The sequence below is a fragment of the Callospermophilus lateralis genome, chromosome 13, assembly GCF_048772815.1.
Source record: "Callospermophilus lateralis isolate mCalLat2 chromosome 13, mCalLat2.hap1, whole genome shotgun sequence".
NCBI lineage: Eukaryota > Metazoa > Chordata > Mammalia > Rodentia > Sciuridae > Callospermophilus > Callospermophilus lateralis.
Genome location: NC_135317.1, coordinates 96,206,096 through 96,278,184, shown reverse-complemented (window position 1 = coordinate 96,278,184; position 72,089 = coordinate 96,206,096). Strand labels below are relative to the sequence as shown.

The 72,089-nt window shown below is 41.4% G+C and overlaps 1 long non-coding RNA gene across 1 annotated transcript; it reads right to left on the bottom strand.

Moving 5' to 3' along the window:
• Positions 1-44,911: 44,911 nt before the first annotated feature.
• Positions 44,912-47,786, bottom strand: LOC143379332 (uncharacterized). The gene is made up of 2 exons (XR_013088465.2): positions 47,709-47,786; positions 44,912-45,083 (listed from the first exon to the last, which is right to left on the bottom strand). It is a non-coding gene; the product is annotated as an uncharacterized LOC143379332 (long non-coding RNA).
• Between the last annotated feature and the right edge of the window lie 24,303 nt (positions 47,787-72,089).

The following is a 72,089-nucleotide window of genomic DNA, read 5'->3' as shown; positions in this document are numbered from 1 at the left end:
TGGCTAAATAAATCAAAGCCATTCTAAGATGTGATACATACTTATTGAATGACTAAATTTTAAAAATCAACATGTTAGTTTCCTTTTGTTGCTATAACAAATCACTACAAACTTGGTGGCTTAAAATGACATAAACCTGTCATATGACATTCTTGAGGGCTTACAGAGCTAAAATCCAGGTGTCTACAGAGCTGCATTCTTCCTGGAGGCTTTTAGGGAGGCTATTTCTTGACGTTTTAGAGGCTTTGTTCTCTCATTCCTTCCCTGGAAACCTCAACACGCTGACCTCTGTTTCCATCCTCACTTCTTCTCTGACTCTTCTATCTTCATCTGGCATCTTTTAAGGACACTTATAATTTCATTGGCCCACCTAGATAATCCAGGATAATCTTCCCCTCTCAAGATCCCTACCTCTACCTACAAAGTCTCTTTGGCCATGTGATAACACGTTCACATTTCACAGATTAGGACATAGACATCTTTGGGAGCTATCACCCACAAATACCCACTGTTGGTGAGAATGTTGAAAGGTTTAATTTTATGTGGCAACTTGACTGGACTACGGGATACCCAGATACCTAGAGAAATAGTATTTCTGTGTATGCCAGTGAGGGTGCTTCCAGAAGACACTAACATTTAAATAGACTGAATAACAATCATTTTTACCTGTGTGGGCAGGCATCACCAATCTGTTGAGGGCCCAAATATTTCTGTTTGAGCTGAGATGGGCCTCATCTCCTACCCCTGGACATCAGGGCTTCTGGTTCTTAAGCCTCTGACTCCATTGTCTGACAGAGACATACTATCTCCTCGCCCTTGGCCAGTTCTCAGACCTTTGGGCTTGAACTGAATTATGCCATTGGGCTTTTTGATTCTCTAGCTTGCAGATGACTTCTCAGCTTCCATAATCACAAGAGCTTGATTCCCATAACGAGCCCCACATGCATGTGCACGCACACACACACCTCATAACCCTGTTTCTATCAGTGAATGTGGTAAATAGTGATGATGAGGGTGGCATGAGATTATAACAGATGAAAAAAATTCTTATCAGTCAATGAGGTTGTAGCTATTGTAAGTCACAGTGAAATGTGTTACATGTTTATGGTGATACGCGTGTAAAAAAGCCTACTGTGCTGTTAGCTGTATAAAAGTACAGCCCATGCCACTATGTACATAACACCTGACAGTAAAGGACTGGTACTTTACTGGTATTGGTTTATGTTATTTACTATACTGTACTTTTTGTCATTATTTTAGTGGGTACTCCTTCTACTTATTTTTTTTAAAGTTTACAATTTTTTTTAAGTTTACAGTATGCTGTATTATACCAGCAGCACCCTCATACATCTCCTGTTTACCATGTCTCATGATTGCATCAACAAACCCATTGAGTAATTGACCTATACCATTTAGGTTTGTGTAAATGCACCCTAGGATATTGACACAACAACAAAATTGCTTACAGAAGCATTTCTTAGAATTTATTCTCGTTATTATTTGTGTGTGTTCATGTACAATCTTCCATTGGAGCTGGAGGTGTAACTCAGTGGGAGAACACTCATCTGGCATGCAGGAAGCTGTGGGTTTTCTCCCCAGCAGAGCATGTACATGCACGCGTGCGCATACACACACACACACACAAAAAAAAAAAATCTTGTGTTGTTTCTTGTGTTTCAGACTAATACAGATGTGAACACCTGCAGCTCAAACTGTTGAGGGAATGTAAAATAGTACAGGCCTTTTAAAAAAATGATTTGGCAATTTCTGCAAAGTTTCTTACCTAATCATCTAACAATTCCCCTCCTAGGTATTTACCCAAGAGAAATCAAAACATGTCCCCCCCAAAGATTTGTACACAAGTTCAATTTTATCATGACCACAATCTAGAAATACCCAAAATGTCCATATGAACAGAAAAAAAGAAACTGTAATATGTAGTAAAATGTGATTTTGCAATTTAAAAAAATGGGCACATGCAACCACTTGGGTGGTCAAAGATGCCACGTGGAAGAGTATGTGCTGGTTGATTTCATTCATATAAAATTTGACACTAATTAAATTACCCTATAATGACACAAAGCAGATGAGCGATTACTTGGGACCAAGGATGGGGAGAGGTTGACTGTAATAAATAGGCATCAGGAAACTTGTGGGGTGATGAAAATGTGTAATATCTTGATGTGATAGTAGTTAATATGAGCATATTCATTTGTCAAAATCACTAGACTGCACTTAATTAGTGAGCACCTTTGTTATATATTAGTTATGCTTCAATAAAGTCCACTAAGTATTTTGGGGGTGGGAGTATATTACCTACCCTCTTTGAGAAGGCTGATTTGTTTCAGAATCTCTTCCATCTAGCAAGAAGTGCTCCAGTATCCATGAGACACCATTTCCTCTTACCTTTCTCTCAAATGGGCTAAAGAATAGCTCTATAAAATCTGAACTTGAAAAGATAGCTACATGTTCATGGCAGCCTTATGCATAATACTAAGGTATAGAAGCCATGAAAGTGTACACCAACAGATGAATTAATAAAGAAAATGGAAAATGTGATAGGTAAACACACACACACACACACGCACAAGCACACACGTACAATGGAATCCTACTCAGCCTTAAAAAATGAAATTCTATCATTTGAGACAACATGGATGGAACTGATGAGCCTATGTTAGCTGAAATCTGTCAGGCACAGAAAGACAAGTACTGCATAATCTCACTCCCGTGCAGATTCCAAAAAAGTTGTATTCATAGAAGTGGAGAGCAGAGTGGTGGTTACCAGCAGCTGGGGGAGAAAAGAATAGGGAGAAGTTGGACAAGGAATACAAGTTCCAGTTAGACAGAATGGAGACCTATTGAAAAACATGTTGACTATCACCAATAATAACGCATTGAATACTTGAAAATTGCTGAGAGAGTTGATCTCAAGTGTTCTCACCACACACACACACAAAGATGACAGGAGGTGAGGTGATGAGTATGTTATTTAGCTCAATTTAATCATCTCGTTACGTACACATATGTCAAAACATCGCATTGTATATTGTAAGTATACAAAATTTTTGAAAATTATTCTTTAATAAAGCTGGGAGGTGGGAAGAATAGCTCTTCAACAGGCCCCAAGTTCTCCAAGGCTCTTAGCCAGGACAAGTCCTGGAAACTACCCCTGCAGGAGGGTCCCCCAAACCGTGAGCTGTCCCTGCAAGTAGAACCATTCTCCTTCCTGCAAAGAGGCCTAAGGTGCCCTCATTTGGGAAATAATGGAGCCAAGGCAAAGGACAGCCCTGCAGCACCAGCCCTGGAAGGAGTCTGATGGACTAGCCTCCTTCTCACTGATTCTGCTTTCTCCATTCTAGGCCTCATTTCAGACCAATAGTCAAAAACTGTCCATGAAGTGCCATGTGCCTTGCACTAAGTGAACTCTCATCTGTTCAGAGCTCAGTACATCCCAGGGACTGGGCTTTATGTGATTCATATATAATCACCACAACAACCTTTCAAGAAAGGGATTATTACCATCTCCATTTTATGAATGATAAGTTGAAGGTCAGGATAGGTAAGTGCCCTCCCCATTGTTGAGGAACCTAGGATTATATGGCTGCAGAGTCCCCTTAAAGCACTGTTGCACGTAGCTGTTCCACGTACTGCAGATCCCCAAGGGTGACATAGAAGCCTGAAGGTAATCGTACAAGGAAGGGGGACTGTAGCCTTTTAGAAAAGGCTTGGAAAGACCCTGTCATTCTCCCTCTAACCTGTGCATTTGCCACCTAAGAACCCTGAACCTTTGTGATCAGCAGAACACTTGCAGAACGATGGACCACAGCTTCACCAAATTCCTGATTCCTGATTTGTAGAGGAGACATGAATGAGATGCTTTTATGAAGAGTTCTTGGAAAAGGAAGCAAGAATTTGACATTCACTCATTCATTCACTTACATACTAATTCCTTTAACATTCATTTAAACATGACAGAGTTGTTACTAAGCCAAGCCATTGTGCTGGTGCTGGGGTTACATTGGATTCTATTCTCAAAGTGTCATGTTCTAATAATTATCACCTCCTACCCTGCTTTCCTTCTAGTGACCAGATTCCATCTCCCACCCTGGACCATTCTTCGTGGCCTGACACAGCCAGCTCTGACCCTGGGATGCCTCTGAGTGCTGCTTCCCTGATGGGAGGAGGATGGTTCTCTTGAGGTGGGAGGTCCTGTGGATTGGCCAAATAATCATTCAGGAAAGAACCCGTCTCCCCCTTGCTGTTCCCCCACCCTTCTCAGTGAGCTGTAAGGAAATGCTAAAATAATGTGCTGGGATTCACCCCAGGGACCCTTAACAAATTGTTCCTACATACCCCTCTTGTTTTTTAATGGAAAGAAAATGGGTGTTGTAGATCTCTGACACAATATTAAAATTGAATTGAGTTCTGTTCTATAAAATAGATTCTAAATGACATCATGAATAGTGATATGGGAACATAGAGATCTGAGCCAAGGAAACATGAACAGCCTGTTCCTAAAAATCCTGGTGTGGGAGCAAATCTGAACAAATGAGTGATTAGGCTCCCAGATGTTGAGAGGTTACACGTCCCTGAAAAGGAGCAGGCCCTGGAAAGTGGAGCATCGGCTCAGCTCAGCCAACGGTGAGTTCTATGCCCTGAGCCTGGCACATAGTAGGTACACCTCATAAGTAGTTTGCAGCTGTTCCAATTGGTGAGGTGTGGTGTCTACACAGGGAACACCGTGCAGCTCACTGAGTAGCGTCTGGTTTAAAAGAGGATGAAAGAAGGCAGGTTGTAGAGACCCTTGCTCCATCTACATAAGAGTTTATAGGATATCGTGTGGTCCTAACTACAAAACCAACCAAACCCCACAGGTGTACTAAAATATGAAAATGTGTGAACTTCAACTGCCTTCAGAGCACGTGTTGTGTTGAGGGCCATGGTGAGTAAGAAATAACACCTGTTTTCTAGAAGCTACAATGTAGGGGGTCTCAGGGAGGGAGTGGGATTGATCAGGGATCAGTCACAAATGCAATAAGTATACAAATGATTAATGGAGTTGTAAAGAAAGAAAAGAAATTATTCGGGGCTGGGGATGTGGCTCAAGCAGTATGTGGCATGTGTGAGGCCCAGGTTCGATCCTCAGCACCACATACAAACAAAGATGTTGTGTCCGCTGAAAACTAAAAAAATAAAATAAATATTTTTTTAAAAAAGAAATTATTCCTTGGAGCTAGTAAAAAGGCTTTTTTGAAAGAAATGGAATTGAGCTGAACTTGAAGGAGAAAGTAGAGCAAACAGTGGAAAAAAAGGGGAATCGCTAAACAAGAATAAAAAACCGGGAAGGGAGGGCATATTTAGAAAAGGGCTAAGACACATGAAAGCACCACTGAGCTGATTTTACCCTAAAGAGGTGACGGACATGTGGCCAGGAGTAAGCCTGAAGCATAGACATTATTACAGTTACTCCTCACGTACTATTTGAAACTTTGAAGTTCTAAATTACAAAATAAGGCTAAGAAAGTCCAAGAGAGTTCTTCCTTTGCACCTTAAGAATAATTTGAACCTTTTTAGAGACTCAAACATCAATATTTTCTGATATGAGTTTTATTTTTTTAATAAGTTATACATGACAGTAGAATGCAGTATGATACATCATACATAAATAGAGTATAATTTCTCATTTTTCTGGTTGTACATGGTGTAGAATCCCACTGGTCATGTAATCATATAAGTACATAGGGTAATAATGTCTGATTCATTCTACTATCCTTCCTACCCTCATACCTCCTCCCCTACCTTCACTTCTCTTTACCTTATCTAAAGTAACTCTATTCTTCCCTAGTGCCCCCCCCACCTTATTGTGAATGAGCATCCACATATCAGAGAAAACATTTGGTCTTTGTTTTGGGGGAATTGGCTTATTTCACTTAGCATGATATTCTCCGGCTCCATCCATTTACCAGCAAATGCCATAATTTCATTCTTTGTTAAGACTGAGTATTGTTTCACTGTGCATATATACCACATTTTCTTTATCCATTCATCCACTGGAGGGGACCTAGGCTGGTTCCATGGTTTAGCTGTTGTGAGTTGAGCTGCTATAAACATTGATGTGGCTGAGTGCAATATGCTGATTTTAACTCCTGTGGGTATAAGCCAAGGAGTGGGATGGCTGGGTCAAATGGTAGTTTCATTCCAAGTTTTCTGAGGAATCTCCATACCATTTCCCATAATGGTTGTGCCAGTTTGCCTTACTACCAGCAATGTATGAGTGAACCTTTTTCCCCACTCCTCACCAACATTTGTGGTTGCTTGTATTCTTGACAATTGCCATTCTGACTGGAGTGAGATGAAATCTTAAGAGTAGTTAAACATCAATATTTTTGCAAAAAAAATAAAATAAAATTTATCCCAGAGTCTCTGATTTGGGTAGTAGTTAGGATAGGAGAAGTTTTGCTGCAGTAAAAATGAACTCGGAACACTCAGTTCTGAGTGTTTCACACCCATTCATTTGGGTTAGGCAGCCAAGTTCAGCAACTCTCCTCCAAGTGGAGACTCAGGAATCCAAGCTTCTTACATCCAGTGGTTCTGCCATCCACTAAAACCTTCATGGGACTCTTTACTGAACATCTGTATTTGGCTGTCCAATCAGCAAAGAGAGGCCACTGATTGCACAGCAGTTTCAGAAGTTAGGACCAGATGGAGATATATTATATCCACCTACACTGCATGAATTCTCAGCCCTATCTACATAGTGAAGAGAGGCTGAAAAATGTAGGAGTACATGTGTATTAGTTTCCTATTGCTGCTGTAACAAATTACTACAAACCTGGTGACTTAGAACAACATACATTCATTCTCTTATTATTATGTAGGTGAGAAGTCTAACTTGGAACTTGCTATTCAAATAACAGGGTCACCAGGACAACATTCCTTCTGGAGGCTGTAAGTCAAATCTGGTTCTGTGCCTTTTCCATCTTCTAGAAACTCCTTGGCTCGTTACCTTCCTCCCCTGTCTTGAAGGCCATAAGCATCCTGTACATGTTGATACCTTACTACAAGATATCACTTCGAGACTGAATCTTGAGTATTTTGTTTCTGTGGCTGTTTCATTATGTTTTCATATTTTAACATTGTTTTCACAGTTCAAAACCAGGCTGTGTATCTACAATTGACAGCAGAAGGGTCATGCTGAAAGGTGGTCTTCACTGCCCACACCCATGCAGACTGAGGGGGGTCGTGGAAGGTTGTTGATGAAGGTTGTTTTGCTGATGCCTTATTGAATTATTTTGATTCACAGCACAAAGTGTGGATGAACTTTACTTAGTGTGGTTCCCTAAATATTATGCAATATCACCAAAACATTACTCATGTTTCCACAATGAAGAAAAAAAAAATCCCTGTACACACAGTTCAGGTCAGCATAGGAGAGCTGAATCTCAGTTGTCAAGAGATCTAGAAAGGAATCAAGATCCCTTCCACATTGCTTGTTTGCTTTTGTTTTTCACTTTTTGGAAAAGCAACAACCCAGAGTCTTTCAAAACCTAGCAAGGGTTTTATTTTGTTGTTGAAAGCTACACAATGAACTTAGAGGCGGCCAACATCTAGGTAGGGGAATCTGGTGTAACTGACACATCACAAAGGACTGTGCCTCAGTCTCCAAAGGGGGGTCCAAAAGGAGCTGCTTAGCAATCCTCAATGTACAATTTAATTAATGAGAAAAAATCTGTTTAATCAAATAGGAATTGCAGACAAAGCCTAGGTATTCTTTAAATATGCTTCAAGTTCAAAGTCAATCTCAAACATGCAAAAACAGGGAAATTCCCCCAAAGAGCAGCTCCTCACCATGAGGCTCTGCCCAGCTGCCTGTGGCCAAAAGCAAATAATAGGAATCTTTAAGTATTGGACATTTTCTCTAGTAGTAAATAAAATAATTTTTGTGCATGCCTGCTGTTCCCCCACCAAAGAATCCATTTTTTGTTGAATCAGCTAGGTAATTCAAGAAAATGTTTTATTTATGACAGTTTACTTGTGACATCTCTCACAGAAATCATCTCAACACATCACAGAAAGAACATGTAACCAGGGACTACCAAGGTTCCTTTCATCTACAATGGTCCATTATTCCCTGGGCCCACTACCAATAGTGAGCTATAACCAGCTCCTATGGGCTCTTCAGAACCATTGTGCACCTCTTTCCCACTTTGTGCTCAGTAACATCTCAGCAGTAGCCTGAAATGGACATGGTGAGAGAATTTACACCACGGAAATTGGCAAATGCTCTAAATCCGAAATTTACCTTTTATTTTTCACTTTTTTTTTTAGAGCTTTTGTTAAGCATTTACCAGCACAACACTGACCTGCATTGACTTTAAAACTGTCTTCAGTAGAGACAGATATACTATGCTATATTTCTGTGGTTTGCTTTATTGTGCTTCACATATATTGTGCTGTTTACAATTGAAGGTTTGTGGCAACCCTGCTTGGAGCAAGTCTGTCGGTATCATTTTTCCAGTAGTTCAAATGATCATCAGCATTTTTTGGCAATAAAGTATATTTCAGTAAGATATCATTGTTTCTTTATATATAATACCATTGCATACTTAATGACACAGCATACTATAAATATAACTTTATATGCACTGTAAAATCAAAAAAGCATGTGCCTCACTTTATTGTGGTATTTGTTTCAGTCTGGTAGCCTGGAACTGAACCCACAATATCTCCAAAGTATGCCTGCATATTGGAATGGACCATTATCTCACATTCTGTTGTTCAGTGGGACCTTGGGATTGAGACCTCAGATTGATCCCCTGAAGCTTTTAACATCTCCATAATTTAAAAAAAAAAAAAGATTCCTATCTGTTACTAAATAAGAAGTGCTTTTGAGAATATAAGAACAGGATTTCTTTTCTTTATTTCATTGATATATCCCAAGGACTTAGCAACACATGATAGATGCTAATGAATATTTACTGGTGAATGATTAAGAATTGTCTAAAGTTAAAACCACTATCCTCCTGTAGGCAATCCCACCAGGCTTTCTCTGTCATCAATATTACAAATTCTTCACAGTAGAAAGAAAGCTCCTCTCAATAATTCTTTCTGGATTCTCATAGTAGTTCTAAAACCCCTATATTATAATCAGCTACTTTATTATATACAGATGTGACTCTTCCACTGTAATAGAAGTTCCCAGAAATTAGGGTCAGAATTTTTGCCTTGTTTAAATGTTTATTTACTTTTTAAAGGCAATATTTCCACTCTTTTTATGATTTAGCTCATGAATGCATTGCATGGGAGCCGGAGGACTTGACTTCGCTCCTCAGCAGCAGTGCAAGTCCTTTGCAGCAGTAATGGGATAATTGACACTCCCTCCAAGTCTTACCTCTGCCTCGTGTCATCAGCCCTGGAGAGAATTCAGGTTCAGTACATGTTTGTTTAAGGAAAAACCTGGAGGAACTTCAGCAAAGCCCCACAGAGGAAAATCTGGACTTCTTCCTAAAACATTGCCTGGCCTCTGCCCTCCACACATATGTAGCAGCTTTTAATCTTTGACTTGGCACTAGTCACCTGTCGAAGCAAATCTTTCTTAAACAGGCTTAAGCAGGAAGACAGGTCAAGTCTTTATTTTGACAGGATCTGTACAACTAAATGAGGCTCACCATGTCCTAGCCCTTGGCCGTCCCCTCTCGTGACTCCAAAATAACCTGAGCTCCTTTGATGTAACAAGATTTAGGAAGCTCTGCCAAAGCAATTGACTGATCTTTCCCAGGAAAGCCAATACATGTATTAATGATGATGATCAAATTAAATAGATTTTCTTGGACAGTCCTGTCACTACTGGCAGAAATAATATGGAACACCCTGACCTCAAGAAAAACAGGCCTTGAAGATTCTTTGGCTGATTGCAGGGGCTTTACTAAGAGGGGCCTGTGCTAAGAGGTTTTAAACTGCTAACAGCAGCACAAGGGCCACCATATTTCAGTCATCATGAAATAAACAGCAAGCGTCCACACAGGAGCCAGCACACCCAGCATAGACTCTCAGTGGAAACTCCCTAGGGACCCAGGGTTGCACAAAATTCAACAGGAAAAAAAACAGCACAACATCCTCTAAACACTCTTTCCCCACTACGTGGTTCTGTAATCTTTGAACTTGCTAACTTCTGCTTGCAAAACCAATCTACTGTAAAGATGTTTCACAGAAAGTAGTTTTAATTGTTATACCGGGCAGCTTCTTCAGGGATACTTGGAAGTCAGAGAACTGAACATTCCAGAACTCTCTGTCTCAAGTGTGGGGCTGATCAGCCAAGACTCTGGACAACAATTTCCTAATCAATCAAGGTCAAAGCTTAAGGCACTTGTTCAGATTGTGGAGGTGTGTATTTCTGTGTGTCTTATGTATTTGTTTACTTACAGGATCCTGTCCCCGAGGACAAGGGAAGGAATGCTGCCTCCTAGTGGGAGAGAAAGGAAAAGGAGAGAGAGCCAGCAGCAACAAGCTGGAGGAGAATCTCAGATCCTAAACTAAAATATGGACTCTGCTCTTCCCTGCTTTTTAGGGATCTGACTCTATACAAGATATACCCAAGATCTCTTTCTAAAGGCGTTTACAGCCTTTCTTTGTAGCCCATTTGAATCTACCGTCCAACCTTTTTTTTTTTTAATCATTTCCTATGTACTCAAATATGTGTCTGGAATCACAGAGGATGCCAAGGAAATACTAGGCAGGATTTTCGCCCCCAGAGTGTGTAGTATGTTTCGGGTGGAGTGACTAATCCGCACCTGAAAGCCGTCAGTAATAAGCAAGTCTTCGTCTGGGTGGCTCCACCCAGCTGACAAGGGTGTTGTTTTCTTCCTAACTCCTCTGCCCACAGAAGCAAGCTGGAACTCCTTGACTTACCTTTGCAATCTGGTCTCCCACGCCCCGCCAGCCCACCCTCGGCTTAGCCCCATTTCTTGCTACTTCTCTCCTACATCCCATGTTTCAACCACCCTTGGGCCTGGCTTAGGAGTGGGTCCTCTAGGGAGCCAACCTCTAAGACTTTCTTGTATGTCACTAGCAATCTAGCAAGACCTAGTGGCAGAATTGTCAGAAGTCTCAGGGAGAAAAACTTAGGTGTGATCCTGGGTAAACTGCTGAGAAGGGTCAGGAGCGATATTGGGCAAGCTCAAAGAAGATTTCAGAATTCTAATTCTGAGGAGGGTGGGCCCACTAACTACAGAACTTTGCTCAGTGAACCAAGAGTGGACTTGCTTGGGAAAATTGTTAACCACTGCATGCCACCATCAGAGAGCCCTCCGTGTCCAGCATTGTCACACCTACCCTCTCCTCTGAACAAAAACTGGAGAAAATCTGTTAAAGGGGCAGCTAATCATGAGTCAGCTCAGAGTGAGCTCATGACTTAACCACCTGTGGTTCTCTGAACCTCCTAGGTTCTCTTGTGCCTCTGTGCTTTTCACAAGTTTTCCTGGGACCTCCCCATTGATATTCTATGCCAAGTTCATCTCAATACTCAACAAAACTATTCCTTCCTCTGTAGAATCTTCCCTGAATGACACTATGTGCTAGCCTAGCCAAGTCTGTATCAGGTGCCCAGCTTTGGAGTTCCCATGGTACTTGATGCACACCTCCTACCACTGACTACACGATCATAAATGTTTGGTGCATCTGACCCCTTCACTGGGATGAAGGCTCCCTAACGGGATGATTTGTGTCCTGTTTTTCTATGTCCTCTTGCTTCTGCTCTTAGAGCATATTCATGTTCTTTTTTAAGACAAAGAAAGAGGAGATCATTGAGAATGCCTGAGTAGTTGAATTCATAGGAAAAGCCCTAGGTTGGTAAGTGGGACTTGAAGGGCAGGGGAAGGTCCTGCCTCCAAGAGAACGACTGTGAGCAAGAGTATGTGGAAGAAACAGCAAAGGCAGGAGCCCAGCTGTGAGAGGCAAATGTTTTCCATACATCTGATGAAGAGCAAACAAAATCTAGTTACTGTTTCTTTGTCCTTCAGCAGAATGTCAAAGGGATAGAAATATGGTATAAATTTGTTACTGGAATTGTAAGCAGACGGAAACTTTAGCTGCAGTTCCATTTCTGAAATCAACAGGGCTTATGGACTCAGAGAGAACTAGTTATTCCCCCCGTACATCCTCCTCTCCCAACTCCCTGAAAAAGAATCTTGCTCAGTGGATGTGTGCAGCAGGAGATGGATAGCTAGACATTAGCCAGCATGGTGGGTCCTTGGCCTCTGTGATCACAGCTTCCACCCACAGGCCTCATCTTCCTGCTGGTGGCCTGTCCCTTAAGCACCAGATGGAAGATTATTTTGCAGATAATGTAAAGATTACTTTGGAGAATGGCGCTGGGGGCCGTTATCTGGTTAAGTGATTGGAGAATGGAAAGAATTGAGCAATTCCTCCTCTTTGGAACAAGGTTATTCTGAGATGGAAAAATGTCAGATAATACAACTACCCAGACCAGAATCTTCTGTTTCTTGAGATTTTGGAAAGGAGGTCAGTGGGCAAAGAAAAAGAGGGACATATTTTCTCTTAGAGTCAAATGATAAGAAAAACAATTATGAGAGATGGTTCTATGGGAAAAAAACCCAACTTATAGACCATGTTTCAAGATAGAAAACATCTCGTTTATACACTTACACTAATTCACATGGATCTGCAAAGCAGATAAAGCTATATTTAAAAAACTAAACTTGAGATCTACAAGAATCTTAATTTTTTTTAAAAAAAAAGCAATGATTGTTCTGTGATTAAATGAATCACACCAAATGAAAAAGCTAATACTATAAAACTTCTAGGAGAAAATCTTTGTGAACTTGGGTTAGACCAAGATTTCTAAGACTCAGCAACCAAAAGGATAAATGATAAAACAAAACAAAAAAAAAATCAACTGGACTCGTCAACCCTGAAAAAAAAACAAAAAAAGAATAATAATAATAATAAAAAACCCACTTCTTAAAAATGTCAATTCCATTGATTTATTTATTTCAGCTATTTACTGTCCATTATGTACCAGCACCCTTTTAAGTGCTGGATTATGGTAATAAATTAGATTCCCTCTAATTATATTGGTTGAAAGAAACTGGACTGGAACAGGAAAATGAACTCTTTAGAGCAATTTACAATTAGGAATAACACAAAGCATAGAAGTTTTTATTAATCAGATGATTTCTAATGTATTTTAATTTTTTTCCATTTAAACCCATAGACAAGATCTAATACCAAGAAATGATATTGATATTTATGCCAAGTTCATCTCAATAGTCAACAAAAACTATTTCTTCCTCTGTAGAATCTTCCCTGTATGACACTATGTGCTAGCCTAGCCAGGTCTGTATGTGTTGCTCCCCTTGTTCCCCCAAGGAATGGTGGGAAATGCTGAGGAACAAGAACACACCCAATAGACTGGTCAGTTGGTCTTTGTCGAAGTTCATGCCTTTGGAGCAAGAATTGAAGAAGGTGGATGCAGGATAAAGAATAGTAGTGCTGGGGTTGAGTTGTAGCTTAGCGGTAGTGCACTCGCCTAGCGTATGTGAGGCCCTGGGTTCGATCCTCAGCAACACATAAAAATAAATTTAAAAATAAAGGTTTTGACAACTACAACTGAAAAGTAAATATTAAAAAAAAAAAGAATAGTCGTGTTTGGGGGATAGTCTGAGACCACATTTCAGTCCATATTATTGTACTATGGGACTCTAGAGTCAGTCAGATCCAGATTTGAAGACTGGTTTCTTCTAACAGTTGTGGGATCCCAGACTCTAATGAAAATGTCTATTTTATAAAGTTATTGTAAGAAGTAAAACGGGAGTAAATATAAAGTGCAGGGCACATAACTGGACCTCAATAAATGGAAGCTACTGTTGCATAATGATGATGATGGTGACCATGGTGATGATGACAAAATCCAGTCAGGTTCCAAAAGTTCACCGGGACTAGGTAGCCCCTTGTTATTTTTGGGAAATGTGGCTCCTCCCCGATGATAACCTGAAGATCTATGGGAGGAATGTGTGTACCTCCCTTTGTTCCCCCATGGGATTCTTATGACAAGTATCACTCTTCTGAACTGGACTTTGAATCCCTCTCTAGGTTGTACATCCGAGCTGTTTGTTTCCAGTAGAGGTAAAATTGCCATTCCTAATTTAAGGCTTCAGAAGACATCCCTTTCAGACCTTCAGGAAGCGTTTGTTTTTCCTATAAGGCTAATGGCCTGAGTCCAGCCTGAGGAGGAGAGGACTGGGGGTTTTAGAGGGGGCTTAGCCTCACCACAGTACAAGCGTATTTCCTAAAGAATCTGTCACTAGTGGATTTTGTTTTGATTCAGTTTAACTCTGTTCTTCTGTTTATTCTATACTTGAAAATAAACTATCAACCCTTTACTCAACTTATAGGATTTCTTAAAAATAGGTTTTTGACTTTTCAGATCCTGAAGTCACATACTCCTGCCCCAATTTAGAATTAGAGATGTTGCTCCTTGGGTTAAGAGGACTTTGGACTCTTTCGGACCAGGAAACAGCTCCATGAGACAGAAAGAAAGAAAACTGGCCAGGTTAATGTTCTGGCTTCTGATTCCGCACAGTTGCTAATAGACTCAACTGAACAGCTGTTGAAAACCCAGATGACAGGCAGTGGCCCTGACCAAGGACCTCAGAGTCTTTGCAGCATTTGAGTTAAACTTCCATCGGGCATTTTAATGTGCAGCCAAGATTGAGAACCTTTGTCCCAAAGTGCTTGGGAACTTTGTCAAATATCTCTGGCATCCTGATCATTGAAGCAATAATATTATGGGTATTTTCTTGACAGAGCTTTGGGTTAAATGTTGTTATAATGCTGTTCCATTCCTGGGACAGTTCTCTCACAAGGAAAAAAATCCCACCTTTTGAATGTCGTACTGGAGTTTTAGATACTTGAGAAAATTATAAGGTCTAGAACTTTACCTTACCTATAACACAAATACTTCAGCATGATCTTAATTAATATATATTGAACACCTAAAAATTGTATTTTGTTCTGTCTAAAACTTTTCCTAGGAGTAGCCAAATCACTAATATTAACACCGCTTGTGGTATTTGAGTAGTTAGCTTCTGTAAATGTGGCTTTCATGGTGCTCATGCGTGCAGGTGCAAAGAATCTGATAAATTCCAATGTGCTTGAATGTTTACTTTTTGAAATACATATTCCTCACAAGATATATCCATTTCATGTTTCTTTATCATAAAATGTTGATTGTCAATCACTGTGGTTAAGTGGGTTATGCAATCTGTGGATTTTATTTCAGGATAATAATGTAATACTATGAAATATTCCTTATAAAAATGGATCTTAAAGTTGACATAGGGTCAAGATCTTCTGACCTTGGAATTCCCTTCATGATAAGTAATCAGGAAGCTTCAGTGAGTATCTCTGTTTATTGAGCATGAAAGTTCCAGCAAGCCTGTCAACAGGGGCGTTAACTTTGAGCAAATTACTTCACATTTCTGTGCTTCAGTTTCCTCATCTGTAAAAATGGCCTAATAATGGTACTTACCTCACAGCTGTCAAGAGAATTAAGTGAGATCAACCATGAAAAGTGTGCTGCAAAGCTTCTGGAATGTAGGAAGTACTAAATAAAAGGCACCTGTTTTGATGATGATGTAGATGATGATGATGATGTTTTCGATGACGACAATGATGACGATGACGACTCTGGTAACTATGATTAATTAATTAAGTATGATTCAGAGACAATCCAAAGAATCTTCAGTCCCTTCCTCAGCCAAGTACATCATCCTTATACTTTGCTGCTGCTTTTCTGGAGGTTGAATACTGCCCAGTGCTATGCTTGGGACACCTAATCTCGGTTGAGAATCCTTTGATGATCTCTACTTCTTCATTCCTGTAGTTGTTTTGAGCAGTATCCATGGAGGATGGATGAGGACTTTCTTTTTTTTTTTTTTTTTTTCTAGTGACTGATAAACTCTTCGAGGTTTATCATGATGGTGTCAGCATTTCTAAGAGCTCAGAGACTTTGCTATGAGAATGTGACCCTCCTGCATCTTTCAAAACATAGCCAGGAGCCCTTTTTCTGTTGGTGTGCTTTTTTCCCCCATTCTTCACTTCACTTACCTGATTTTCTTCAATCCTGTCTCCATGAAAATTTAGTGAGAAAACTGCCTTCTCTTTGGAGGAGTCTAATCTGGATGTTCTGTGCTACCATGGAGACAGAAGGCCTAAAGCTCACTTGGGGGCCATGCAGTAGGCTCAATGCCAGCATTATAGCATTGTTCCGATGTTCCACCCAACTCTGGCTTTGCTGACCTGTAATATTTGCAAGTGAAGAAACTCTGTTTTTCTCATTCAAAAAGTGCATCTCGGGCTGGGGATGTGGCTCAAGCGGTAGCGCACTCGCCTGGCATGTATGCGGCCTGGGTTCGATCCTCAGCACCACATACAAACAAAGATGTTGTGTCCACCAAGAACTAAAAAAATAAATATTAAAATTCTCTCTCTCTCTCTCTCTCTCTCTCTCTCTCTCTCTAAAAAAAAAAAAAATACATATCCTTTGTCACTGTCAGGTACATCCACTCTCTATGTCATAGAATCTGTCAAGTTTTGCAGACATAACAAACCAGATGGGTCTCTCTCTGGGGACAGTCCACTTTGGAATACAATTCTTCACCATGAGGAGCTTCAACACCATCGTAGGAGTGTTGGGTAGGGGCCCATTTATAGTCGCAGACTTCAAGCTATAGAGGCACTGAAAAGCATCCAATATTTTGGAGCAAGACGACATACAAACCATTCTCAGAAATGAAGACACCACAATCAGTAACATAATGTGCTCTAATAATAGAATTTCTTCTTATTTTACTAAAGGAGAGTCAGTATTAACTATTTATTAATAGCCAGGAATAATATTAAGTTTTTTATATTCTTTGTCTTAACTAATGATCATGAAAGCCTTCTGAGTTAGGAACAAAGATAACCCCTTACAGATGGAAAAATTGAAGTTCAGAGAGGTTAAGGCGCCTGACCCCGTGAGTGGCATGGTCTCCACTCAGGCCTAGTGTGTCTAGCTCCAAAGGCCAGGAGTCTAGCTACTATGCTTCAAGCTGCATTGCTTCACCTGAGCTCTTATGCCATCATTTGTACCTACTTCTGGAATGACCATAGTCTCTCCCAAAATTGTGTTTGACCTCCACCAGCAGCACTTTCTATGGGAAATTCAAGGTGAGCCACAAAAATGAGTCACATTTGTCATTTTTTTAATTTTTTTTTTTTTTAGTTGCCAATGGACCTCTATTTTATTTGATACGTGGTGCTGAGGATTGAACCCAATGCCTCCCACATGCTAGACAAGTGCTCTGCCACTGAGCCACCCCAGTTCACATTTGTCATTTTAAGTTTTCCAGTAGCCACACTTTTAAAGATAAAAATAAATGGGTGGAATTAATCTTAATAATGTATTTTTAACCTAACATATCTAAAGCATTACTATTTTAACATGAAATCAATATAAAAATTAGTGAAATAATTTACACTTTCTTTTTGGACTAAGCCTTAATCATCTGGCATGTACTTCACACTTAGAGCATTTCTCAGCTCTGACTGGCTGCATTTCATTGCTCAATAGTCACCTGTGGCTAGTGTTACCAAACTGAACGTCACAAATCTAAATCTACATATCCCAACCTTCTTAATAAACTTGGGGGAATCTTTTTGAGAATTTTTCAAAGGATAAAAAGGAAAAAAAATATTAAGATGAAAAGTTTGCTTTTAGTTATTTTTTAAATTTATTATTAGTTATTTTTAAAATTTTATTCCAAGAAAAGAAAAATTAAAAGGAATAAATTGCACCATTTTCTTCTATAACTAATAGTCCACTTAATTGCCTAAAGCAGACAAGAAGCAGAGTGATGGCACCTACATGATGATATGACATGGATCAGATGTCCCCATACTCTTAGAGAAGTGCTGGGCACCATGTGACTATCAGGAAACTCCATCAGACAGGGCCACCATCACCTCCCAGTCATTACACTCACATTCACACACCCCCATGCTCCAGCTTGAAAGGCAAGGTGCATGAGCCAGACCACACCAGCAAGGCACAGACACTGCCTCGTGTCTGGAGGACACACAGAGACCTCAACACCTCCCTTCACTGTCAGTCCCTGTCGTCAGACTTGCACATGCATCAGAATCAACTGGAGGGTTTGCTGTGCCCTACCCAAGGCTTGCCGAGGATGGATAAGAGAGAACGTGCATTTCTAATGAGTTCCAATGGTGTTGGTGCTCTAGGTCAGAGGACCACCCTTGGAAAAACCAAAGTTCATCCCTCAATTATCAATGTATCGTTCATTCAATAGCAGGAACAAATCTAAGAAAAGGCACGGGCACGTTTTTCACTCTTTATGAGACAAATGTGTTACAAAAAGCTCTGCCCTTGTCCCTGATGCCAATCCAGTAACAAGGGAACACAGTTTTGAGAAAAGGAAAAAGAAGTATTGCTTTGCTAGCCAAGAAAAGGACTCCTGTCCCAGAGGCTGGTTTGCCCATCAGGGAGAACAGAGGGTTTTTCAAAGAAGTGATTCAAAGGCTACATTCCAGGTGTTCCTGCAGGGAGATCATAATTCACTTGTTAATTTGGAAGAAGAAGAAGAGGAAAAAACATGTCCATTTTAAAATAAGTTTTGTGGCGGAGCAGCAAGGGCTATGCTATATTCAAAGCATGAGGTGGACACTGTCACTAATATACTTTAAATAGTAGACCTGTTTGGTTCTTTCTCTCCTGCCCCTCCTCATTTCCTCTAGTCCGTGAAATAATGTAGTCATTGTGCTGGGAGAAAAAAAAAAGATAGAGGGTAAAAAAACAAGGGGGTAAGAAAACTGATGGAAAAGAGGAAGTAGGGCTGAGAGAGATTCCCAGAGTTCCGGGTGGCACAGCAGCAGGCAAGATCTGGGCTCAGGGAGGAAAAGGGCAGCCTAGCCACTTCCAGGTCCCCTTAGGTGAGACTGACACACAGACTAGAGCCAAGGTTGCTCCTCATTCTTTTCAACCCAGGCACAGAGGTAGCTTAAGCAGAGATTATTTGCTCTTTGCTCTTCAAGAGGGGAAGCAGTGTTTGAATGGCATGTGACCGTGGGAAGTCACCAACCACAAGAACCTTGGATGCCCCTTTCCTGGGATCAGACAGTGCTTCCCTCCCTCTCGGCCAAGCTGGGTGTTTTCATCTCTGAACTTTCAGGGCACCTGGATTTTAAAAGGAGGAGCATGAAACTTGCTGAGTTGCAAGCAGCTGGGAATTTGGAATGTGTCTCTGGAGATACACACTGAGCCTGGCTCAGAACTTCCAAGAAAACTCAGTGGGAGGGAAGGAAAAACAGTGCAATGACATGACGCCTTGCGGGGCCCGCCTTGGCCTTGCTGAATTGTCCAGAGCTTGCATTCCAGCTGCACTGCAGTGACCCAATGTTCCAGTAAACAAGGAGGGGATGGGATGGACGGACCTCAGATCAGGCTACCCCAGAGCTTTTAAATAGACACAGGGGGCCTGCCGGGGAGGTCAGGGGAGGAGGCTGCCTTGTGCACATCCTGGATCAGCGAGGCACACCCACACCACCCCCATACACACTCCTATGCACATACTCATGTCCAGTGGGTTCCAGACAGACACACACAAAAAAAAACCAGATGTCCCCGCCTTACAAGGGTCTGAAACTGGTGATGTCCTTGGGGACGTTCCCAGGAACCCCAGAACATGAGGGCTGCAAAGGGTAAAGTAAGTAGACGCTGACTCAGGCCAAGCCAGGCTGCTGACTAATGGCATCCACTCTCTAAGCAATACCCCTGTCTTCCAGAAAGACAGAGCCGCAGCAGACGAACACAGTCATTCTGTCCACTTCCCCCATTCGATCTCATGGCTTTTGATCACTGCCTGACAATCCTGTGATTCTTCCATTTGATTCTGCCCTCCCTATATTCTCCTTTTTTTTCTCCTCTGACTCTTCTTCCATTCCATCAGCCAGCAGATCAGCCTAAGTAATAACCAGAGGGGCTTAGAAAAACACAAGAAAGAGTTAGTTACACTGGCTCAGAGGGCAAAGTTCTGAAAGTTCCTGCCCATGGGTGTCCCTCTGCTTGGAGTGATTTAGGAATTTGTAGCCCAAATGGCATCTGTAGATTCCCCCTTTCGTATACATGCGACTGATGTTCTGTATTGTACATGACAAGGTGGCTCAGGACTATGCAAACCCAGCTCTGAACAACCCATGGTGGACTCTTATTCCTCACAACTTCCTTTCCCAGAGATTGTGCTTTTCCATCAAGGCAGGTGACAGATTTACACTCCAGCCTCCTGTGCTGCGGCATCTCTGATCTCTGTCTCAACATCTCTGATCATCACAGGGTTGCTGTGGAGAGCAGTTCCAGAGCACCGGGCCCCTGCATGAGCACTGGGTCTACTTATCAGTCTGTGTGTCCCTCCCATCTTTCACAGCCTGTCCTGGTTCACGAGTGACTTATTTTTGCTGACTGATTTGTCTTCCCTTTACTGGTGTCGGGCTGCTATTTCTTCCTTTTCTTGTAGAGTGTCAAATTCATGTCATAACTGTGTCTATTTGGGGAGTAGGAAAATGGCGGGTTTAAGAAATTCCCTCCGTAAAAAGCTGTCTGACTCCTGCATAAGGGCTGTGAGTGGTGTGTTCGGGAAGCCTCAGCAGCTTGTCTTCAACTCCAGAACCTTGCTTCATTCTGGATATGAGTGTCCAGTGAGCATTGTCAGAGTTGACTCACCAAATGGTCACACCCCAGGTTTTGCAAAACAGCATGAAAAACGGTGATGTTTGCCTGAGTTCTCATGGCAGGAAAAGGCCTCACGCTGTTTCCTTAATAATAAGGACAACAGGAGCCGCCTCCTGTGTGTCTCTCCAGTGTGCTTATGGCACCGTGCGTAGTTTGTCTGATGTGTATAGCCACCTACTAAGGTACAGTCATCCTCACTTCATTGACTGGGGCTGTAAATTGAGGCCAGAAAGGGGAAGAAGCCAAGTATTATCCAAATCCAGCTACACTGGGTCCCAGAGCCCACACTGCACTCCTCCAACCACACCCCGCTTTGCAAACCCAGCTTGGACTCTGAACAATCCCTTGTGGACTCTAATTCCTCACAATTTCCTTTCCCAGAGACTCTGCTTTTCCATCAAGGCACGTGGCGGATTTACACTCCAGCCTCCTCTGCTACACACAGGGACCTAGGCAGCTGCAGAAAAGCACTGAGCGCGGTGGAGTTAGGCAGTTCGACATTTTCTGCAAATCATCTCAAGTTCAGAGAAGTCAGAAAATTGTGGCCCCAACAATGAGGTTGGGGTGGGGACAAAAGGTTTAGTGACTTGGAGGTCAAGCAGCTTTCATGAACAAGACTGAGTGCTGAGCCAAGCTTTTCCAGCCAAAGCTCCTTCCAACATAGGGCTCCCTGAGAGCAAGGCAGCAGCACTTTTGCGGGGGGTAAGAAGTGAAGTTGAGAGACCAGGACAGGACTTTAATTGCCTGCTTTTAAGCACCCTTTCACCCCTCTCACCCCAGTTGGCTTAGCTCGGACCACTCTGCCAGGTGCACAGATTTATCTAACCCTAAAGAACCTTTCTTTTTTTTCTGGCCCTGATTTATTTTTTATTTCAATTTTTTTATTACTAATGAAATTTATTTTTAATCAGTAAATAAAAACATGAAAATTGTGCATAACATTGGGGTACCATGTGACATTTTGGAATGATCCTACATGATCATCTCTTATGATACTCTGCCTTCTCCTCCCCTTTTCCCATAAACAGAACACAGTGCACACAATGGAAATCAAATACTCTTGCTTTTTATTAGCTGTATGACTTAGGGTACATTTCCGAATTTCTCTGAACCTTAGTCTCTCATCTAGAAAAAAATAGGATAATAATCAGACCTTTACAGATTTGTTAGAAGGACTAAAAAATAATAATAAGCTATAGTCCACCTTGTATAGACAGACTATGCAGTCACTAAATGGACATTGTTGGCCAGAGTCCTGTTGCAGTGTGCATTCCTTCTCTAGAATCAGCTAACCCTAGAACAGGAACTGGACATGTAAGAGATTGAGGACTTTGGCTTTCATCTATCCCTACTCATTAATTTAGGAAGGAATCCTAGATTGAGAGGAGATTCATTAGCTTGTCCAAGGTTATAAGCCTTACCAGTTCCAACCTTCAAATAAGGCACTTAATTCACCAGAGCAATAGGAAGCCTTGACTTTGAACTCGGATGAATGTAAATCTGAATTCCACCTGGCAGTTTGGTGGCCTTAGAAAAGTGCCTGATCTGATTCTGCTTCATTTCCCCGTGGACAGCATTGGTATAAGAGCAGGTCGGAGAGGAGGACAGAAAGGGATAATGGGCATCAGGTGCCCAGGAAGCCCCACTCACTTGTTTGGGGCGCCTGCTGTGTTCTTCACATCATTAAAACATTCCAAGGCCATTAGAACAGGGAAAGCCCAGTAGGAGGAAATGAGTAGAGCTTAAAACCTAATGAGCTTGGAAATCTAGAGATTGAAATGGGGACATTTAAGAACTTCTGCTAACTAGGCCCCAAATGTTAACTTTAGAGCAGAGTTGGATACACAGATCAGGGAAGAATTCTGGGTGGCAAACATCAAGAGCAAAAACTGAGATTACCTGCAGGCGGACCTAGAACTCTACAGTGAGAGTCCACATGTGTGCAGGCCGGGGGAAGGAGACAGGCAAGATGATCCTGAGGTTTCTAGAATATCCTCCAAAACAATTTTGAAATCACGCCAGTTTCTAGGCAGAATTATATTTTGATTTGGCAGCAAAAAGTGGGAGGTGGTTTTTGAGAAGGGTGACCATTTTTCAGATGCAGATTCTTGTTTTGAAATAAGGAACGTGTGTGAGTTTTGCAATGAAAAGTGAATTCTGGTTAAAAAAAAAAAACATAATAATAAGAAGAATTCTGTTTATTCCAAGATGAATATGGAAAATGGTACAGAGACACTCCACAGTAGCTCAACCCCTGAATGATCCAATTACAGGTTTTGAAATGGACCCAGCGGCAAAATTTAGAAACATAAAATGGAAAGGCGGAGGAGAAACAATTTTGCAACTGGACAAATTACTGAGTCCAAAATATCCTCTGGGGAAAAGAGGGTTTGGAAACATAATATAGGCAGCTTCCAAATGCCCTGAGAGAGTGAGAACTGACATCTCTAGGGATAATTAGGCTGAGGTTGATTAGGATTTGTCTTAGCCTAATAGTGCTGGATGGGTAATTGATGAAGAATAGAAAATTATTTTTCCCAGTTTAGTATTCTGGGAAGTGCAAGATGAGGGTGCTGGCAGGTTTGATGTTGGAGCAGTCTGGTCTCTGCCTCTAAGACTGCGCCTTGAACACTGCAGTTCTCCCTAGGGTTGGATTGTGGCTGCTCTATAGCAGAAGAGAACCCACTCCTTGGTGTAGTGGCCTTAGTTCATTCATGAGGCTGGACCCCTCATGACCTAACCATTAAACCCCACCACCCCAATCTGTTGCCTTGGGGATTAAGTTTCCACCACACAAAATTTGGTGGTGACAAAAAAATTGTTCAAATCGCGGCAGCATCTACAATTCACCCAGATGCTTTTGGAAACTGTTCAATGCAGAACAATGGAAAGTATCAGCGGAAGCAAAGTATGTAGTCCAATTTAACAAATGAACAAAAACGGCAGAGAAAAGTATTCAAAAGTGAAATTTTTAAGAACTGGGGCTAGAATTTTTGTCACCTTGTATTCCAGGGGCTGGCAGAGGGATTGCATTCACAATTTATTTAATTAATGAATTAATGGTCTAGGCTCCCTGACATCTTAAAGTAATGATTGAGAACCTATTCTATAAAACAAAAAATAAACAAATAATCAGCACACAACAGCAACCACAATCATGGATGCTAATTCCACGAAGCTATCAACTCCATTATTTCACTAAACACTGAATTCCTGTCTCCTGGGCATTCAGCTCTGAGCAAAACAAACAGGCTTCTGACCTCCTGGAACTGGTCATCCATAGGCAACCTATCATTACTCAAATAAATGGCATAATTAAAAACTATTGAAAAGGCCACAAAGAAGAAGTTCAAGATAGTAAGTGAGAGTATGCCTGGAGAACCTAATTTGGGATGGGAGAATAATCTGAGACCTCAAAGACAAGAGAGAACTAACCAGATGTCCAGCATTCTGGGTAGCAGGAGTGGCTGGGGTGAGAGGCCTCTGTGGGAAAGACAGTGAGAGTCCAGCATGGCTAAGTGAGTGGCTGAAGATGAAGGCAGAGACGGGTGACACAAGCCTAAGAGGCAGACTAAGGACTTCAGGTTTCACCTATGAGTGATGGGAAAAATTGAAACAAACTTTTATTGAATCTTGACCTGATGTGATTTGTATTGCAGAAGATCCCCCAGGGCTGAGTGTTTCTGGAGAGGAGCCCTCTAATTAACACAATCAGGCAATCAATCAATCAAAAATATCCTTTAAAAATATTTTATGAGTCTAGCTAATATAAAAAATAAATCTCTCCCAGTCACTGGTCATGAACTAAGCTGTAGAAGAATTCCTTGTAGAGCCCTGAATAGAGCTGCAAAACCTGCATTCTAACTCCATTGCTTGGGCTGGGGTTGTGGCTCGGTGGTAAAGAGCTTGCCTAGCACGTGTGAGGCACTGGGTTCGATTCTCAGCACCACGTATAAATCAATAAAATAAAAAAGTCTATTGACAACTAACTTCATAGCTAAAATCATCAAGACAGGGGCAGTTTTTAGAAACATCAGGTCGCAATTTTAAGTGGACAGTCCAAGTGCACATGCAGACAACCTGGTTTTATTACACTGACCAGGAAAAGGAGATAAACAGTAACTACAACTAAGATAATTGTCCTTGGATGGGACAGACTCCAAGCATTGATTGGTTGATACCCCATAACTCCCTTTGATGGTGAATCATACAGTTTCCTGAGAATTTATTTGTGGCTAATTTATTCCAGTGGCCCATGATGAAGCCACTGCTTGACATCAGACATTCCACCCAGATCTTACAGATTTCTTTTTTCTAGTTGTGATAGCCCAGATTAAAATGTTCATGTCTGCCACAGCCCGGCCGGCTGGGCAAAATAACCGGGGGTTGACGAATGACTTGTGTACGTTGATACAGCAGGAATGGGAGCCGTTTATTGTAGGATCTGAGCGATATTTATACATTTTACACAGCTTATCTAATTAGCATAAAATAGATACAGCAGTCAAGCAATAAGGAATCTCCACACTTAATGGCTCACTTTTGTTACTTCACAAACCACTCCCTCTGGCATTTTGCCAGGCACCATGCAGACTTGTTTACAGACTTTAACATTTCTCTGGCAAAATAACAGGTGCCAATCTGACTTGTTTACAGACCTTAACACATGTCATTCTAGCCCAAGGAATTTTGGAGTCTCCATTAAGTACAAATTTGAATGGGTTGCCTGTATTTGGAAGAGGCATGAGATCATTGGTAGGCTCCTCTGTTGCTTTAATAGACCTTGACCTTCCACTTAATTATGTGGCTTCCAAAGCACATGCATCTGTCCTTAATAGCAGGATGGGGAACCTTCCTGAAAGTCTAACCTCAACCATCAGCTGAGAGTCATTGCACTTATAAAGAATTTAGGTAAGAGGGTCTAAAAGACGCATCTCTAAATATGGTAATTTTATTGTTAAATTAGCCTGGACTACCAAAAAAATCTTTGAATTTGAGCCTCATCACTTTATTATCCCAAGGAACTCATCATGTTTCTCCATCTTCCTTTTTTTTCTTTTTGCTTTTATCAATTATTGTCATGAAATCAATTCATCAATCACCATGAGATTGATATTAACAACCTTACATAATTTAAGACAATAATCCTCCCTTATCTGCACAGGGAATATGTTTTAAGACCCCCAGTAGATGTCCTAAATTACAGATAACATCAAACCATGTGTACACTGTTTTTCCTATGTATACATATATCTTAATTGTGGCACAATTTTTGCAATTTGTGGCACAAGAGCAAAACTGGCACAAATGTCCATTTCTTTAACATTTTACAGATAAAATATTTTACAGTGGATTGTAGCAACTTGAGCACACAACTTTTGTATTCCCTTATTAATCAAGAATTTTCACTTTTTCACATAAAATATGCTATTTACAGCCTCTCTTTGGCATATGTGAATTGCCAGCATCACTACTCCGGTGCTTTGGGGCCATTATCAAGTAAAATAAGGGTTACTTGAAGTATAAACACTATGACACGGAATGAGATCTACCAAGTAACTAATGGGCACACAGCATATACAGGGTGGATACATCAGACAAAGGAATGATTCATTCTTGGATGGGATCACACGCCTCACAGAACCCACAGTTTAGACCTTATGAATAGTTTATTTCTGGAATTTTCCGTTTAATATTTTTGGTTGACCATGGGTAATTGAAAGTACAGAAAGCAAAATTGCAAATAAGGAAGGGACCTCCTCTTGGATAATAAAAATTATCCATGTTGATCCTTCTCTTTCTCCCTATTTTCCTATCTTTTTGTTTCTTTTCCCCTCCTTAACCCTTACCCATGGCTGCCATAAAGTCTTTTTTTTTAATTTTTATTGTTGGTTGTTCAAAACATTACATAGTTCTTGACATATCATATTTCACACGTTTGATTCAAGTGGGTTATGAACTTCCATTTTTACCCCGTATACAGATTGCAGAATCACATCGGTTACACATCCATGTTTTTACATACTGCCATACTAGTGTATGTTGTATTCTGCTGCCTTTTCTATCCTCCACTATCCCCCCTCCCCTCCCATCTTCTCTCTACCCCATCTACTGTAATTCATTTCTCCCCCTTGTTTTTTTCCCCTTTCCCCTCACTTCCTCTTATATGTAATTTTGTATAATAATGAGGGTCTCCTTCCATTTCCATGCAATTTCCCTTCTCTCTCCCTTTCCCTCCCACCTCTCGTCCTTGTTTAATGTTAATCTTCTTCTCATGCTCTTCCTACCTACTCTGTTCTTAGTTGCTCTCCTTATATCAAAGAAGACATTTGGCATTTGTTTTTTAGGGATTGGCTAGCTTCACTTAGCATAATCTGCTCTAATGCCATCCATTTCCCTGCAAATTCCATGATTTTGTCATTTTTTAATGCAGAGTAATACTCCATTGTGTATAAATGCCACATTTTTTTTTTTTATCCATTCATCTATTGAAGGGCATCTAGGTTGGTTCCACAGTCTTGCTATTGTGAATTGTGCTGCTATGAACATCGATGTAGCAGTGTCCCTGTAGTATGCTCTTTTTAGGTCTTTAGGAAATAGACCGAGAAGGGGAATAGCTGGGTCAAATGGTGGTTCCATTCCCAGCTTTCCAAGAAATCTCCATACTGCTTTCCAATGCCATAAAGTCTTGACCAAACTTTTTATCTGATCCTAGCCACTTGCCTCTTATGAAGGTCAGAAATTGAGCTTCTCTTTCTTAATTCTATGTCCTTTAAAATAAATCCTTATTTTATTAATCTGAATGTTTCTGTTTTTGTGGAAAAAAAAGTCCCTAAAAGTAAGTAAAATGCAAATAAACTAAATATATTTTTCTTACATCCTAAAATATTTATCTGCTTTGGATGGTGAATTGGGAGGACAATTCAGACCAGATCATGGAATATTAGGCCAGCTCATCACATATGTGTGATGGCACTAAATAAGACAGACAGGCAGTGGTTTCTCAGGAGATTCCCCTCTGACAGCAGGCACTAAAGCCTAGTGGCCTCCAGTTAGCCATTAACCTTGGGCTAATCCCTCCACCTTTCTGGAATCTGTTTTCCTCATCTGTAGGAAAAAAGTTGGACCAGAGAAAAGAGCCTGCTGGAATGTTGATCTGGTTTGTACTGAATCAATAGATCAGTTTAAAGAGAATTTCTAATTTTAGACTTCAAATTTATCCTCCCAGCATGGTTCACCAGTTAATTTGGTCTTCTTTAGTTTCTCTCAGTAAAGTTTTATAATTTTAATATATAGATATTTCACTTAAACTGAATTCTAAGTAATCATATTTTAATACTATTATGAACAGTATATTATTCAATTTTCAGTTTTTCACTGAGAATATGTAGAAATATAATTGGCTTTTTAAAAGTTCTGATTAAGATCCCAAATGACTTTGTTGTGTCCCTCAGTTTTGCAAAATTTGTTTATTGGTTCTTGCAGCTTTTTAACAAATAGATTTCCTATTATTTTCTATTTAGATGAGCATATCATTAGTGAATAAAAAATGGTAATTCTTCCTTTCTACTGGCTGGGAATTCTAGTACAATGCATAACATTTATTTGTTCATAATTTTAAGGAGATAATACTCTGCTTTTAACATGATATATTAATCATATGTGTTTCTTATTTCCATGTTATAGGTTAAGGAAGCTTGCTTCTATTCCAAATTTGTTGAAAGTTTTTATATGAATTGTCGCTGATTTTTGACAAATGCTTTTTCAAGCATTTGCTCTATCTTTTTTAGTCTCCAAATGTAGTGAATTTTGTGGATTGACTTCCAAATCTTAAACCAACTTTGCATTTCCCTGATAAAGTCCATTTGGTCATGAGGGAGCATATATTTCTTGTGTATTTTGGGTTTGATTTATGAAAATTTCATTAGAAATTTTTGTGTCTATGTTTATGAAAGATATTGGATTGGTCTACAATTTTCTTTTTATTGTTTTTGTCAGATTTTGCTATCAGGGTAATTCAGACTTCAGAAAATGAGTTTCTAAAAATATTTGTGTAGAAGTATTATTTCTTCCTTAAGTGCTTGGTAGAATCATCCAAATCAGGAAAACATTAACAATACTGTCAGCATGTAGGCCTTTCTTATCACATTTCTTTGCCTCCCTCCCAAAGAAATAACCATTATCCTAATTTCTACATTTTTTTTGTTCTGTTTTACACACACACACACACACACACACACACACACACCTATTCTTTAATTTTGCTTGGTTTTAAAACTAATAAAAAGGGCACAGTGTGTGTCATTTGCTTTTTCTTAAATACCAACTTTCTGAAATTAATTCATATTGTGAAGAATTGAAGTTCTTATGTCCATGTTACAGTACACTGTGGGAATACGCTACAATTTTTTTTTTTTTTTTACTTACTAATTTTGACTCAAAATTAAAAGACATTTTGACTACTACAAACAGTAACAGTATAAACATTCTTTTACATGGCCCCTTTGTATATAAGTGTGTGTTTGTAGGGCATATAGTTAGGAGTGGAATTGAGTGGAAGGGTGTGGGAAACTGCTCCCAAAGTAGTTGTACCAATTTACACCCCCACAAAGAGTGTCTAAACCTTCCCATTGTTCCACATTCCTGTCAAAACTTGGCATTGACTCTTATCTCAATTTTTGCCAATCTCGTAGGTGTAAAATGGGATTTCATTGCATTCTTAATTTTCATTTCCTTATTTGCTAATGATCTTGAACAGGTCATAAGATGTTTATTAGACAAAGATGTTTTCTTTTTATGAAAAGTCTGTTCATGTCTGATGCTCATTTTTCAATTGAATCACATTTTTATATTAATTTCTTTAATACATTTTAGATTTTCATACTTTGTCAGTTCGATGGCCCTTAGTTTGTAGCTTTCATTTTCTTTTCCTTATGCTGTCTTTTGAGAAAGGTTTTAAAAATTTAAGGGGTTAAATTTAGAAACCCTTTCTATTCTGCTTAGCAAGTTTGTGTTTTCTTAAAGATATCTGTTCTTCTCTGAGTTGTTTTATCTTCTAAAATTTTTATGATTCTTCTTTTCTTGCCTGTTTATGTTTTGTTTTGTTTTGTTTCGTTGGTATCAGTGATTGAACCCAGGGGCACTTAACCACTGATCCACATCATCAGCCCTTTTTTTTTAACTTAGAGACAGAGTCTTGCTAAGTTGCTTAGGGCCTTCCTAAATTGCTGAGGGTAGCTTTGAACTTGCAATCTTCCTGCCTCAGTCTCCCAAACTGCCGGGATCATATCTTTTTAAAAGTGTATTCATAATAAGTATTGAACCTAAGAGCTGACTTTGTTTAGAGAGATTATTTTTTATTTGTTCTAATTAGTTATACATGATAGCAGAATGCATTTTGATGCATTATACACAAATGGAATACAACTTTTCATTTCTCTGGTTGTACTCTAATTCCACCATCTTTCCTGCCCCCATACCCCAGCCCATTCCCAAAAGTTCTTCCATTCTCCCCATGCCCCTCCCCCCATTATGGATTCTATCCACTTATCAGAAAGAACATTCTGCCTTTGTTTTTGGGGGGATTGGCTTACTTCACTTAGTATGATATTATTCAAATCCATCCATTTACCTGCAAATGTCATAATTTTATTCTCTTTTAATGCTGAGAAATATTCCATTGTTTATATCAGTACCACAGTTTCTTTATCCATTCATTTGTTGAAGGGCATCTAGGTTGGTTCCATAGTTTAGGTATTGTGAATTGAGCTGCTATGAACACTGATGTAGCTGCGTTACTATAGTATGTTGATTTAAGTCCTTTGGTTATAGACAGAGGAATGGGATAGCTGGGTCAAAAGGTGGTTCAATTCCAAGTTTTCTAAGGAATCTCCATACTGCTTTCCATAGTGGTTGTGCCAATTTGCAGTGCCACCAGCAATGTATGAGTGTGCCTTTTTTCTCACATCTTCACCAACATTTATTATTGTTTGTATTCTTGATAATTGCCATTCTTACTGGAGTAAGATGAAATTGGAGTAATTTTGATTTGCATTTCTCTAATTACTAGAGAGGTTGAACATTTTTTCATATATTTGTTGATCAATTTTATATCTTCTGAGAAGTGTCTGTTCAGTTCCTTAGCCCATTTATTGATTGGGTTATTTATTTTTCTTAGTGTTAAGTTTTTTGAGTTCCTTATATATCCTGGAGATTAGTGCTCTATCTGATGTGCATGTCTTAGTGTTAAGTTTTTTGAGTTCCTTATATATCCTGGAGATTAGTGCTCTATCTGATGTGCATGTAGCAAAGATGTTCTCCCACTCTGTGGTTTCTCTCTTCACTCTCTTATTGTTTCCTTTGCTGAGAAGAAGCTTTTTAGTTTGAATCTGTCCCATTTATTAATTCTTTATTTTTTTTTCTTGTGTCTTGTTTAGCAAGTCAGGACCTAATCCGGCATGATGAAGATTTGGGCCTATTTTTTTCTTTTATTAGGTGCAGGGTCTGTGGTCTAATTCCTAGGTCCTTGATTCACTTTGAGTTATGCTTTGTGCATGGTGAGAGATAGTGGTTTCATTTCATTTTGTTGCATATGGATTTTCAGTTTTCCCAGTGCCATTTGTTGAAGAGGCTATCTTTTCTCCAATGTATGTTTTTGGCACTTTTGTCTAGTATGAGACAATTGTATTTAGGTGGATTTGTCTCTGGGCTAGAAACTGACTTTTTACAGATAGTGTAAGCTAGTGTTCCAGTGTTATTATTTCTCCATATGAATAGCCAAGGATCCCAATTAATTTGCTGAATCTTTCATCGTGTGCCCTATGCTGAGCATTGCCTATTCTCTCATAAATCAGGATTCCATACATTTGTGGCTCTATTTCTTAGATTTCTCTTTGTTCTCTTCAATTGTCTATTCCTCTTATAATGAATTTTGATATTTTGTAGAGAAAGTTTTTTATCTTATAATACTTTTCTTGGTTGTTCTTGTCTTGTATTTTCTGATTTTAGAAACAGCCTATCTATTAACTTTCAAATAAGCAAATCCTCTTGGCATTTTGATTTGAACTGCATGGAAGCCCACAATAACAGTTTCCTAAACAAGATAGTTATTTCTTTCTTGGGCAGCAGAAGAGGAATCTAAAGTAGGTAACCCAGGACTGACTTTCTGCTCCAGCATGAAAACAAATGGCTTTCAACTGGGAGGTCAACTTAAAGTCCAAGATGGCACTGGAGCACTAACATCATTAACTTATGGTGGCCTCCCATAAGCCCCACTTCTGCTGACAGGCCATTGGCAGGGCTTAATAACGTGACCATGTCTAGCTGCAAGACAGGTATAGGAATATAGTTCTTTAACTTAGTAAATTTTGCCTAGAATAAAATTATATTCTGTTATCAAAATCAATGGGAGAGAATAGCAAATGGCAATCTAAATGATTAAATATAATAGTGGCATTAAAAAAATTTGAAGCGAAGAAGTTTCTTAGTAGATGAAACCAAATAAAGATTTAATGCCATCTCACATCCTAATGCCATCTCACATCCTCCAGATACCCAATGGGAAGAAGTCCTAGTTTAAGAGAGCTGTTAAGGATTATGGTTTAGTTTTGGGTTAGGTTAGGTTATTCCTTACTAAGAGCAGAGGAGTAGGGTGAACTTATTCTCAGAGCATGCAGACCAAAGGAATGAAGGAAGGCACTTTTCCTGTACTATTACTGTAATGTACAATATTATTTGGACTGTTTCATTATATATAAACATACATCCAAATACATCTAGTTTTTAAAGACTGTAAGAAAATAATGTTTTAAATGGTTATCAACTTAGTTTGTTGATTTTCAGCTGATGCCTGAAATGTGAGTGTCTGCCAAGTCCCCAGGTCTGCTGACCACTACCCACTGCCATTGATCCTCAATACAATGCAAAGAAATCTGGGGGATGCACCTGAAATGGGTGTGAAATGTGAAATAATGAGCAAAATGTCAAAAGGCCACACACTGAGGATCCATTGAGGGTCATTTTATCTCATATTGCAGTTGAAAGTAATGACCTTAAAGGAGAAAAGTAGGTACTGGTAGGGAAGTGCCAGCTTCATAAACTAGTTGAAAAACAGGTTTGATTTTCCTGGACTATGGCTTACAATAATAAAGAGCAATGGGCTTTTGGCAAGAGACAGAACAGGAAAAGAGCAGTTTGGCAGGAGGTTTATTAATTGATCAATAAAGCTTTATGTTAATATTTGTGGTTGAGAGAAAAAGATTCAGATAGAGCTGATAGCTAGTTATGAGGGAGAACCTCAGGTGTTAAAAAAGGACAATGACGGTGAATATCCCCAGTTATCATAGAAGAAAACAAAACAGTTTTGGTAACGAAACATGATTTCAGATGTGGGTTAATTATGTGCTGTGATTTGGATCTTAATTGTCCTCTAAAGCTCATGTGTCGAAGGCTTGGTTCCCACCTGATGGTGCCACTGGGGGGTGGGGGGGTGGAAACTTTAGGGAGTGAGGCCTAGTTGGAGGAAGTGGGTCACTGGGGGCTTCCCTGGAAGGGAATCTTGTGACCCCAGCCCCTCCCCGGACTCTTTGTTTCCTGGCTGCCGTGAACTGAGCAGCTTTGCTCCCTCATGTGGTCCCCACCATGATACTCTGCCTCACCACAGGCCCAACATGAGCTCTCTGAAACTGAACCAAAAGAAATCTCTCCTCCTTTTAAGTTGACTATCTCAATTATTTTGTCACAGCAACAGAAATGTGACTGACACCGTATCAGTGATAGATGTGAACATGGTAGCACATATAGGAAGAAAAGCATGCTCTCAAAGGGAGCTATTTGGCTTTTAGATAGTGATTTAAGCTGGGCGTGGTGGCATATGCCTCTAATTCCAGCAGCTCAAGAGATTGAGGCAGGGGGATCGCAAGCTCTTTCCTTTCTAAGAAAACCAGAAGTAACTTGAGGAAATGATGCCCACATTAGATAGAACATCACTCAATCCTAATGCATAGGGTAATAAATAAATTAAATGATGATTCAATTCAAGTGTACAAGGATAATAAAATAATAAAACATATTCATTGAACATGTGTTTGATCACAATAATAAATATGCCTAAATAAATATAAAATTTGAGCACTCACTACAGTTTCTTTAATTCTCTTACCATCCTGTGAGGTTACCCCACTTTGCTGATGAGGAGACTGAGGATTAAACAGGTTAACTAGTCTAAGATACAAAGCTAGGAATCAAGAACCTGAAAGCCAAATCTAGATCTCTCTGACTCCAAGTCCACTTATTAACCTGCCCTCTTAGATTGATGAAGAATGACCATATAGTTAAGAAAGAAAATCAGTCAAACTTTAGGAAAGTGGATTTCATAAAATAAACAGAAAATAAAGAATGATTCTGTGTCAATAACTCCAAAAAGCAGGGCACTTCAAAGATTGTAACAATTAATGTTTATATTAAATTGTCATAAGTAAACCAGGCATGTGTGTGTGTGTGTGTATGTGTGTGTGTGTGTGTGTATGTGTGTGTGAGAGAGAGAGAGAGAGAGAGAGAGAGAGAGAGAACATGCACATACACACAAATGCAAACATAAATGTAGAAAAGAATGCAGAGAAATTGATAACGTGGCTGTTTGAGGCACTCAGATTGTAAAAGAATTAGCACAAGAAGATAGCCAAAGAGCAAAATAACAGTGTCAGGAAAAGCTGAGATTTGCACAAAGCCCCAGGGATAACAATGATTATTATTCTAGTTGTGTTTATAGCAGGAAGAACAAAAAAAAGTCTAGGCAAGCTACTGAAGTTGGAAAGGGTAATACTACAAACAGGGACGAAAGTGCTATGAGCCAACTTGGGATCATTAAGAATGAGTCCCACCAAAGTCTCATTTACTTCTCTGATGGAATTACACAACAGGTAATGTAGTATAGCTTAATCTGAGCAAAACTATTTGCCAAAGCTCTCACCATATTCTCAGGTACAGGATGGGGAAACACAAGATAACATCCTAACTCACCAAGCAATGAAGCCCCAAGAGGCTTAAATGGACCATGTTGGTTTCAGAGGCAAGACATGCCTCCATGCTCTATCCTCTTCACTACTTGAACTTTGGTCTAAGAGTGCCCGTTAGCACACTCACAGATGACCTCAAGCTGGAAGAGATACCTAATTTTTCCAGTGACAAACTCAAGTGGCAAAAGTTAGAGAGACAACATTTGATGCATGCTTTTGTAAAATCCTTGCTTTTGAAAGTAATTTGAACTAGTGCAAGACATGGGTGATTTGATTTGGGGTATTCACTTGAAAAAGACCCACGAATGTTAATCACAAGGAATCAACAAGAACAAGGTCTCTGTGTTCCTTGGCTGCATCCTTAGAGGTATGGCATCCCAATTAAGGAAGGAAGCATCTTCATTGTATCTGTAGCCTACATTCCATGTTTGATATAATGTTGTTTAATTCAAAGAACCAAATTATTCAAGGATCTTTAATAAACAAAAGAATTTGTGGATTCAAGATCAGGGATCAGAAAATACATCACATAAAAATGGAAGAAATAATGATTAGTTCTGATAAAAAAAGAAGACTGTAGAAATTCTGATACCAACAAGCTCAGCTCTCTCACATTATCCTGTGTAGAGTCTTTGTAGAATGCATCACCACATGAAATTAACTTGCTTCTTTTTTTTGTTGTTGTTCATATCTCCTTCATATAATAAAAGATCCATGAGAGAAGGAACCTTAACTGATAGTTTGCACTTTAATCCACAGCCCCTGAAACAGTGCCCAATGAAAGAAGCTGTCACCACTTTTAGACCTGATAGGGTGAAGGACTAGTGTGTACTGGAACGCACCATAGGAATTGTTGCTATAGGACAGAGCCATCAGACAGGGGTTTAAAATAGTGGAAAGAAGGGATTAGATTGACTCGATATAACCCATAGAGCCTATCTTTCAGTGAGGCATATGGAGAGGGGCAGTTCTTTGGAAGGATAAAATCCTAAAACATCTCACTATGTAGAGAGGAACTTGTAAGTTAAGGCTGCAGACTTGGCTGGCCACTGCTGAAGCTTCAGCCCTGTCTGGACGTGGCCAAAGAAATGAGGGTGCAGGCTAGATAGAAATGGATTTGAACAGGACTGAAGAGACTGCTGCTGGGGATGGGGCTCAAGTTGTGTCCCCTACAGGATTTCCCATTGTCATAATGCCCCTAGTGATTCGGTGGGAAGTTGACTTCGCTAGCAAAGATGTGGAAAATCTGGATCACTCCAACATGCCTAATGAGAAGGCTTGATGGTACAGACACTCTTGAAGATAACTTAGCAAATTTTGTAAAAGTAAACATGAGACCAGTAATCGCACTCCTGGGCCTTTGTCCTGGCGAAATGAAAGCATCTGTTTACATGGAAGCCTGTAAAATAAAAGATTATTCATAATAGTCAAAAACTGGAAACAACCCAGATGCCCTCCAGCAAGTGAGTGGTTGAACAGACTGTGATACTTCCATACCGTGGAATACTATTCAGCAGTAAAGGAAACAACTTCAATGAATCTTCAGAAAGTTAAGAAATTAGGTAGAGGGAAGACAATCAGTTCAAAAAGTCATATATTTGATTCTGTGGATGTCATTTTCTTGAAATGGCAAAATTCTAGAAACAGAAAATTAGATTAGTGGTTGCCCTGGATTAGGGGCTGGGAGAGGGACATTAAAGAGCAAAGTGAGGGGTTCTCATGGTGATGGAAACAGTTTGTATCTTGACTGGGTCATTATCAGTGTCCTGGTAGATATATCATAGCTTTGCTAGAATCTTCCACTGAAGAAAATGGGTAAGTGGGCTCACACGATCTCTTAATATTATTTCTTACTACTGCACATGAATCCGCAATTATATCAAAACAAAATTTAAATTTTAAAGACAGCTTCTTTAAAGGGTATCTATTGAAAAATGTACTTTGATTCTATTTGGTTCCTGGTTCGAATTGACTGGGAGACTGCAGACTGAGAGGCTAGCCATGAAGTTCTGCAGTGGAGATACTGAATAGATCTGAGGAGAGGTCCTGGCTGTTATACTCAACTGTCCCAAACCCACCCTCCTCAGTGCATGAAAACTGACTAGGTGTCACCCTCTGGCACACCAGAGTCATAATTACACTGCCTTGGAAGCCTCTAGCAAAGGCTTCCAAGAAGAGGGAGCAACCATCCCTTACCCTGTCCTAGACCACCACATGTCCTCTACGGCTTGTGGACTTGAAACTGCTACCAAGAAACTGCTGGGCCTGGTGGAGTGTCAGAATAAAAGCCTGCTCCAGGAGTGATTGGCAGTGTTGCTGAGTCCTGAGTCATGGCCCAGGGTGACGTGATATTCCCAGGGGCCAGCAGAATCAGGACAGCCACCAGCAAGGAAACTTCTGTGAGTGGCCTTGCTCCTGAGCACTTGTGAAATATCTCCTAGGGACTCCCAGAACTAATCTGAAGAGTTGAGGAGGCTGAGCTCCTGCTTAAGCAAGTAGAGATCAAAATCAGGTAACTTGGGCTATAGATTTGTTTTTAAATTCATGTTACTATATTTGTTTTGGTTGCCACTGGGGAGCTAGATTTGAGATCAGAAGACCTTGACCCCAAACTTCAGGTCTGTTGTCTTTAAAGCTATCATAATGTGCTCTCTGCCTTCCTCATTAGCCTGTTACTTTGAGAATTATGTAGAATTACACAGATGAGTGTTTTTAGAATTACCAATTACTATACGCATGTAATTTTTAGTGTCATTAGTTTAAGAACGCTTCATCTTCTCCACTGCAATTCCTCCCGTCAACTCACCTTCTGGAAACTGAACAATTCTATGTCCTTATCCTTATTTCATGTACTCTGTAAAGTAATGCAGTATTTTTGGTCATATGTGACCTGGGGCATTTTGAGGTACATGTCTATGGTGACATCATCTAACAGCTGTTTTAGCAGCAGAATCTACTGCAATTTCCTGACTCCTTGCCCAGGGCACTGCTGAGGATGTGAGCATGGAGATGAATGTAGAGGGAGAGGAGCCTTTTGTGCAGGGCCTAGGCATTAGAAATGTGCTCGAATGTTAGGCTCCCCATGGTCCAGATTATAAAACTCTATATGTTCCCTAACATGAAAATTAGTGGGTGGCAATGAAACCTGGAAAGAAGGGAAGAGTCAGGAAATCAGAATCCAAGTCCCTACGTCTGGCCACACCCTCTCAGCAGGACCTTGCTTACACCAATTCCGACTCCACAGGTTGGGTTTGTGCTGCATGTCCAGCTGGGGAGAACAGGGTCAACCCCTCACTCATGCATTAGGAAGGCACAGAAAAAGCAAAAAGATGTCAGCCAGGCACAGTGGAACACACCTGTAACGCCAGCTACTTGGGAGGCTGAGGCAGGAGGATCACCAAGATCAAGGCCATTGAGAACCTGCCTTAAAATAAAAAATAAAAGTGCTAAGGTTGTAACTCAGTGGCAAAATATGCCTGAGTCCCACAAGAAGATCTTAATGTTCCAGGACCTGCAATGATTCACCCAACACAAAGATGGATGGGCACCTTTGCAAACGTGCAGATTTGGGGCTCCTAATTCACCCTTATTTGAGAAACAGGTCAACAGAGCTTCAACGTAGAAGCCCCCAGTGGTAAGGAGTCCATGGTCAGGATCCCATGGAGTCCAAAGAATGTGATCTCATGCCAACTGGAAAGCAGATACCATGTTGAACTTCCAAGTCCTGAGCTCAGGTAGGAATTTTCTCTCCTGGCTCCAAGAGCCACAGCCACAGCTCTTTTCGGCTTCCCACCTGGGCTGCAGCCATTTTTGACCTGAATATATCCCTGTGAACTGTGAACTCCTCTAGAGAAAGAACAGCAGACTGTAATTAGGTATCCAGCCTAATTAGGCAGAAAGACCTAGGTGCACTCCAGGATTAGGTCCCTTAACAGTTTTTTGCATGATTTTCTGGGAAAATGAAGTTAGATACCATCTGTAAAAATCTGAACTTTTGGTATAACCGAAGCACGATAGCTATTATGATTTTAATTTTGGTCTTCCGTATACAAATGACACTAGTTGTATTCATTGGGGTTCAATTAGGGAACAGAAATTGCTTTATTTATATTAAGTAGGAAGGAGTTTAATCAAAAAATAAGGTGCCTGCAAAATTATTTGGAAATGTCCAAGGAACAGGTTCTGGGCCAGGACTCCCAGAACGATATAGAAATGACCCACAGGGGAGACCCCACTCCAGGGACCTCTGGAGAGGCTCCTGCTGCATCTGCAGCAACCCAGCCTCTCAAAGCTGAGGCAGGCACCCTAGGGGCAGGAGTCAGAGACCCACCTGTGTCCATGATCTTGCTTCCCAGCAAAAACAGCTGCAAAAGGGAGGACTTGCTCATTTTGTGTTTGTGGGGCTCCTTGGTGGAGGATAATTTGCTTCTACAATGTTCACTGCCAAAAAGTCTGAGAACCATGGTGCTCCACTCAGAGAGTCTAGAGTGAAGGTTGGCCAATCCACATGCTGAGCAGAATGTCACGTCCTTGCTAAGTACTCTGCAGTGGGTCAGCCACTCAGCAACCCAGGGCAGTCAGTTCTTATTTCACAAAGGAGGAAGCAGAGCCTTAGGGAGGTTACTTTGTCTGAGCTGGGTGCAGAGTAAGCAGAGAACTTAGTGGTGAACCTCCTTGTCTTATTCTAAGCCACATTCTTAACCCTATTGTCTCCCTCCTCTGTCTGGCCCAGTATGTGGCCACCCTTATTTAGTGAATGCTAAAGGAGTTGACTCATGGTGGAGTAAACAGAAAACTACCGTAGAAGGCAGTGAAGACAGTGTCTTCACCTTCTGAGTAGGACCCAGACCGGGAAGTCAAAGGCCCACTCTGAGGAACATGGAGGTCAAAGGTCCACTATGAGGGGCATGGAGGACATGTGCCCAGTGTGGATGAGGCAGAGCCGTGAGTTCACATCAAGCCGGGAACTGGGCCTGAATTGAGGGGAAAGGCCACCTCTGGTGTGGATTTGGGCCTGTGCCACCTCTTTCTGCTTCTGCAATGTGGACAAGTGTGGCCCAAGGAGAATCAACAACAGGTTCACCCAAGAGATTTTTTTCTTGTCCCTTTCCTCTTTCTTTTTCTTTTAGGAGAAAATGAAAATATCTTAGAGAAAAAACACATAGTTCACGAAGCTAAGCTCTGGAGCCTGTGATAATGGCTCTTAGGCGTCCTGACCCTTCTGATAAGAACGGTCCTCGGCAGACGCTGTCACATGGCACACCCCCAGGTGCAGTGTGACTTTGCAGGATCTCAAAGGCCCACCATGCAAAGGGCCCTCCTCACTCTCTTAGCCCAAAGCATACTTCTCGGAAGGCCTTGTGTTTGGTCATAGATGCTGAGGCCTGAGAGGGAGCCCAGAGTCTAGACTCAAAGAGCTGGAGTCAGCACACGGGAGTGAACACACAAATGCATAACACCCACACACACACTGCCCAGACAACACAGAGACATCTATATGCACCAAAAATGCATACACATATATATACACGCCACACAGAGACACTCACATACACCACACATACATACACAGAGAGAGAAGAACATACCTACTGCACACACAGAATACACACACTCCATGTATATATACCACAGAGACACAAAGATGCACACTGCACACAGGCCACATACACCATACAGAAACACACCCAATCACACAATGACACAGACTGTACACAGTACACACATGACTCACGTACATACACATGGACACACATATGCTCTACTTCTCAAAATAAAGAGAAGTACTCTATTGTGGCTCCACTTCTATAATAGAGCCATGTCACCAAAAACTTTGTTATGTGGACTACGAGTATAGGAGGTATGCATGCGAAATAGCAAAAGGAGTGGAAAAAGCAGCAAAATGGCACACAAAGACAAAGTCCCTCTGGAAAGACTCACATGGTGTTTACTGGGACAGGAGGGAAATGCAAGCAATACAATGATGGTTGTCTATTACTTTGGGATTATTCTCTGTTCTAACAGAAAATGTCTCTTCCATGCACTCATTGTGTGGCCACGGGTCATTTGCACTGGGCAGCCTGTTGGGTCTCCAGTTTACTTGCTTCCATTCTAACCCTGTCATTATAAGGATAGTCTAGCAGAGCTCTGTGGGGCCTGTCTGACCACAGTGCTTGCCTCCTACTTCCTCTCGTCCTTCCAACCTCCCGCCCTCCCTGCCCAAATCAGGAAAGTCCCACAGTGCTTGCATCATCGGACAAACAGGGAAGTTCAAGGATTTGGTGCTGACCTTAGATATCTACTTCCCAGAATCCTGATTTCTTCCAAGGCTGTCACAGTTTACCTCTGGGTGCCTAGGGGGCGCTCAGGCTCAGGAATTGAGAATCTCAGATGTCCCCTTCAGTTTTTCTAAAATCCCGTAGGAAAGGCTGGGATTAAAATTAAGGGACCCAGCAGGTAAGAACAGCTGCTGGGGTTATTGACCAAGGGCAAGAAGGTGAGTTAGTTGTAAATATACCTCCAGGTCCTGTTGTCTCTTTGAACTTCAAAGCTGGAAGGGGATCATACAGACCACCAGGTACCATTTTTTTCAGCTCCCAGATGCAGAACCGGGGGCCAGAATGTCATGTTTAAAGCTGAAACTAATTAGAAGCAACTCTGTGATCACAGATGTGGAATTCACCTGTGATGAAACAATGGTTGCCATTTTCTATCTTCCTATTCCACAGTATTGTTTCATTGATTCAAGGTTTGAACCAAGATATGATTCTGGATATGAGATTCTATTAGAGAAACCAACCAATTACATATACTTTACATTTTATTAGATGAATGTAGAATATTATGGAAAAGGCACAAGATAGTTGTTCCATTAAAGCATGCCTGCTTTATAAGAGCTCAAAATACAAAAGTCCAAATGAAAAAATGCAGTCAAATGTGATTGCTTTGTTACAAAATGTGTCATTTAGTAGGGTTTTGTTTTTTAATAGGACATTTTCACTACATGTTTCAACCCTGAATTTTTGTGGGGGCGGGAAAAGGGCTGAAACTCAAGAAAAAAATGATGAGTCTGTTTATTTCTGGCATCCAGACAAATTGAAAGTGTGACTTTTTTTTTTAATTATGTGTATTGAAACAAATAGGAAAGGTGTGTGGATTCGCAATGGGAAACCAGAGGTGCAGTCTTCATTTGCTACTAGCTCCTAGGCCTTATGTGAGAGTGATCCTCCATCTCCTTCTCTAGAAAATAAGAGGCCTGGACCAGATGGGCTCTGTGGCCCCTCTAAGGAAGCCACACGGAATAAGAGTGTGGAAACCCCAGGACATGGAAGCCAACCCAACTTGAGCAGGCTCATCTCCATCTTTCACTCTTTGGGCAGGTTACTCACCTTCCCGAGTCTGCAGTTCCTCTCTAGAACATAAGATGCATACTACCCACCATGCAGAACTATTGGAATGTTAAATAAAATAAGGAACACAAGTACCTCAGCACTGCCTGTTAAATCACAAGTACTCAGTCGTTTTCGTTTTATCCCTACCTCCCACTTGGCCACCTCTACCACTTGATGACCACATTAATAGTATGAAGGATTCATTACTTCCGTCTGACTTAGGGTACCATCTTGGGAAGGCAAAGTGAAGGACCTCACTTCCTGCTTCTCCAAAATGCCCATGCCCTCCATGAGGGCCAGGCAGAAGCCAGAATGGTTGAAGAGACCCTGCATGTGCTCTCCGGCCACCAAGGCAGCTCTGCCCTATTGTGCTTTGGTTTTATTTTCTTTTGCCTTCTCCTTGCTTCATTTTGTTCACTAGCTCTTCACTGATGGTTTCAATTCTTTCAGATTTGGATTTTCACCTGCCTTTCTCTTCACTCATGCTATTATTTCCTGCTTGAACTGTTTCCCCCAAGCTCCTCCCTCCATCTGGCTAATCCTTTAGGGCTCATGGAAAGTTTTCTGACCCTTCACCACTCCTGCTATTTGTTTTCATAGCACCCTGTGTTTCCCCTTCCTAGTACTTGCCACTATTCACAATTACATAATTTATTTGTGTCATATTAGTCTGTCTCCTCCTCTAGGCTACAAGTGCCAAGAAAGCAGCAAGCCTGTCTCTTTTGCTCACCAGTCTCTCTATTCCTGACACTTTTTCTGCTTAGTTGGTAATAGTGGCTCCGTGAGTGTGTGTTGAGTAAACGGACGGACAAGGGAATGAAAAACAACTGAATGAATGACTCTCAGAAACCACTGCGACCCATGAGCTGACCATGGATTCTTCCCCTTTCACAGGATTCTCCCCCAGCTCCTCCTACATTTAAAAAAAGGAATTGATGCTGGGCATGGTGGTACATGGCTGTAATCCCAGCAACGGGAGCCTGAGCAGGACGATGGCAAGTTCAAGGCCAACCTCAGCAACTTAGTGAGGCCCTAAGCAATTTAGCAAGACTCTGTCACAAAAAAAAAAAAAAAAAAAAAAAAAAAATGGGAGGGGAGGATATAATTCAGTGGTAAAGTACCCAGAAAAACTGTCTGGTACCAAAAGGGGGAGGGGGAGGAGGAAGAGGAGGAGGAGGAGGAGGAGGAGGAGGAGGAGGAGGAGGAGGAGGAGGAGAAAATTATTTTACTAGTAACAAGAAAAATTTAACAAAAATCTTGAAATACTATGATTCTAGAGAAATTGAATCTTGTTCAAGTTGTGGCTCAAATACATTTTTACAATACCCTGTAATAGGCCATTTAAATCTACTTTGGGGTAGTCCCTGTGATTATCAAGAGAAGCATAAGGGCTAATGCATCTCATTGATAACACACCCTTTTAGATTCCATTGTGACTTTATTTTTTTCCAGCCCAACAATTCCATTCTAAAGATCCTGGGTTCACTGTCTTGGGTCACCACTTGGCCTCTGTGATGTCAAACTTTACGGACCCCAATTAACCAAACCAGCAGGTAAGGAGGCAGGTGTGTGTGTAAGTCAAATCAACTTTTTCTTCTGATGATATCTGCCCACGGAGCTGCCTGTCCCCTGGGAAGGAAGTTGAGGAGCAGGTAGTCTGAGGGCAGAGCCACGGGTTTCTCCGGAGCCGTGCCTCACACCGTTACCTGTGCTTTCTCTCCTTAATGCAATAACAATGCACAGGCTTCTTGGCAGAGTAAGTTAATTTCCTCTTCCAGTCAAGTCTGACCAAGAATCAGACTGAGCCATCCCAGGCGGCTTGGAGGAAATATTTTCCAAAATAATTTTCTGCAGCTCTGCTGTGTTTGGGTCACCCCTCAGCTTGCTGACAATACAGCTTTGTTCTCATTTCCTCCTGATTCCTGATACAGTGCTGTGCTGATTGTGCTGAGCAGACTCAAGAGCCCCATGCTAAACTCCCAGAGGTGAATTGTCATTATGAAGGAAACAATAGCCCAAGCCTCTGTGTGGAGGGTATAGATTCAAGGGTACTGTGTTTAATTTCCCTGCTTCCATGAATAGTCTTCAAGATGAATAGCTTCAAAACTCCTGTGATTTTACTTTTTTTAGTTTTCTCTTTAAATAGCATATTGGCATCCCCCCACTTTGGCCTAAATAGTGCTCATTTCAGCAATTCAACCTGTCTGGGCATGTGTGAGCAAAAGATGGGGGCAAGGGTCACTTTGGAAGGGAATCTTAATGGCAGTAATGAAGACCCTGGAGCAGAGGGAGGCTGGGTTTCTCAACATCTGTGGACGCCTCCCTGGGCCCCAGGGAAAGAAGAACTGCAAACTACATCACCGAGATTCTGGACCAGAGTGATGTCTATCTGAGCTCCTTCAGTGGTTGTCACGGAGAGCCTGACAGCATCCACAGAACTGTGCCCGCTCCCCATTGGCACCACCAATAGAAACTTTTCCTGGCCATTTAAAGAACTTGTGAAATTGTGAAACAGAAACACTAATCTTACTTATATTCATTCATTATTTATTTCTTTAGAGACCGAGTCTCACTAGGTTGTGGTCTCAAACTTCAGGGTGCAAACAATTCCCTGCCTCAGCCTCCTGAGGAGCTGAGACTCCAGGCATATGCCACCATGCCTGGCCATTCTTATCTAATTACTAACAATTTGACATCAATATTTGAAATGTGGACTTTTAATGTGTTTTGAAAAGTTCACCAGATCTTTGTCAATATAGAGATTCATTGGTTTCGTTCAAGAACAGCCTTCATTTTATCTGATGTCCAGAGAGCTCTTTTTCGTGGTTTTTAGCATCACCTGCCACACCACCCTCTTACACGGCAGATACTCTGTGGAGACAAAAATTTCCAGGTGGTAGGTCGAGTCAAGGACTAGTTTAATGGTTCTGCACTTTAAATTTCCTAGGAACTCTTTTAAATTCTAGATGCTAGTTCCCCTTTCCCAGCATGATGAAATCTAAATCTCAGGGAATAGAGCTCAGGGTTAGTCGCTCTTTAAAATCTCCCCAGGTATCTCTTATATAAAATAGAGGCTGAAAATCACAGATAATAATTTTATTTTATCATTGTTAATTTATTGCTATGATTATTATTATTATTATTATCCTACATATTTATATGCCAATTTAGCGTTCTAAGAATTTTTGGCACATTTTAAATATAAAAATTACTTGTCAAATACACCTTAATAAAAATAATTTTAAAATAAAAATAAATAAATAATCCTCAACCCTTTTCGATTTTGCATTCCTGGAGGCTTGGTTATTTTGACGTAACTGCAGAATCAGGAAAGAAAAGGGTCATCGCTTCCTAGGTCAGTTTATCTTTCCATAATAAAGAAATGTCACTTCTTAATTGAATAATTTTCATAGAAAGTCTCAGCATGGCTTTTTATTCTCCCCCAGTCTGACTATGGAACAAATTGCAATCTGAAATATTTAAGTTACATCACCAGTCCAGTGACTACCTGAGGAATCTCCTCCTTCTCTTTCTCTGCGCCCCCACAAGCCAACTCTTGACTAGTTAAAAACACAAATTTAAACACACTTCCCCCATGTCCCAAAGTGTGTTTACACTAGATTTGTATTATTCTTAGCTAATCCTAGTACAGAGAATCACATGGCCTTGTTCGGGCTTCTCAGAAGTCTGTGCCAGGTGGAGCCCTAACCCAGAGCTATGGATAGAATTTCAGAAGTGATCTGTTTTTGGCATGTTCTCCATGTGGACTATGTACTCTTTGCATCCTGGGCCATCAAGTCCCTTGGAGGAGAGGGAGGATTACAAAGCCTTCTGGGGGCCCTAGAGGGCCTCAGCAATGTGCCAGATCTGTCCTGGGCAGAGAAAAGTTGCCCCAAGGGAAAACAGCTTATTCTTTGCCAAGGAAAATCCCAAACCTCTGACTGGCTGAGACACCAAAGATCATTTCTGTGAGTCCGTGTGTATTCTGACTTCAGACTGCTTCTCTCTCTGGATGAAGCTGGGGGCCACGTACAAGAATTTTCTCTTGCCCCTGTCTTTTCCAAGGTCAGGCCTAACTGAGACTATACTGCAGCTGTCATCAACATTCCATTTGCACGTAAATACTAAGCTGATCCATCTATAAAGCAAGCTGGGGCTGCTTAATCCCTTTTAGCTGGTTGTCAAGAACTGCCCATGTAGACCTGGGAGTTCCTGTGCAGCAGTGTGGACTGTACAACTGGCTCGTGACCTCTATTCCTGCTTGTACACCACTTGCTTCCATTACATAATGAATCCTTGCTGGGCGCACTGACCCTGCAGCTCAACAAATGGAACAGGCCCCAGGTCAAGATGAGCAGTTCAGAAAGTCACTTGGTCTCACATGGTCAGGCACTCTGTTTCCATCAGAGTCCAGTACCACACCTGGACAACATATAGATCATCAGCAAATTGTAAGGCCCTGATCCACATTAAAGTAGGGATGATAAAATTGGGCCAAATCTATCCTATAGGGTTGTCATAGGGATCAGATAAGGCAGGTGAAAGTATTACACAATACCAACATCATTTTTCAGAAAATATTATCACTTTGGGTGCTGTTTAGAAATATATTTGTCAAAGGCAGAGACTTGGAATTTAAAAAAAAATTTTTCATGACCTTTTAAAAATAATATTGGTACTTATAAAAGGATTTTACTTTAAACAAAACAAAACAGAAGCAACTTTTAACAATAGCCCTAGCTGATATACATGGATTAGAAAATATCTGTCTGACCAGACCGGAGGCCATCTGTATGGCAAGATATCTTGTATGTTTCTGGGTTCTCAGTGATGGTCATGAAAGCTGGCATTTAGCATTTGCCCAGGGAAGTGGACTGATAAAAATTCTGCACCCCCACCCCTACCCTGCAGAAGCTGGCACCCCTCCTTATCTGGAACTAATGATTTTTTAAAATGTAGAATTAAATGTATTAAATCTTGAATTGATGTCTGTTAAAGAAATGCTTCCCATAGAGCTTGATTGTGGATTGAAGGAGGGTCCACTAGACAGACAGTTCACATCACCAAGTCAGCAAGTGGGGGAGCCGGGAGGAGGGAATCCTTTTAATATTAGCTGAATATTCTTTAGAAAGACATATTAAGTATTATTTTGAGCATATACATCATCGACTTCATCTTGTAATTCAGTTTTTTGATGCTTCTGTCCAAATTATCAACAGTATGGGAACCCTCTTACCATGCCCACCAGCAAGTTAAGGGCTTTATCAACATCTTCAATGAGTGAGTCAAAATTCCTCATCTGAACCTCCAACATGGAGGCCCCAGTCCTCATCTGATCACAGGCTCAGTTTCGGGACTGTAATCCACCCAATCTCTCTCAATACCCAGCTCTGCTCTTCACGTTTCCTGCCCCGTGAGAAGTGATGTGGTAGAGGACATTCTCAGAATACAAGGCTCAGGTGAGGGACATTTGGTTCACGTCCTGTCTCGGCTCACCTATAGCTCTCCCTCCAGATCAGATGACCTGCCAAGTTTGCTTGAAGAAGGCATCCTCTGGGCACCTTGGAGGCTGAGGCTGGTCCAGTGCCTCTGGTGTATATAAGACACAGCCAAATCATCCCAGGTTTCTGGCTCTCAAGGTGAGCCATCAAATGACCGGAGACTGAAGAAAACGGAAGTTGGTCCAGTGCCTGGGTGCATTTAGATGGGACAGAGCATTAGGCCTGGTCCAGTCTCTCTACAGTGGCTTTAATACAGTGCTTCCAGCAAACCCCCGCAGGGGAGCCCAGCTATTTCTAAGAATGGAGTTTGCTGTACCAGGAAATGACATTTGCCAGAGATGTAGCCAAAGAAATCTTTTGCCACACCCCTTCTTGGTGTCTCTCTCTCTTAACAAGGGATAGAACTTCTGAATATCTGGTGGCTTGGCATCAGCCTCTTCATCCCAGAATGTCTACTCATGTGACCAGTTAGCTAAATGTTCTAGAAATGCAAAACTGGGGTCACAGGATCCCATCCTGAGTTTCCAAAGAAGGTCTCTAACCCAGACGTCTCCTCTTTCCTCTCATAATCAGTCACCTTTTTGCATCCTAAAAACATACTATGGTCCCTCCTCTCCCATGTGACCTCACCAGGGACACAGCAGCAAGGTCTCACCATCAGCCAGTGCAGTGTAGCAGTCTCAGAGAGAGAGCTTTGCTCCACAGGGCTGTGTTGCCAATATTAGCTTTGAATGCTGTGGGCTGTTAAAATGAGAAGTACCTCAACAGGCAGCACCTAACCCCAGGCCTGGCTGGAGCTCTGACAGTTATGCTCTGTGGTCACTGGGCCGGTTACCAGTGAGCCTCAGAGTTGAAGCAGAATTGGGGCTCTGTTCCAACAGCTTCCCCAGTAACGTGGACATGTGTCTTAACCTCATGAGTCTGCAGAAGCAGGCTGGCAGTTGTTCAAGAACAGGCCATCTCATGAGATTTCCTGTACTTCCTGCCTCCGCTGTCACTGCTGCCCAAGCTACATGTCCCCCAGAAAAGCCCTTCTCAGGAGAGGTCAGCACTTCTGCTGCCAGTTGTGCTAGAGGCCAGATGTGAGGCGTCTGACGTGGTAAAACAGTGAGGAAGAAATATGCCCTCCACTTTCTTGGTTTTGTTTTGCTTCCCTTTGGTGTTGGGTTTTTTTTTATTCCTGGGGGAGGGAGGGAGTGCTGGAGGAGAAAGTTTAGGGGTAAAAGGCAAAGACTTACAAAATAAACATGTAGACTCATGTGCAGTTTGGGAAGAGGACTCCCTGTGGATGGAAGCGGCCCGTGCCACGGTGGAATCAGCCCCATGGTGTGCAGCTGTCAATCCTGTGCTTGGGTGGCAAAGCGCTTCACCAGTCAAGAACCAATGTCCAAATCCTTTCCTCATAGTCACCCATTCCTCCTACATGAAGTCCCTGTATGGTTTGGTGAATATCATCATCTTATGCTCAAAAGGGAATCAACAAATTCAGGGCAATAGGAAACATTGACAGCCCTGTGGTCACCCCCAGTAGATGGCTCAGACTGCTCTGGAGGGATAAGAAGCTCAAAATGCTCAGGGGTGTCTCCCAGTGCTCAGAAAAGCACACTCAAGGGAAAATTAAGGAGTAATTGTAATTAATTTTTATATAATTATATAATAATTATAATTGAAGAATAATAAATGCAGGTGATTTTGACTGAGGTTAATAGTAGATTTAGAGAAAGATAATTCTTTTAAAGTAAAATAGATAACGTTATTTAATTGATGGTAGAATGATCTCTGAGCTTTCTCTTTCCCCACTTTCCTAGAGAGAACCCGTATGTGAATCTCCCCTTGCCACCCCAATTGCACACTCACTGTAAGTGCTTACCTTTTCTAAGATGATAATTTGGACAGGGATCAGGGTTTTGTCAGTACATGACAAGTTTCCTCGCATGTGTATCTTCTCAAAGCCTTAAATTCTGGTCAACCCAAGACTAGAGATGACCAGGGATTATCGTCAGCCTGAGATGGCTTTGCCACATCTGGAAAAAAACCTGAGACAAGGACCTGTGGAGACCACCACTGTTCTGAGATGCCCATAACAGTTCCAGATAACTTTTAGTGGAAATTTGTGAGATTTCCAGTTCTGTTTTATACTGCATCCCAAAGAGTTCATCCAATGAACTTACATTTGTCTGAATTCTAAGATTAATCTGTGGCCTTTTAGATATCTGGGATCTGGAGTATATTCTTTACTTTTATATAAGCTCATCTCATACCTTCTGTGGTTGGCCCCAGGTACAAAATCCTGCTGGCACCCCTCCCTGCCTTCTTCCTGTCCTACCTAGAGAGATGTCTACCAAATCACCATAGTAGACTTTAGAACACCCTTCATGTTCCACAAATAGTTGTTGAGATCCTATTCTGTGCAAGGCTTCCTTTAAGACTTATGAGGAAAAGAAAGCTTTTGTCCCTAATATTGGGGTTTGGAGTCTGAGGTGTGTAAGTTTAAATTGGCACATACAGGGAGTCCCAGAAGGTTTCTTTGTAAGGGATTCTTTGAGGAAGAAGTTGGCCATGAGAGAGTCAAGGGGGAGGGGGAGAAGATAATTAGGCATCTCTTGCAGTAGGTTTGGAAATAGGGATGAAGGCTCGGACGAGGAGAGTCTCTGTGGGCCTGGAATGGAAGGTCCCGATTCAAGCGGAAGGGCTGAGAGAACTTGACAGAGGAGACCAGGGGAAGGTGCTGAGCAGGACTGAAGAACTGAGACTGATACCTTGCAGAATGGTGGAAACCGCGAACACAGGCATAGGGAAAAGGGAGAAGAGGAAGGCGCATGAAGAACCGCCTTGCTCCTGCTGGCTCTGCCACCCCATCTGGGCAACTATTTCGAGGCCAGCTATTTGTGAGGTCCAGACTCTCTGTACAAAAGTCTGGGATGTTTGAATCTCCCCTTGATCACAGTGCTTCAAGAAATTTCTAATCCAGCTTCTGACAATATTGATGATACCTTCTGGCTCCTTAGGAAAAACCATTGAAAATGAGTTTTCTAATTCATTTGGCCAATATTCCCAGTAACGTGGGGTTTTTGTTTCAAGTAGAAAAAATAATCTCCACCTACCAGTCGTATAGGGACAGAACCACATTGGGTGTATATAAATGTCAACTATGAATTCGATTTTTCTCATTGGAGAAAATATAAGGAGTGCTCTACTTGACAGTCTCATAGATCCCGTAACTGAATAAAAAATTCCCTCACTTGCTGACGTGCATCACAATACTGGGATTACTCTGGTCTACTTCAGAAGTAAAAAAAAAAAAAAAAAAAAAAAAAAAAAATTAAAAACATGGTCAAGGGGCTGGGATTGTGGCTCAGCGGGAGAGCGCTCACCTAGCACATGCAAGGCCCTGGGTTTGATCCCCCGCACCACATAAAAATAAAGGTATTGTGTCCAACTACAACTAAAAAAAATAAAAATTAAAAAAAAAAAAGCATGGTCAAGTCCTATTTTTCATTGATTCTGTGTTTGGAAATTTGCATATTCACTACAATTTATTCTTAACCCCAGAATCAATACTTAAGACACTTTCCTGGTCACTCACAAAAAATGTGCAGAATTTAGAAAAACCTGAATTGCTGTATGTGCATATTCCCAACAAAGATGGAGCAGCAATGCTCTGTCTTCTCATTTCGGCTCTCGTACTAAAAATCACAAGTGTAATTTTCTAATCTGGTTAGTGCCACATTTTTTCCTATTTCTTTTTATTTTTGTTGGCAATTTGCTGTTGAAAGTGGCCCCCAAGCATGGCACTAAATTGTTGCTTGATGTTCCTAAGTGCAAGAAGGCTCTGATTCACCTTATGGAGAAAATACATATGTGGGGAGCTGAGAAATGAATTATGATGCTGTTGGCTATGAACCAAAAATATGCATTAAGTAAGATGTCTTTAAACAAAAACACAGGTAAGACAAAGGTACATAGCAATTGGTTGATGAAAATAGTGTGATCAGAAGCTCACAGGAACCTAACCCTGTGTTTCTCCTAGGAACATGGTTCAGCATTTGTCAACTCAGCCCTTTCTGCCACCTTATAGAACATAATTACTACAAATAATGAGTCTCTTCCAAAACCACAGCCACATAAAATACCCAAGGGGAAGGAAGCCATAGCTTTAAGTTCATCTAAGCTGAAACCATTCCAGACAGATACACAAATTCTGTCCTGGTCTTAAGAGATTATCACTACCTCTATCCCTCGACCATTGTTTATCAAAAAAAAAAAAAAAAAGTTTTTTTGAAGTGACTTACCAAAAAGGTAACATAAACCAGAACTAGGTAAAGCAAGAAGAGAAAATGAAAAAGAACACAGAATTGAGCAAAAGATGGTGCCAAGAATGAAGTCAGTACCAAATGCAGCGTCTTAGTTCAGGATGCTGTAACAAATATGCCATAGACTGTGCGTGGCTGAAACATCAGACATTATTTCTCATAGTTTTGGAGGATGAGAAGTCTGCAGTCAACGTGCAAGTAGATTCAGTGTCTGGTGAGGGTTTGTTTCCTGGTTTTCTGAGGGCTGCCTTCTTATAGCCTCATGTGGCAGGGAACAGAGAGACAGAAGTCTAACCCTATGCTTTTGAGCAGGTGATGAGAAAAGGAAATTGATATATATATATATATATATATATATATATATATATATATAGTTACGAAGGTTCTTGTATGACAACTGCTCATTCAGAGCATCCCAGACAGGATTCTAAGCTCTAGAAGCTTTCCTCTGCCCCTGGGGCTCCTGCAGGTCCTTTCTGGCCCCTTAAACCTCATCAGCTGGCACCAACCTACTTCTTCAGGGCACTCAGTCACATTAGTCTCCTTTTGTTCCTTGGACATGTCAAGGTCACTCAAAGTCACTCAGGACTTGAGGCTTTTGCACCATGGCTTGTGTTCATTTGCTTTTTTTTTCTTCCTGGAATGCTCTTTTCGCAGATCTTTGCATGCAGAACTTGTTCTTCTCATTCAGGTCTTGACTAAAAGTCCTATCTTCAAAGAAATGGTTTCTGACTGCCCAGTTTGGAGCAGTCTCACTTTCTCTAACAAACCACAAGGCAGGATTCCTTCAACTTCTTTATTTTTTTCCCCATAACACTTAATTACCACATGAAATATTTTCATGTATTTATGTGAAAATTTTTTTATTATATATTTCTCCCATGATGTAAAACTTTTGAACATGAGGACTGAGTCTGTAGTTTCTGGGACACTGTCTGGAACACATTGGGAGACTTTTTTTTTTTTTTTTTTTTTTTTTGATGCTAAGGATTGAACCCAGGGCCTTGGGCATGCCAAGCAAGCACTCTACCAACTGAGCTATATCCCCAGCCCCAAAGATTCTTAATTTGAGTCAGGTCAACTCAGAGCAAGGGAGAGTAGAGACCAGCTATGAGTTATTCTATCTGCACTTTCTTCTGATTCTCTTTCTCCTCCAACCTAAATCACTTTTGCTGCCCAGGGATGGTGGTGCAGAGCTTGCAGTCAAAAGACCAAGCTCAGCTTCTCTGGTTATTCATGCATCTATTTCTCCACCTGCAAAATTTAGACACTGTAAAGAAACTAATCATTAAATGTCCACAGTACGCTCAGAATGAAATTATAATCTGGTTACTGACGCGCACATGTCTGTTCTCTTCTGCTTCATGACCTTGCTCTGCACTTGATGATTAGAGCCCATAATCCTTACCTTGACAAATTTTAGCTGTGCTGTACCTTTTCAGCTTCACCCCAGCTCTGAGCCTCCTAGACACATGCACAAAAAATCACAGACATATGCTCAATTTCCAATGGCATTCCGCCACTCACCCAGCATGAAAGTAAGAAGTCCTTACTGTGATCTATATGATCTGCTCCCCTCCCATAGCCTCCCTGGTTTCATCTGATAACTTCCCCCTTGGCTCCAGCCACATGGTAGTTTTGCTGGTTCTAGATCATGTCACACTTGTTCCTGCCCCTGGACCTTTTCACCTACTGCTCTGCAAGTCCTGTTCTTCCCTAGAGAGACCCATGTCTTGCTCCTTCACTTCCTTTTGCTTTGCCCCAAGCCCCTTCTCAGGGAGCCACCCCAAGACGTGCTATCTAAAAATGTCATCCTCCATTCTGGCATTTCATTGACTTCTTGTCTGTATTTTCTTCTCTCCCTTGCCGTTATCACTGTTAGCCTTCAAAATCTGTCTCAGAATGTGGAAAGGGAAAAAATAAATAAGAAAATACACTAAAAACAGGAGTAGATAGTCCCACAGGAGTTAGCCTTTTGCCCTATAATTAACAGCAAGAAATGAAATTCTGGCTAAAGGCAAAATGTAAATCCAACCAGAACCAGAAAGATAGTGACAGAGAGAATTACTTTGTATAAACAGAGGGCTTTCTTGTAGTATTTAAAGAGTAAGGAGACAGCCAGGTAAAAGTACAAAATTACATTCTATGCAAACTATTAAGAATAACAAAGAGATGGATACAGTGTCACATGCCTATGATCCCAGCTCCTCCAAGACTGAGGCAGAAGGATTGCAAATTTGAGGCCAGCATCTGCAATTTAACAAGATTCTGTCTCAAAAAATAAAATAAAAATAAAAAGTGTAGCTCAGTGGTAGAGTGCCCTGGGTTCAATCCCCAGTACCAGAAAAAGAAAAAGAAAAAAAAAAAAGTAGCAAAGACAAACAACAGAAAATGGCTAAGAAGAAGGAAGACATGATTGAGTTCAGTAATAATACCAAAGCTTGAGTAATAAAATAAACTGAATTTCCATATAAAAATATAAATATAACCTTACAATTTTTTCCATTTGTCAGACAATGTCTGTGACTGCCTCATGAATGTGGATTTGGTTGCGCCTCATAGATTTGCTGGACTTTGTGGACATGGCAAGTCTTGGCTATTCATAAACTCAAGGATGGAAGCCCAAAGGGGAAGCTTCAGGGGAAGTCTCAAGACAGTGAAAACCACAGGTAACAATGTGGCTGGGCTGAGAGTGACACTATCTCGACACAGCATCAAAAATGTGGATGTGATGAAAAATTACTTTCATATCTCTGAAAATCTGTTGCAAGTTTCACTTTTTTTCTAAAAGCAGAGCTTCTCTAAATTCTTCTCTTGCATACAGAGTTGAGGAAGCAATAAAGGAACTGCTATCCTAAGCTTAATTTTGGTTAAGAAGTCATCAGAATTGCATAGATGAGGAGAACTTAAGGAAAACTAACTTGATCACCAAGATTTCTAAGAGCCAAACAAGTGAATTGTGTACTTCCAGCTCCTGAAGGGTCAATAAAAGTCAAGAGAAAAGAGACCTCTGGTCCCATGGTCAGAACGAATTTGACAAAATTGATTCCATGACTAGGAATACTTCGAACATCCCATATTCATGGAATTTGCATTATTGCTGGGTTAGAGAGGAACAAAAATCAAATATACAAAAGAGTAAGTATACCATATCATGTCAGATAGTGATAAATATTAAAAAATAGAGGAAGCTATTTGGAGAAATGGCTGATTCTAGGACTAGGGCAGGAAATATACAAGATAAGTTCAAAACATCTTGTAGTGCCAGAAAATAAGAAAATCCTAACAACAATAACAACAACAAAAAATCTGCATTAGTGGGATTATGTAAAAGGGACCCAGAAGCAAACTGATATGGCTCCTAATGACGAAACCTAGAGCAATTTAAACATCAAAATAAAGTAGTATTGGAGTAGTAAAGAGTATAGAATAGATAACAATCATTCAATATAGATAGACATAAAATATTGAATAATTAAATGGGCAAGATTAGAGAAATCTGCCATATAGAAGAATTTCAAATAATTAATGTAGATAATCCGTCTCAAAAAGACGGAGCATAAGTCCCTTGCCCTTTAATTGTGGGCTATGCATAGTGACTGCTGCCTAAAAAGCACAGAATAGAAATGATCTGGGAAGAGAATAACTTGAATAATTTTACAGCAGAGAAACGTAATAAAGGCTATCTCGGTCAGACATTGAGGTCAACATCAACTGTGATAGGTCATGTTGATGTCATTGCACCCTGGGTCTATGTGGTGAGAAGGGCACTTTTCCTCTGTGACCTTCCTCACTAAAGGACACAACTTCAGTCTAACCATGAGAAGATATCGGGTAACTACCAATATAGAAACATTCTAGAAAATACCTGACTGTCAAGGTCATCAAAAACAAGGAAAGTCTGAAAAACTGACTGCTAAGAGATGCTTAAGGAAACCCGACAATTACATGGAATGTGGTACCTGTCTGGAATCCTGGAGCAGAAAAAGGACAAAAGGTACAAACTACGGAAATCTGAAAAGGGGTGGGCTTTAGAAACAATGTATGCATATTGGTTCATTAATTTTAACAAATGTGTCATCCCAAAATAAGATGTCACTATTTGGAGGAACTGGGTAGGGTATATGGGAACTCCATATTATATTTGCAATTTTGTGAATCTAAAGCTATTTTTTAATTAATTTTAATCTAAAATATAAATACAAGACAGGTATGGTAGGCTGGCCTTAGCAATATAGTGAACCCCTAAATGGCTTAGTGAGACCCTGTCTCAAAAAAAAAAAAAAAAAGGATTGGGGATGTGGCTCAGTGGTAAAGTGCCCCTGGTTTCAATCTCCAGTCCCAAAAAGAAAAAGGGGGGGGGGAGGGGAAGGAAGGAAGGAGGGAAGGAGGGTGGGAGGGAGGGAGGGAGGGAGAAAGGAAAGGCAGGCCAGGACATATTGGCAGGAAGGGAAGGGCTGCTATTTAGGTAGACAGGGAAACGTCTGACTGAAGAAGAAATATTTGACCAGAAACTTAAATGAAATAAGGCCAAGCCAAGATTCTCCCTGGGTGAAGAGTGTTTGGGCAGAGAGATGAGCAAGAGTTCAAAAGTGCTGCCTGCAGGCGTGAACTGGTGCAGGAGCAAGATGAAGCAGGGGATGCTGGTGCAGCCATGAGCTTTTGCAGGAGGGTATTGTCACGCCTCAAAGCGTAGCGAAGGAACAGCACAGATTCCAGCGTGTATGGAGGGGGCCAAGTGGTACGAAACGGGGCAAGAGAGGTAGTAGGGCTGGGTGGGCGGTGTTGTGGGCTGGGTGAGGATTTGAATTCCCATATGCACAAGGCACAAGGCAGAACAGCACAGAGAGTGCTCTAGAGCCCACCCACCCCAAGTCTCATCCTGACTCTCCACCTCTGAACCTATGACTTGGGGAAGTCACTTGCCCTTTCTCTCCAGGGGTCTTAGATGTAAGATGTAGATCCCAGGAGAACCTGCCAAAGGGTGGTTGTGAGGGTTAAATGAGCTGATCTGTGTAAACATCACTTAGCATGTAATAAGAGCTATAAAAATAAGTATTTGGCTCTTATTTTATGGAAACTCCCTGGGATATTAGGAGGAAGAGTACCAATAACTTGCTTAAATTACTCCTTGGAATGTTCCCTCCATTTTCGGTGGAATGGACCATAGGGTGGCAAGAGTGGGATTCGGGGGCCAGAGGTCAGCAGTTGAGACTGGAGTGATGGTGGCTTAGTCCAAGGAGGTCATGGTGGGTACGCTGGAAGTCAGCAGCTTGAAGTCGAACTTGGAAAGGAAAATCAATGGGCTTTGTTATTGGGTTTGTATGTGAGATACAAGTTGAAAAGAGGAAGTAGTAATGTCTCGCAGAATTTTGTCTCAGCAAATGAGTGATGGGTGGCTCCATTTTACTGATATGGAGAACTCTGGGGAAGAGATTTTTGTTTCTTGGATGGTTTCATCACTGTGACCAAAAGATCAGACAAGAATAACTTAGAGGGGGAAAAGTCCACTTTGGCTCACAGTTTCAATCTCAGTCCATGGTCAGCCGACTCCATTGCTCTGGGCCTGGTGCAATGATGGAACATCGTGACAGAAGAACATGGATAAGGAAAGCCACCAGCTCATGGCAGCCTAGAAGCAGAGTGAGAGGGAGGTGTCAGGGACAAACTATAAACCCAAAGTCCTGTCTGCCCTGTGACCTACTTCCTCCAGCTATGCCCTACCTGCCTACAGTTACACCCAGTACAGTGGTCCTTTCATTATTAATCCATCAAATACATTAATCCACTGATTAGGTTATGGCTCTCACAATCTAACTCTGCATTTTAGGGGTGCAGGGAACCTCATATACAAACTACATCAGAGGGGCATTAACAAATATTAAGAGAAGAAAGTTCAAACAATATGAGAAACTCAAAAATTTAATGCTGACAATTACAAATTGGAAGAAAAGGGGGAAATATCTGAAGAAACATATGTAGTCACAGGGCAATAATTTAAGGAGCTCAGATTTATTCTTTGAAGTCAGAAATACATACAATGGCATAGAACTATAGTATGTATGTACCAATATCACTTTCCTAGTTCGGTTATTGTACTATTGGTAAGAAAGACGTAACCATCGGGGGAAACCTAGAGGAGGGCACTTGGGACTCCTCTGCACTGTCTTTGCAAATTCATGAGAATCTATCATTATTTCAAAATTAAATATTTTAAATATTAGTCTTGCTCTTGAGAAGGAAGTAAGGACAAATCTTTTAGAGGTTTCAGTTAACTATAAGACAGTGTGAATTGAAACGGTGATGTGGTTGATAAACTATGGTGGATGTGGCTAGGATTCATGAAGTATAAAATTCTTAAGGGGATCTATGGAAGAACCACTTCATTTTGCCTGGGTCGATCCACATCTGACATGGTAAGTTCATTTCTGGGTGCCACACTTTCAGACTGACAAGTACTGAATGACAGCTAGACAAGACACTCAGAACTGGGCAGCCCTGTCACGTGGGAATCATTGAGGAGGTGAAGATATTTAGCCAAGAAAATTGCATAGCAGCTGTCTTCAGACACTTGACAAACTATCATTTGGGAATCAAATTTAGATGAGTCTTTGACATCCCTTTAACTGCCACAAACTTCTACTTTCTTGTCACAAAATACCTGAAGTATTTTTTAAGAACATTTGCTGAAATAATTTTAGCCACATCAAAACCTCTGATTTAAAAACAACTGAAGCAGAATAAACTAGGAACATCAAAATTTTCTCCCAACTGAATCTTATCTGTTGCTTCATTTGGTCTGATATTGAGTCACTAACTTTAAGGAGGCTCCGCCTTATTGCCAAGCACCTTCAGCTGTCCCTTTTTGCAGTGGTCTCAAGAGTGATTGGTCAGGTCTATCTTTTACTTAAGAGTCAGAGGCCTATCAGCCTTTGATATGAGACCAGGAAGAAGTTTTAATTAAATATTTGCCTTAACTAGCAAAGAGGAAGACACATACCCTCCCTGTTTTCCCATTTAATGTACAGATGGAAAGAAAGATGGATTTAGGCCAGGTGTGGTGGTGCATGCCTGTAGTCCCAGTGACTTGGGAAGCTGAGACAGGAAGATCACAAGTTCAAAGCCAGCCTCAGCAATTTAGCAAGGCCCTAAGCAACTCAGCAAGACCCTGTCTCAAAATTAAAAAGAACTGAGAATGTGACTCAGAGGTTAAGCACCCCTGGGTTAAGGGATTCAATACTACAAAGCTAATATTGCTACTTCCTAATATTAATTTTTATTATGAACAGAAATGAAGATTAGAAAAAATAAAAATAAATTATTTGTCACTTTTCTACAATAAAAGGTTATTAAAAGCTTGATAATAAAACCCAATGAAAATACCTTGCAGACACTAATTTCATATCCCGATTGCAATGGAGGCCAACATTGAGCTGCCTCACTATTGTGTACCCACTTACATTGCTATCAAATTTTGTATGACTGTTAATCAGTTTTCTGTCACTGTTATAAAATACCTGAAGTTATAAATTTAAAAAAGAGGAAAGGGTTATTGTGGCATATGGTTTCAGATGTTTTAGTCTATGGTCACTTGATCCTGTTGCTTTGTACCTGTGGTGGCACAGTACATCATGGGGGGGATGTATGGTGGAAGAAGCCTATTCATCTTATGATGGCTAGGAAGCAAAAGAAGAGACAGTTGACAGCCAGGGTCCCAATATCACCATTATGAACACCTCAATGACTTAATTTCTTTACTAGGCTCCGCCTTCTAAAGGTTTCATCATCTTGCAGAAGCACATGTGGGAAACCCAAGCCTTAACACATGGGCTTGGGGGGAGGGGCACTTGTAAAAAAAAACCTTAGCAATGATCCAATAGAGAGCATGAGACAAATGTACTACTTTAGCCAAAATAGTCAAACAAAATCTGAACAGCATCATGATCCAGGAAAACAAAACAAAACAAAACAAAAAGAAAATGCTGTTCTTCCTTCAAACAAAACCAAGCTCTCATCTCCCCTGACATGAAGAGAGAATGTGGTTCTAGGTGTTGGCTCTCTGCAAAGATGTGCACAGGCAAAATGGCCCAGGGAAGGAGTGAAGTCAGAAAAGGAGTTTGCACACTTAGGCTGTGCCACGCACAGTGCTAAGGGAAATTTATATGCATTATTTCACGTAAGCCTCACAGCAAATCTAAAAAGAGTGGTAGTACTACTGTTGTTCTCATTTAACAGGTGAGGAACTGGGGCTTCAGTAACTTGCCCAAGAGCATCCAAATAGATCAGTCTCCAGGGCTATTCTAATCCCACGTGTAAGGGATTCAATCCAAATCCATCTGGATTCTGAATCCCATGCCTTTACCAGCATGTTCCATGGAATTATTGCTGAATATTAATTACACGTAGTTGGTTACTCCCAATCTCTTTCTGGAGAATCTGAGGTTCAGAAAGTTGAAGAAACTACCCAAACCTAGCTTGGAGCAGAACTGAGGCTTGGACCTCCCTGGGCCAGGATATTTCTACCATGCTATGGGACCATTCAGTTCAAAAAGCTAAAAACTCTGAGGGGATATTGTTAAATTCTAGAAGATCACAAGGGATGTGGAGTGAGTAAACTTAGAATCTTTCAAAACCCAATAGTGTAAAAATACTAACTGGGAACCATTCTGGAAGCTGGACAGAGATGCATTTACAAGAGGAGTGCTATGATAAATGTGGTAATGAACTTGCAGGACTCACCACCCCGAAGAAGCAGCAGAGACTGAGATCAGGGATTCAAACCCAGGGTTAAGTTTTACCTTTATTTATTTGTTCAACCAAGCACTGCCAACCACTGTTCAGGTATTTGTTATGACCTGAAATGTGCTTCCCTCTAGGGGGAAAATAAATGTGTATGTTGTAGCTCGAATGCCCGTAGCCTCTGAATAAAACTATGTGAAGACAGAGCTTTAAAGGGGATAATGAACCTGAGAGGTGGTCCTTGGGGGCCGGCCGAACCCAGTCCGACTGGTATCCTTGAAATAAGAAATCGGGCACACAAGAGATGTACAGGAAAGAGCTGCAGCCCAAGAGAGACAGAAAGGCACGCCTCAGAAGAAACCAACCCTGCTGAGACCTTGACCTTGAACTTCTACCCTCCAGAACTGTGAGAAGTGGATTTCTATTGTTTAAATCACTCATTCTGTGGTGCTTTGTTATGGCAGCCCAAGTGAATTAATATAGTGCTTCGTAAGTTGAAACTCATTAAACCTTGTAATAACCTTTTGATGTGGGAACTATTATTACCCTCGTCTCACAAATGAAGAACCTGAAGTTGACAGAGGTTAAATAGCTTCATCGGTGTATCTCACAAGTGTCAGAGCTGGGGTAATCATGAGTGGCAGACCCAGAAGGGTGATCAGGGATGTCTGGGTCTTCTCTCCAATCTGAGCAGACAGACTCCAAGAGAAACGAGCATATCTTATGAGCCACTTTGTTTAATTGCTCCAGCCCAAGTAGACAAAGGCTGTGGGCTAGTGTGACTACTAGTGTGGGTTTATGGGTTTATGACATGATTACAGGGGTGCACGCCTGTAATCCCAGCAGCTCAGGAGGCTGAGGCAGGAGGATCAAAGCCAGCCTCAGCAAAAGTTAGGCTCTAAACAACTCAGTGATATCCTATCTCAAAATAAAATACAAAAATTGGGCTGGGGATATGGCTCAGTGATCGAGTGCCCCTGAGTTCAACCCCCAGTACTAAAAGAAAAAAGAAAAAGTCACCCTTTAACAGCACACAATAAAAAGGTCAGAGAACTGAACTGAGTGACAAAGCACCTGGGGTCAAGCTTCGTTCCCAGAACTGTTGTGATCCCCATGTATTTTGAACTTAATCTCTAAATCTGTTTTCAAATTTGTGAAAAGAAATAGCCAGTCTACAACTTTTCAGTGTTGCTTTAATTACGTTAACATTCCAGAGCACTCCTCATGCTATATTCAACTGTTTCTAACATCCCTAATACTTTGCACAATTTCCTTACACACACACACACACACACACACACACACACACATACAATGTGCAAGGAATGCATTTGGAAGTTCTCAGCAAATTGTGCAAATGTAACATAGGGAAAGACAACTCTTTCACTTTCTTTCTTTTAGTCCCAGATCCTAAAGGATAGAAAGTGGTGAGTCAAGAAACAAAGTCATCAGAGAGGTCACCACATTCCAGGCACCCAGGAGCAGAGGGTTGTGATTTCCCTGGGAGGTGCAGAGTTCAGGCCCTAACCTAACCATTTGCATCCTAAATCTTCTCCTCTGCTGTGTCTAAGTGATGGTTGTCCCCATGTCGCTGGCACTGTAATCTAGTACTGCTTTTGCCCAGGAGTCTTCAATAGCTGCCAATCTGGAAGACCAGGCTTGGTGGCCCACACCTATAATCCCATCTGCCTTGGAAGGTTAAGCAGGAAGCTTGCAAGTTCAAAGGCAGCCTCATCAACTTAGCAAGGCCCTAAGCAACTGAGCGAGACCCTGTCTCAAAATAAAAAAATGAAAAGAGCTGGGAATGTGGCTCAGTGGTTGAGCATCCCTGGGTTCAATCCTCAATACCAAAAAACTAACAAATCATAATTTCTAAAGAAAACACAGCAGGGCGCTCTGAGCACTGGAACGGAGGCCTTTGTTTGTGTCTTTTCTCCAGGCCTCCCCAAATCCCTTCCTCATGATGGAACTCCAAGACAGAAAGCTGTACCTTTCCTTCTCTGTCCAGTAATTTATCAGGGGAAGAGATGTTACACCCAGAATAACCACTCAACAAACACATCCCCGCTGGCTCAGAGGGCGTGCGAAGAGCCTCTAGCAGCCTAGCCACCCTGCCGTAAACAATACCAGGGTTCATGCCTCTTTTTATTTTTTAACCATCAATTTGGCATTCATCAAACATTTATTGAGCAAGTTCTATGTGCCAATCACTGTTCTAGGAGCTGAGGGTGGAGCCAAGTACCAAACAGACAAAAATCCCCGCCCATATGGAACTTCTGTCACCACTATCGGAGGCAACTCAAATAAAAAGGTAGAAGATGGAACTTTGTGGGTGTGGCACACGTTTATGGTGAAAAACAAACCAAGAAAAGACAGAGGGTGCTGGGGTAAAGAGGAGTAAGTCAGAGAAGTACAAATCTCAAAAGAGCAATCCAGGAAGAGGAAGAAGTGTGGGTCTGGGAGACATTTATAGTCAATGGGATCTGCCAACAGTGTGTTGTAGGATACAAGAGGGAGAAAAGGGTCAAGGATGAAGCTGCCGCCAGCAGAGATGAGCAGGCTTGGAGGATGAGGGGCATCAGAAGTTCATTGGGGCTGCTTAGGTATCCATCCAGCTGGAGTTGGGGAGCCGGCAGTTGAATACACAGGACAAAGGATTCAGGGGATGGACGTGGGCTGGGGGCCAACTGGGAATGGCCAGTTTTTAATGGATCCTTTAGCTGCATGACTAATTAAGAACTTTGAGAGTGAGTGCAGATAAGAGACGGAGGCCTAGAACAGTCCAGCCTTAGACTGCAGAGCTGGGAAGGAGCCAGCCCAGGAGGAGGAACAGAGGGAGGCAGGAGAGAAACCTGGAGACCATGGGTCCTCTTGCCCCTTCCTGCCCTTTCTCTAACTCTTGTGTTACTCTTTTTGGTCTCCTTCCATCTCTCTCCATTTCACTCTTAGGTAAATAAACACATTTTTTTAAATCAAAGTGCATGAGCCAAAATAGATATTTGCTAGGTAAATACCATCCTTTTCACTGATTCTTTTAAAAACGCATGCAGATTGCTCTTCAGTGTATTAGTTACAACAAGTGGATCTTCCAGAACATCAGGTTACCCAGCTCCGCGGGTTCTTGGCCCCGAGCCTGCCCAATGTATTGAAGATCTTCTCATTATTGTTATTGTTCAGCCCTTTTGGCTCCCGCCCTCCTCCCCTCTCCCACTCCCCACCCTCTGATCCCCAGAGCAATGAATGGTCACATCATTTCACTTGGGTCCAGCTGCCAGGCTGGGGAACAGATGTTGTATTGTTAACACAAAAGGGAAAACAAACAGCTCCACTCTCCTGTGCCCTCCCGCTTCTCCCCCAGCCCTGCGAGCCCCCTGGTGGAAATGGGCAAACAGCATTGAGTGAGGTTGGGGCTCCAGTGAGTAATGCCCTTCTCTCTCCAAGGCTGAGCCCCGACCGGAGGTGCACCGAGTGTCCCCAGGCCCTGTTGACAGAGGACACGGGTTCTGTCAGCTGAGAGGCGGCTCGTGGCTGGTGACGTGAAGATGCTCTCACTGTCCGAGCATTGAGATGCAGAGGACAATGGCCCTCTTCTGCATGTGGCCCCAGCATCGAATCTACCTGCAAAAGTGAGGTTCAAAAGACAAGCCCGGGGCAGAAAGAACATACACTTATCTATATGTTTGGTTATTTTTCCTTTGGAGGATTTTGAGAGATGGGAAGTGTGTTGTTCCATGTTTTGCTGATAATAACACAGTACCACACGTTGGGTTCTTTTTAAAGAAAAGAGGTTTATTTTGGCTCATGGTTCTGGAGGTCCTAGGTGCAGGGGCAGATGACCTGATGGCAAAGTCCTGAGGTGGTACAGGAAGTGATGGGGCCTCTTCTGATGAAGCCACCAGGATTCAGTTATGTGGGCTCCCCTTGCTGATCCCAGTCACATCCCAAAGGCCCCACTTCTAAACACCATCATCAGTTTAAGTATCTACCCTCTCATGAGCTCACAATGGAAATTACATTTCAACAGGATGTTGGGAGGGGACGCACTGTATTCCACCCATAGAGGGGAGGGATTTGTTTCCTCTCTGGACCATAGCTTTAGTCTCCCACATTTCCCTTTACATCTCAGGAAGACTCATTCCCCAGCGGAGGTGGGGGCAGAGGGTGAGGACTGCACAGTTGGGGTAAGAACAGGACAAGTGGAAAGAAGCAGCACAAGATGAGGAGGCCCGGATGAGAGGCGCGCAACCCTGTCGGTGGGCTAGGCCTTGGAACCTTCCTAAGTTACTAAGTCGCTGTGGAGAGATGTTAGAAAGGGAAAGTGACATACAGGAAGCAGATCACAGTTCTGTGATGGATGGATGGCAAGAGAGAGCTGATCAAGAGGCTTCTACGGCAATCTAGGTTGCAGACAGAAAAGCCCTGAGATAGCATTAGAGATGGTTCAATTGTTGTCAATGAGGCAAAAATAAACAAGGCTTAGGAACCAATTGGGCATGGAGAAGGGGCGGCTGAGAATGACCAGGCCGTAGTAAGAACTTCAGAAGTTCTAAGCTCTGAAAAGGTCATGTCCACCCACCCTACATGATTCAAAATCAAAACAATATAAAGGCATAGTGCGGGTGTAAAAAAAAAAAAAAAAAAAAAAAAGTCTCTACTCTTTCCTGGATAGTGCTTAGAGATTTTTTTTTTAAGCCTGACACTATTTCAACATATTTTTGGCACCTTGATTTTGTTTTCTGGGTGTTCCAAGCCAGTGCTGGTTTGTGCTTATTGGGAAATCCAACACTGGGACTGAGTTACAGAATTCATGCTCAGGCCACTAGGTGGGTGACGATGCCCCTCACAAAGAAGAGTGGCGCCGGAAGAGGATCCGGAGCCGCGGGAGGTGCAGTGGGCATGGTGACCTCAGCCTTGGACGCATGGAGCTCGAAGTATCAATGGAGACAGACACTGCCAGAAAGCAGCTGATTAGATGAGTCTGGAGCTGGAGCGGAGACGGAACTGGACACATCAGTGCTCATGTGGGCGAGTCATAGGAGAGACGAGGTCACCCCGGGTGACAGAGTGGAGGGAGGAGGGAGAGCCTGGAATGACACCTACAGACGATCAGCCATGCAGGGACTAGGCAGGGAAAGGAGCCTGAGCAGGAGCATCCAGAAAGGTTAAAATTCAGAAGGTGCAGAGCCCCAAAGACCAAGGAAAGTGGGAGTTTCAAGAAAAAGGAAAGGATCCATGGTTCAAAGGCTATAGACTGATTCAAATTGGTTAAGAAGATGGCCAGGGCTGATAAGTACCACTGCATTTAGCCTGAAGGATCACTGGTGGTCCTATCCAGAGTGACTTCTGTGGAGTAGGATGCTGAGGAGCAAAGGAGATGGTAAAGAAGAGGTGGCCTGTATGTGATCTTACCAGCAACTGTGAAGGGCTGAGAGGGGATTTTATTTAGTGGAGGTAAAAGCCAGGCACAATGGCTCATGCTTATAATCCCAGCTACTGAGTTCATAAGTTCAAAGCTTGTCTGGGCAACTTAACTCAGCAAGACCCTGTCTCAAAATAAAATAAAAAGGGGGTGGGGGTGGCAATGTAGCTCAGTGGTAGAGTGCTTGCAAAGCTTGCAAAAGGCCCTGGATTCAATCCCCAATACCAAAAATCATAAAATAAAATAGATAAGCAATACAGTAATAGTTTATTTACACCTGCCAAGCAATGCATCAAGCCCTACCGGATTGGGGGTAAGAAGTTATATAGGGAGCTTTCCCTTTACACCACCTACAAGTAATAATTTTGCTTGATGTGGATGTGATATTCTAGAAAGTTGGGCCAGCATGTATCAGGCACATAGTATACGTGCTGGTTAGTATCTGAGCCGCCATGTGTAATTGAGAAACAAGAAGCTGGATAAGCTCACCACCCCATGGGCAGAGACTTGTGCCAGAGGCTGTGAACACACACTGTGAAACTCTCATTGTGTTCGTCCCACACAGTGTTTCTGTAAAGTGGAACCATCCTTTTAAAAAGTCATAAAATCTGGATATCTGACTTTTCTTGAAAAACTGGATGATCTGCACCCCTTGACCTGCATTCCTGGTGGGTAGCAAGTGACTAGAGTTGTCCCTTCCTGACAGCACTCATTCTCGAGCTCACAGCAGGCCCCGGTGCTCTATTACCTGACTCCTGGCGTAGGCTTCATTTACATCCTCTCCTGGTCTTTGATAGTCTTATGCTGGTGATCACACCTGCAACAATCTAAGTCATAATTTACTACACGCTAAAATGAGCATAGCCATGCAGCAGGTATTTAGAGAAAGGAGAAATCAATAAGATTAAATAGTCAGCAAAGCTTACATTTGATCATAACAAGTTAGTAGAATAAGAATAGGTTATTGAAAGGATAAAGGCGTGGGTAGATTAAAGAGACAAAAATATTCCCATTGAGCTCAGGGCTACATACATTTTCATGGCAGGCTGTGGCTAGAATGGGGGGAACACAGATCTGGCACCTTTTACTTTAAATCTGCAAACTTCTTATTTTCAGACAATGGAGAAGACATTTCAACTTCTTTGCAGGGAATTTTATCTATAATTTTTCAATTACCACATGAACATCCTGGTTCAGAAAACTTCCTCATTGGCAGCAATAATCGTGGAGAGATATTAAAAAAAGATGTTTTCTAGAAAATCCAATGCAAAGAACACAGAATATTAGGATTTTGTGTGTGTACAATAGCTCTACTCTTTTGCTCGGAACAATCACATTGATTCCAACTCCTTGAGTAGTCATAATATGCAAATTATCTTTCTTTTCATCTTTTCCAAGTCTGTTTTTATCCACCCCCAAAGAGTGTGCTCCTCCGGCTCCACGAGCTGAAGCTCCTGCCTCACATCCAGTCCAAACACTAATGTGGGACAGATGCTGGGGGTGTGTTCTACAAGGTAGTCTGGTAGCCTCTGATGTCAGCCTGCTTTCATGAGATGATGAGCATCTTGAGTTTATCGTTTCTGAATTCAAGCTTTGGATAGCATCTGAAATGACCTCAGCAGATAAGCACTTATCTAATCCCTTTGATGATTTCTAGAGTGAAATGGTGGTGGAAAGGGAAAGCCGCCCTTCTAAAGTGAAAGAGGGAGAAGTAGTGTACTTTGACCTTGCTGAGTCATTGACGCCCCAATTTAGAGCCCAAACTTGGTTCTGCATTTTTTGTCTTCCAAACTGGACTAGCTATGTGCAAAGAAAGCCCACTTGCCACCTGGTGACCCTAAACCGGCCCACCCAATGTGATAAATATCACTCTTCAATAAAAACAGACAACATAGAAAAACATCAGCTACTTAGGGAAATCCTCCTACATGAAAGATGGAGATAACAGAGAGTAATAAAACAATCTGGAGGAAGCAGAGGCAATTTGTTTTACTATCAGAAAGACATAGAAACCCCAAACTGTTTTAGAATAATTCTGTACCTACCAAGGTAATAGTGGGAAAGGTAAATAGGAGAAATAGGAGAGAGATTATATCTATGAAATAAGAATCCTATAAAAATCGTGACAACTAAAGGAACAAGAGAATTTTAAAAGTATTTGAGAATTAAAAATATGATAATTTTTATTTGAAAGATTAAAAATATAGAAAACTTAAGGTTGAATATCTCAAAAGATAGGGGGCTGGGATTGTGGCTCAGCCACAGAGCCCTCGCCTAGCATATGTGAGGCCCTGGGTTCGATCATCAGCACCACATAAAAATAAATAAACAAAATAAAGATATTGTGTCCAGCTACAACTAAAATATAGATATAGATATAGATAGGAAAAAATGATAGATAAGTAGAAAAAATTAGAGAATCGATCCAAGTAGTTATATTTCTGACCAATAGTAGTTTATGGGGAAAAAATCATAGAGAAGAAAGTATCAAGTAAATAGTACAAAAAATTGAAGAACACAAAATTTCTAGAATGGAACGACTGATCAAGTACACTACACAATGAATGTTTTTAAACAGTTGAAGATGTATCATCATGGGGTCTAACATACTAGGAATAAACAAAAGCTTTTGGGGAGAAAAGTGGGTTACATATAAGGAAACGGTAATAAGAATAGCAACAGACTTTTCAACATCAACACTAGAAGGGAGTAGACCAAAAAAAATTTTTTTGGAAAGAAAATGATTTTTCAACTATTCCTAAGAATCTCAAATTAATGAGAACATAGCAAACAGACAATGTCATGCAAGCAACATTTCCAGAAGTTCACCTCCTAAAAAACAAACAGGTACCTTTTATTGGGGATTTCTTGAGACAGTGATCCAACAAAATCAGGATGTCATTCGAGAAAGGGAAGACAGGGGATGCAAGAAATAGGAACACAATGTAAGAGAAAAATGATGATGATGAAGGGAAGTCCCATACGGACAGCTTCACAGCAGGCCTAGGGCACTAGCCCAGAGTGGATCAAGAGGATAAAACTCCTGGAGAAAGGTCTTCAGGGAAGAAAATGGAGCTGTATCCACAGGAGGCTTCAAGATGTGTGCAAACATGTATCACCCATACACAGCTGGCTTTCCCATCTGGAAATTTATACAGATAAGATATTGAGTGGAATGGAGGGACTTAGCAATAGATTCAAAGAAATTAGAAAAAAAAAAGAAGAAGAAGAAAAAGAAGTAGAAAACCATGAATTATCTAAAATAAATCAAAAGGTTAAAATTATAGTTCACCACTTAGCTTTGTAAGAACAATCCTTCAACCATCCCAATAATCTCAATACTGAATATTATTTTAATTCCCTCATGCCCTGAGCCACTTCTTTCTGCCACACTCTTCCACCATGATGTTCTGCCTCACCTCAGGCCCCAAAGAATGGAGTTGGCTGTCTATGGAGAAAGACCTCTGAAACCGTGAGCTCCCAAATAAACTTTTCCTCCTCTGATTGTTCTTGCCAGGGTTTTTGGTCACAACAGTGAAAAAGCTGACTAAAACACCTCCAGAAATAAATAGTAACCCCAAACCAGTTTTAGGAAAACTCTGTACCTACCAAGATGGATAGCCGGAAAGGTAATGACTCCCTCAGGTGTGTTGTTCTTGCACTGGGCATGTTTGTTGAACATGTTTGTTAAGTCACAGTTCCTCATGCATAATCATACATGCAGGGCAACTCTGGCCTGGGTCAAAGCCACCCTGCCAGACCGTGTCTCAGGAGGAAGAAAAGCAGACAAGTTAGACAAACACAGGTGTTTGTGTTGGGTGGAGACATTGTTACATTGATCTTGAAGCCTGCTTTGTGTTCATCTACATCAAAATTTAGAAGTCTGAATCTTGAATAGTGTTGAAACCAACAACTAGTTCTTAAGCCTCATTCGGAGATATCTGGACAATGCTATAGGAAAAGTCAAACAAACAGAATAAAATTTGCTCAATTGCTGAAGATTACATTATCATCTCTCAGGAAAATCCATCAGCTAGTAAGTCTAGAAAAAAAAAATCAGACACAAAATTGCTAGAATGCATCTCACTGAAAAGTGTCAGAAGTTAGATATCATCCAACTCAACCATCTGCTGAGACACAGAGAAGCAAAGAGACTTGCTCAAAGCTACATAGCCAATTTGCATCATAACCAGATCTAGAATCCTGGCTGGAACTCCATGTTGCCTACTTTAGAGCTTGACCTGTAACCTTCTGTTTATTTCTGCAAACAGATGTCAGGGCAAGGTCAAAATTTGTAATTCTGAGGTTTGTGAGTCTTCCCTCCCTCTAAATGGCCTCACAAAGCAGCGGTAATTATAAGGGACTATAAAAATCACCAAGTCAAAGACTGCCTGAGATGCCAACCTTTGAGGTTTAAAGAGTCCTCTGCCTTCACCAAGATGTACTGAGCACCCGCGGTCTCCTGAGAGACTTGGACAGGGGAGTGCTGGGGTCTGCAAAGAGAGATCTCAGAGTCACTGACTTAGGAGTGACAATCGCTACCATACTGAAGGATGAGATTTCCCAGAGAGAATGAGTGCACTGAGAAGACATGATGTCCAAGACAAAATCCTAAGGAAGGGTAAAGGAGAATGTGAAGAACTCGGGAACCAGCCAACCCCTGTCTCTGAATGGCTGTCTCCTCTGTCTGAGGGATGAGTTCCTCCTGGGTGGTTTCCCTCTTGAGTGTTGACTTGTGTCATAACTAACTGTGGCTAATGCTTCCAGTGATCAAAAGAAGAAGCAGGAGGAGTTAAGGGTGAGAATTTTCAGTTAATTATGGAACACTCTGCGGGGTCCATTTCCAGAACTTACCATGGAGAAGGCTTCTGCCCACTCTGGCCCATCCTAGCGCTGTTACCAGGAGAACCTGGGGAGGACGGGAGTTTCCTGGAAGGGTCACTAGAAGGCCATCCACCCCTCTGCTGAGTGGACTTAGTCCAGATTAGAGCATGTGGTGCTTGGAGCCATGTGGGAGAAAGGCTGGGCAAATATGCACTTTCCGGGCACTGAGGACAAAGATCAGGGAGACTGGGATGTGACCAAAAAGTCCAGCCTAGGCTGAAAGCAAAAATAAAAAGGCAATGACACCCACCTTTTACTTCATTACACATAGTTCTCAGAGAAATGTAATTTTAGAAGAAATAAGAAAGTGGTGAGTTGGCTCAGTGGAGGGCATTGGCTGATTATGGGCTTTTGATTTGTCCAAGATCTCGGAGGGTTAGTGAGCAAGTCTCCCAAACTACTCTCTGATGTCAGCTCTCTGGGGTTTCTCTGTAGCTGAGTAGAAAGAACCCAGGCACTGGAACTAGGAAGCCGGGTTTAAACCCTGACTTTCATAATTATCATCAATGGACCTTTTTTTCTTCTTTTCCCCAAGAGTGCAATAGGATTTTTTTTTTCAATAGAACTTTGATGAAAAACAAAACAAAACTAAGACTTGAGTTGAGTGCTAAAGTTTTCAAAAAAATTATTGGAAATGATTTAAATATGAGCAAAATTAAGCCGAAATCAGTGGACCTTTTAAAGACATGTAAACTCCATGAAATCTAGTTTCTTCACCTGTAAACTGGAGATGACACTCATCTCTAAGAACTGAATGACAGTATTTCCAAAAAGTGCCAATAGCTACTCAGCCAGTGCCCCCTCACCACCTACCTCCTGCTGCCCATCTCACCCTTGAGAGCCAACTCTGCATGGGATAGCTGACTCTTAATCAAGTCTTTCCCAATTTCTTGCAAATTAGACACACTGTCCACATTGACCATGATCCCAGCATTTTTCTCTGAAGTCCTCAGAAAGTGAGACTCTACTATTGTGTCACCAAGCTCTTGCACACCGTATATTGCATGCTCTGCCCCTTGGG